The sequence below is a fragment of the Desmodus rotundus genome, chromosome 12, assembly GCF_022682495.2.
Source record: "Desmodus rotundus isolate HL8 chromosome 12, HLdesRot8A.1, whole genome shotgun sequence".
NCBI classification, from domain to species: Eukaryota; Metazoa; Chordata; class Mammalia; order Chiroptera; family Phyllostomidae; genus Desmodus; species Desmodus rotundus.
Window position 1 is genome coordinate 18,134,112 of NC_071398.1, and position 72,089 is coordinate 18,206,200.

Consider the following 72,089-nt stretch of genomic DNA (forward strand, 5'->3'; position numbering starts at 1 on the left):
AGAGGCTCATCATCACCAAGCCCTTATTATATGAAATGTTAAAGGGAGTTACCTAAGAAAAAGATCAAAAATAGGAACAGTAAAAATGACAGCAAACTCACAGTTATTAACGACCACACATAAAACAAAAACGAGAGCAAACTAGGCAAACAACTAGAACATGAGGGTTGTCAATAAGGGAGTGGGAGGGGGAGAGGGGGGTAAAGGTACAGAGAATAAGTAGCATAGATGATAGGTGGAAAATAGACAGGGGGAGGGTAAAAATAGTGTAGGAAATGTAGAAGCCAAAGAACTTATAAGTATGACCCATGGACATGAACTATGGGGGGGGGAATGTGGGAGGGAGGGGGGTGGGCAGGATGGAGTGGAGTGGGGGGGGAAATGGGACAACTGTAATAGCATAATCAATAAATATATTTAAAAAAAAAACTGGCAAAAAAAAAAAATTACAAAACACACAAACTCAAGAAAAACCTACTCCTAGAAGGAAAGCTGTTAAGAGTAGTAAACTCAGACTCCCAGTCCAGATAGAGGCATAGGTAACATGGATTGCCTCCTTGCCCAACCACACCAAAAATTACATCTAGACTACAAAATAAATATGACCTAGAATCATCAGAAAATTGAGCCGTATGGAAGTCCAACAACCAAGTAATTAGAGAAGCCATATCCAGATGGGTAGGAAGAGCTGAGAGGTGCAGAAGAGTGCAGAGATGTAGAACAGGCAGTCCCACACCCACATATGGTAGATAAAAATTGGGAGGGATGCCTCAGGGATGAGGGATCCCAGCCCCACACCAGACCACCCAGCTCAGTGTTCCAGCACCAGGAAGGTAAGTCCCCATAACTTCAGGCTATAAAGACCAGTGGGGGTTGGGGTGGCAGAAGAAACTGTAGGATGCTCAGGAGTCTCCTCTTAAAGGGCCCACAACAGACTTATGACTTATGTAGACTAGCAAGTCACTCCCTCTGGGCTTTAGCACCAGGGCAACAGCTGGAAGGTCACCAGTGGCATACAGGGAGAAATTGAGATAACTGGCATCAGGGCAAGTGCCAGGAGACAGCTTCCTCCCAGAAAAAATTCCAGAGGCCAGACAGTGGCATTGTCCCCTCTCTGAGCTCTCCCCCATACACAGCCACAGAGCAGAGACAGGGGTTGCCCTGTCTTGGTGATTACCTAAGGCTCTGCTCCATCCAACTTACTGGTGCACTTTTCTACAATAGGCCATGCTACGAAGATAGGGAGTCAAAGAAGCTCTACCTAATACACAGAAACAAACACAGGGAGGCTGCCAAAATGAGGAGACAAAGAAATATGGCCCAAATGATAGAATAGAACAAAACTCCAGAAAAAGAACTAAATGAAATGGAGATAGCAATCTATCAGATGCAGAGTTCAAAACAGTGGTTATTAGGATGCTCAAGGAACTCATTGGGTACTTCAACAGCATAAAAATGACCCAGGCAGAAATGAAGATTACACTAAGTTAAATAACGAAAAACTTATAAGGAACCAACAGTGGAGAGGATGAAGCCAAGAATCAAAGCAATGATTTGGAAAATGAGGGGGAAAAAACATTCATTCAGAACAGCAAGAGGAAAAAAAGAATTTTAAAAAACCCCCAAAAACTAGGGTAGGCTAAGGAACCTCTGGGACATCTTCAAATGTACCAACATTTGAATCATTGGGGTGCCGGAAAGAGGAGAGACAGATCAAGAAATGGAAAACTTGAAAAGTAATAAAAGAAAACTTCCTTAATTTGATGAAAGAAATAGACATACAAGTCCAGAAAGCACAGAAAGTCCCAAACAAGGACCCAAAGAGGACCAAACCAAGACACATCAGAATTAAAATGTCAAAGGTTAAAGAGAGAGAGAGAACCTTAAGAGCAGCAAGAGAAAAGCAGACAGTTACCTTCAAGGAGTTCTCCTAAATATATCAGCTAATTTCTCAACAGAAACTTTGCAGGCTAGAAAGGACTGGCAAGAAGTATTCAAAGTGTTGAAAAGCAAGGACCTACAACCTAGATTACTCTATCCAGCAAAGCTGTCATTTAGAATGGAAGGGCAGATAAAGTGCTTCCCAGACAAGGCAAAGCTAAAGGAGTTCATCATCCCTAAGCCATTATTGTATGAAATGTTAAAGGGACTTATTTAAGAAAAAGAAGATCAAAACTATGAATGTTAAAATGGTAATAAATTCAAAACTATCAACAATTGAATCTAAAAAACAAACTAAGCAGAACAGAAACAGAATCATAGATACGGAGATCATTTGGAGGGTTATCACTTGGGGGGGGGGAAGAATGGAGGTAAAGGTGCAGGGACTAAGAAGTACAAATTGGTAGGTACAAAATAGACAGGCAGATGTTAAGAATAGTATAGGAAATGGAGAAGCCAAAGAACTTATATGCATAACCCATGGACATGAACTATGGTGGGGGGATTGCTGGAGGGAATGGGGGGTACCGGGTGGAGAGGGGCAAAGGGGAAAACTTGGGACAACTATAATAGCATAATCAATAAAATATATTTTTAAAAATGCAAAAAAAGGAACTAGATTCAGAGATGATACAGATGTTGTAAAATGTATAGAGACTCTGAAATAACTATGATTAATAAGTTTAGGGATCTGATGGATCGCATGAATGACACTCATGAACATGGAGGGCATTTCAGGAGAGATGAAAACTATTTTAAAAGTTCAACAAATATGCTAAGTAAAAAAATCACAGATGAAGAATCCCTTGGATGATCCATAAACAGGTAGTACACACCTAAGGAAATAATCAGTGAACCTGAAGATAGAAGAAGATTAGATATTACTCAGAGTGAAAAAGAGAGAGCAACAAAAGTGGAGGTAGAAAGCTAAACAAGGTATTCTAGAACTGTGGGGCAGTATCAGACAGCTCAATTTATGTGTAATTGGAGTTCCAGGAAAAGGAAAGAGAAGGAAAATTTGAAGATATAAAATTGAGTTTTCCAAAATTAAGTAGACAAAATAACACAAATTCAAGAGGACAAAGAGGATAAAACATAGACACATGCCCCATGGGACATCATATTCAAACTGCTAAAAATAAAATGAAATAAAACCTCAAAGGCAGCCAGAGAAAAAAAGGAATATTACAGAGAATCAGAGATGAAAATTTCAGCAGATTTCTCATCAGAAACTGTACAAGTTGGAAGACAATGTACCAACATCTTCAAAGTACTGAAATAAACTATCAATCCAGAATTCTATTCCTAGGGAAAATTAAGGAAAAATAAAGATGTTTCAGAAAACAAAAACTGAGAATTGTTTGCCAGCAGACATGTGTTATAAGAGTATTACAGGAAGTTGTTCAGGAAGAGGCAGTACGATACCAGACAGAAATTTGGATCTATACAAAGAAATAAAGAACACCAAATATGGAGGGTAAATGTAAAGAATTTTTTTCTTATATTTAATCTCTGTACACATAACTTACTATATAAAGTAGGAGTTAACAAATTACAGTCCATGGGCCAAATTTGACCCATCGCCTATTTATACACAGCCTGTGAGTGAACAGTGGGTTTTTTTGTTTTGTTTTTTGTTTTTTACATTTTAAGGAATTGTAAAAAAGCAATAATAATAATAATAATATAAAACAGAAAACAAATGGCTCCAAAATGCCTGAAGTATTTACTGTCTGAGCTTTAAAAAGAAAAAAAATGTTTGTCTTCCCCCACTCTGAAATAGCAATATACAGGAGTGGGCAAAAGTAGGTTTACAGTTGTATGTGAAACACAGGGTTTACTTTTGTACTATTATTTACTTATTGTTGTATTATTTATTTGTATTATGTAAACCTTTTACCCACCCCCATTTTATTGCAATTAAACATATGTAGAAGTAAATTGTATGACAACATTAACACAAAGGATAGAGAGGATAAAACGGAAGTGTACTATCATAAGTTTCTACCACTGTACATGAAGTGATATACTATTTTTGAAGGAAGACTGTGATAAGTATGTATATTATAGACCCTATAGCAATCACTACATTTAAAAAGGGGCATAATTATTAAGCCAGTAGTGGGGGTGGAGGGAAGAAGGGACAAGGAATAGCTGCAATATGGTAGATGTAAACCAATATTAGACAACATAATACAGGGTCAATATACAAAAGCCAATTATATTTCTATTTCTCTATAGTAGCAATGAAAATTTGGTAATTGAACTTTTTTAAAATACCATCTATACTAGCATCAAAAACTATGAAATGAGGATAAATTTAACAAAAAGTGTAAGATTTTTACACTATAAATTATAAGACATTGCTGAGAAAAATAAAAGAAGACCAAACTATATATACAGATACATCATATTTATTGATTGGAATATTCAATATTGTTAAGATATTGGATGTCCCAAGATTTACCTATAGATTTAGTTCAATTTCAATTAAGAATTCCAGCATACTTTTTAAACATAGAAATCGATCAATTTATGTGGAAAGCAAGGTAACTAAAAGAAGAACAAAGCTGAAGGGCTTGCCCGTTGATTTACAAATTCGCATATAAGGCTATAGGAATACAATGTGGTATTTGCATGTAGTTAAATTTACAGATCAACAGAACAGAATAGAGTACAGAAAGAGACCCTCATATATATGGTCAATTGATAATTAACAAAGATTCCAAGTTGACTCAGATGGGAGAAGGGTAAACCTTTCAATATATGTGCTGAAAAATTGGGCAACCATGTGCAAAAATAGTAGGGGGGCAGGGGTGGGGAGAAAAAATATAAACCTTCACCCATGCCTTGAACCTATACAAAAATTTCTCAAAATAGATTGAGCAAACTCTAAAATGTATAGAAGAATATCTAGAAGAAAAATCTTTATGACCTTGTATTAGGCCATAGGTTTCCTTAAAGAGAAACAGAGACACTAACCATCAAAGGAAAACATTGATGAATTGTATTTCATCAAAATTTTTAAAAACTTGCCCTTCAAAATGTTAAAAGAAAAAAGCTACAAACTGAGAAAATCTTTTCTTTTTTCTCATTTATTATAGTGCTTTATTAATTACAAAGTACTTTCAAACTATTTTCTCTTTTTAAATATTTTTTTAATTTTTATTGTTATTCAATTACAGTTGTCTGCATTTTCTCCCCATCCCTCCACCCCACCCCAGCCGAACCCACCTCCCTCCCCTACCTCCACCCTCCCCCTTGATTTTGTCCATGTGTCCTTTATAGTAGTTCCTGTAAACCCCTTTCCCCACTGTCCCCTCCCCACTGCCCTCTGGCTATTGTTAGATTGTTCTTAATTTCAATGTCTCTGGTTATATTTTGTTTGCTTTTTTCTTTTGTTGATTAGGTTCCAGTTAAAGGTAAGATCATATGGTATTTGTCCCTCACCGCCTGGCTTATTTCACTTAACATAATGCTCTCCAGTTCCATCCATGATGTTGCAAAGGGTATAAGCACCTTCTTTCTCTCTGCTGCATAGAATTCCATTGTGTAAATGTACCATAGTTTCTTGATCCACTCGTTTGCTGACGGGCACTTAGGTTGCTTCCAGTACTTGGCTATTGTAAATTGTGCTGCTATGAACATTGGGGTGTATAGGTTCTTTTGGATTGGTGTTTCAGGGCTCTTAGGGTATAATCCCAGCACTGGAATTGCTGGGTCAAAAGGCAGTTCTATTTTTAGTTTTCTGAGGAAATTCCAGGCTGTTTTCTACAGTGGCTGCACCAGTTTGCATTCCTACCAACAATGTACTAGGGTTCCCTTTTCTCCACATCCTCTCCAACACTTGTTTGTTGATTTGTTTATGTTGGCCATTCTGACCATTGTGAGATGGTACCTCATTGTGGTTTTAATTTGCATCTCTCTGATGGCTAGTGATGCTGAGCATCTTTTCATATATCTCTGGGCCCTCTGTATGTCTTCCTTGGAGAACTGTCTGTTCAAGTCCTTTGCCCATTTTTTAATTGGGTTGTTTGTCTTCCTGGAGTGGAGTCGTGTAAGTTCTTCATATATTTTGGAGATCAGACCTCTGTCTGAGATATAATTGGCAAATATGTTTTCCCATACAGTTGGTTCTCTTTTCATTTTAATGCTGTTTTCTTTAGCCGTGCAGAAGCTTTTTACTTTGATGAGGTCCCATTTGTTTATTCTTTCCTTTATGTCCCTCACTTTAGGGGACTTGTCTATGAAGATGTTGCTGTGGGGGATGTCTGAGATTTTCCTGCTAATGTTTCCCTCTAGGACTTTTATGGTGTTATGACTTATATTTAAGTCTTTTATCCACCTTGAATTTATTTTTGTGTATGGTGTAAGTTGGTGATTGAGTTTCATTTTTTTGCATGTAGCTGTCCAGATCTCCCAACACCATTTGTTGAAGAGGCTATTTTTGCTCCATTTTATGCTTTTGCCTCCTTTGTCAAATATTAATTGACCGTAGAGACTTGGGTTTGTTTCTGGGCTCTCTGTTCTGTTCCATTGGTCTATGTGCCTGTTTTTATGCCAGTACCAGGCTGTTTTGATAACAGTGGCCTAAGACAAGCACATTTTAAAAGTGGGAAAAGATTTCAACAAGCATTTCATCAAAGCACATTTTCAAATGGAAAAAAAACATGGGAAAAAGTGTTCAGTATTATTAGACCTTAAGGGAATGTCAATTAAAACCCAGAATGAGATACCTCTACTACATCTAATAAAATGTCTGAAATCTTTTCTCAGACCTTGACAATCCTAACTGCTGGAAGGATGGGGACAGACTAGAACTGCCATACATTGCTGATGGAAATGCAAAAGGGTACATTCTTTTTAGAAAAGAATCTGGTAGTTATAAAATTGAGCACACATTTCAAACAGATGACCTAGAAATCCTCATTTCTTGGTATTTTCACAAAAGATGTGAAAACCTAGAAAAGGCAAAACTATAGGGACAGAAATCAGATCAACTGTCACCAGAAGCTGGAAGTAAGAGGAGGAGATTGATTGCGTTAGGGCATGAGGAACTTTCAGGAGTGATGAAAATATGTTGTACCTTGGTTTCTAGCTCAATACAATTGTCAAAACTTAGGTGAATTTTATCCACCTTGAAAAAGACAAATCCTGCTATTAGTGATGACATGGATGCATCTGGCAGACATTTTACTAAGTGAAATAAGCTAGACACAAACAGACAACCATCATGTGATCTCATATATGGAATCCTAAAAAATATAGTCAAACACATAGTAACAGAAAGTAGCAGAGAGTAGAATAGTGGTTACCAGACAGAGGCAAGGGGGTGGGGGGAAAGAGAAGGGACTGATCAAAGGGTAGGAACTTTCAGTTATAAGATAATTAGGTTCTGGTGACTTAATGTATAGCATGGAGTCACCATGTAGTTAACAATGCATTGTATACTTGAAATTTGCTAAAAGAGTAGGTATGAAGTGTCCTCACTACACACACAAAATGTTAACTATGGGAGGTGATCAATATGTTAGTTTGATTAGTAGTCATCACACAATGTATACAGATAGCAAAACATCATGTTGTATACCTTAAATATGTAAAATTTTTATTTGTCAAATAAAATTTAAAAAGAGGATGAACTTTAGTGTATGTACATTATGTCTCATTAAAGCTTATTTAATTAAAAAAGACAATATAATAGGAATGTGACACTTGGCTAAAAACTTGATATAAAGAATTGAGTATTGAAATTTTCAATGTCATCATCAGAGTAAGAAACCATGCTGCATAATCTCTAATCTGTAAACTTGAATACTGTTTTGCAACTCTGGCTTGTAAAATTTTGTGCTACCACCTCAAGTATTATAAAAGTATCATATATAAATTATGCTTTTATAATTTTATATAGTCTGTATTATCATTGAAATACTATAGTATGATTGAAATACTAATATCAGCCCTACATGTAGTGTAGCTTTTCTTTTGATAGACTGTTTACTTCTTTAGGAATTTATATACTTGAGCCATTGTAATAAGTGGCTCCTATCACATCTACTTAGGGGGTTTCTGTCACATTTTAAATGTTTATTAGCTATAATTAGTGATGTATAATACAGTAACAACAGCTAATATTTATTGAGCACCTCTATGTTTTCAGTGCTTTTATTCTTCTATATCCTTGCTGACTTTAAATCTGCTTGTTCTATCTACATATCCAGACTGTGGAAGTCATTAATTTATAGTTATAGATATGTCTGTTTCTTCTTTCATGCCTCTCAATTTTTCCATCCTGTATTTTGAAACTTTGTTATTAAGTAAATATGTATTTAGGATGTGTATTTCTTCTGGATGAATTTGCCCTTTTATCATTATGAAATGCCCTTCTTTGCCTCTGATAATATTCTTTACCCCAATGTCATTTTGTCTAATGATTAATATAGCCATATTAATTTTTCTCATGATTTTAGGTGAATGTTAATGTATTTTTCAATCCTTTTACTTTTAAACCCATATCTTTGCATTTAAATTGTTTGCTGTAGACAGCATGTAGTTAGGTTTTGCTTTTTTATTCATTCTATCTCTCACTTTTAATAGATTGACCATTCATGTTTAATTTTACATTACATTTAATCTACATTTTCAATATAAGTGGTTTAAATCAAAATTTTGTAATTTTTCTCTTTTTCTCATCTGTTTTTTTTTTACCTGCCTTGTTTTGGATTACTTGAATGTTTTTATTTCATTTCCTCTGTTGTCTCATTAGCCAAACCTATATGCTTAATTTTTTTTAGTGATTGCTTTCTGGCTATAACATACATCTTAACATCTTCCAATTTATTGTGAAATAATAATTTTCCACTTCCTGTATAATACAACTGTTTTATACAAGAGAATATTTCTATTTCCCCTTCCTAACCCTTGTTCTACTATTATAAAATATTTTACTTCTACATGGTTACAAACCTCACAATATAATGATATTATTTTTGCTTTAAACTAGGGATCAACAAGCATTTTTGTAAAGGTCCAGATAGTATATACTGTTTGCTTGATGAGCCGTATGGTTGCAGCTACTTGGCTCAGCCATCAGTCATACACAATACATAAAAGAATGAGGTTGACTATTTTCCACTGAAACAGTGTTTTCCAAAATAGAGACAGATTTGGCTCTTGGCCTATGGTTTGCTAATTATTTCTCTAAATTGTCAATTATCTTCTACAGTGGTAAAAAATTTAATATTCATCCACATTTTAAGCTATTTCGTACACAGTCCATTTCCCCCATAGATCCATGTTTCCATGTGCTACCAGTTTTCTTCTCCTGAAGCACTGCTTTAATTTTTTTTTTTTTTTTTTTTTTTTTAGTTTAGATCTTCTGGGAATGGAATTTCTTGGCTTGGGTTTATCTGCAAATGTCTTTATTTCACTTTCATATTTAAAGGTTCTTTTTGCTGGATATAGAATTCTAAGTTGACAGCCCCCACCCCCAGCACATTAAGGATATTTTATTTTTTATAGCTTAATTGATTTTGAAGAGAAATCAGGAATTGTTACTGTCTTTATTTACTTTTCTATAATGTATCTTCTTTTTCCTCCAGCTACTTTTAAGATGATCTTATTATTTCAGTTTTCAATAACTCAATTATTTGCCTTGGTACTGTTCTTTCTGGGTTTATCTTGCTTAGGTTAATTGAGCTTCTTGAATCTATGGCTTTACACATTTCATCAACTATGGAAAATTTTCAGCCTCTATTCCTACAAACATGTTTTTATGCCCTTCTCCCTTTTCCAGGGATTCTAATCACATATATATGTTGGATCAGCTGATACTGTCCAGTTGCTATTGATTCTCTGTTCACTTTTTTCTCATTTCCTTTTTCTCTTTGTGCTTCTATTTGGATAGTTTCTGCTGCTGTGTCTTTAGTTCCTCTGCTTTTAAGCCCAACTAGTGAGCTTTTCATTTTAAATAAGGTATCCTTCAACTCTCGAATTTCCATTTGGTACTTTTTTATATCTTTCATTTCTCTCATCATTATGTTCATGTTTTTTTCTTTAGTCCTTGCACATATTAATAATAACCATTTTTAAAGTTTTGCTATCATCTCAGTTGTTTCTAGGTTGTCTTCTACTGACTGCTTTTTCTCCAAGAATTAAGTCACATTTCCTTGCTTCTTTGCATATATAGTGCTATTTTTTTTAACTGAATGAGCATTATGCTGTTGGGTCTGGATTTTACTGCCTTCTGTTAAAATGTGTTGAACTTTTATTATCAGGCAGCTAAATTACTTATTGATCAGTTTTATGCTTTTGAGGATTATTTTTAAAAGCTGTTTTGGTCAGTCTAAAGTAGCCTTTACTCAAGAGTTAAGTTTATCCCTCCTGCTAGCTGAGGCACGATCCTCCCAAGGGCTTTACTAAATGCCCTGCATGGGCAAGTCTCTTCACATAGCTGGTCAGAATTTGGATATCTTCAATCTTGCGTGAGCTCCAGAAATTGTTGACTTTACAGTTTCCTGGCAGTTCTTTTCCCGGTACTGTGGAGTTTCACCCCACACATATTATGCAGTTGAGTATTGGGCCAAAGGCTGTGGGACAAAAAGTGTGGGCCAGAGTCCCCTGGGAATCTTTGATATCATTCAGGAGTCTGTACTTTTAAAAATACCTCATAATATATCAGGACCCATGAGTTAAAAACTGTTTTTATAATTATACTAACATGTTATTTGCCCTTCTACTCTCATTCACTCAGCAGTGTACAGTGGAGTTTTTCAGAGGCTACATGGCGTGATATTACAACAAATTGAACTCAAAAGCAAAAATGAAAATCCAAATGTCTTCTCTTAAGCCAGAAAATAAAGATAACTACATAAAAAGTAAAACAATGCTACTATAACTGTTGTGTCATAAAATATGTTTTATGTGGCTTTTATAGTTAAATAAATTGATAAAATTACAAATATTTTAGAAATTTACATTTTACTTTCTAATAAACCAAATATTGTTAGGTATAATTCTCATAAATAAAATATCTTTGAAGTCTTTAATTTTTAAGCAAGTAAAGGGGTTCTGAGACCAAAAACTTTGAGAACCATTGCTCTAAGGTATCACTCACTAGACAGCTTTTTAGATTTCTTTCTCATTGGATCCTCCACTTCTTAGTTATCCTGCATAAATTCCAGACACTTTGGCTTCCCTAAATTTTTATTTCTGTTTCCTCAGCTACAGGAACTGCCATGCTTTGCCTGGCTCCCTGCCCTGCCCCAGGCTGTGGTCTGGAAAGTGCCTCCAGAAAGCTGGGGGCTTGCCTTGTTTATTTCCTTTTATTTACTTCCTATCTCAGGGGTCATAGCCCCATATTGCCCTTTGTCCAGTGTCTAGAACCAGTTGTTTCATATACTGTGTCCAGTTTGCTCACAGTTGTCCCAGCATTCTGTCTGGAGGCACTTCCCGCACTAAAGTGTATGAAGGGGTAACCAAGCAGAACATGAACGTGAGGCAAATCTGATACCAGTAACTCCACTGGTCATCCAAGAAAGTTGTTAAAAGCTTTTAGATGGAACATCTAATTTAACTCTCACAAGAAATCCACAGGTGGAAATTATAATTTTTCCTATTTTAATAGAGAAAAAACTAAAGTTTTATAAAGGCGGGTTATGGTTAAGCCAGAATCTGAGATTTGGCAGTCTAACTTCAGAGACTTAAACACTGTACTAGAGTGACTTCCACTGATTAAACCAATATTTTTCCAGTGCATATTATATGCTAGGTACAGTGTAAACACCAAGGAACTCAGCAAGCAGTAAACAAAGCAGACAAAATTCCTGACCTTGTGTAGTTGATATCCTAGTAAGGAGAGAAGAGGGATAAATTCCATAAGTAAATCATATTTCTATTAAGTAGGCATTCTGGAAAAAAAGAAAGCAACAAGGAATATGGAATAATACTGAGATTGGCAGTGTTGTCAACTTAAAATAGGGTATGAAGGGAAGGCTTTATTGAGAAGGTGTCATTGAAGGATGTGAAGGATAAACCATAATAATATCTAGTGATTTACCAGAAAATGGCCATGGCATGTGCAAAGGCTACGAGTGTGCCTGGTGAGTTTGAGGAGGCCATCATGACGGAGTAGAGTGTGAAAGGGAGAGAGCAGTAGTACATGAGATCATTGAGGGAGTGGAGGGCCTGATTGTATAGAGCCCTGTACAGTCTTTATTTTTCACTACGAATGAGATCAGTGACAACCTCACAGGAAGTTTATTAAGCAGAGAAATGACGTGAGCAGATTTCTGTGGCTGTTATGCTAAAAAAAAAAAAAATAAAAAAAAAAAATACTGTAGGAAGGCCAGAGTGGGAAACAGGGAGACCAGTTAGAAGACTATTGCAATAATCCAGGCAAACCCTGATTATAGCAACGGATATAATTAAGTGATCATTTTCTTCTTGATAAGAATAACAGCAATAATAATTATCTATATGACAGTTATATTTTTTGTTGTCATTTATATTAAATTCCTTAAATTATCCTTTCCTCATTATACTTCATCTATCATTAATCAAGATAATATTTAAAATACTTTTTGTCAGGTGTTATTTCTCTCTCTTAATTTTTTATAAATTTTGGTGCCTTTAAAATTAAGTAGTCACACATACATACACAAAATTTCATTACACCGTTATTCACAAGCTGTGAATCCCATGCTGGTGCTCACTTTACACACAAGCCACTTTGGCTGATACACTCACTCCATGGAACCTATTGTACACTGTTTGCAAACATTGCCTGAGGATCCATATATTTCTCTGAGGATTAATTCTATAAAACACAGCTTGTCCCTTCTTACCATGTGTACATGGGAGTTACCTCCCATGAAGCTATTGCTTTCTCTGAGACCCTATTGGGAATGAGACAGCTCCTTCCATTTCAGTTTACATAGAGAAATCTGTCATTAGGGTGATATTTCAGAAATAATAACTTTATCCTGATACCTAATTTTTCCTAGACAAACACGTAGTATAGTCTTGCCTTAAAAGATAAAATGTAGAAAACAAAGAAAAACATCTATGGTCTTTAGTTGTCTATGGACATTTGACTTACCCAGTTATTAACAATTGGCTTTGAGAATAATAGTTTTAGTTTATTATACTTTTTATTTTCACATAAGTAAATTTATGTCTCTCAAATTAAATTGAAAACCCTTAAGACAAGAAATTATTCTCAAACCAACTAATTTACTGTCTTCATTGATACATTTCCTTTCATAATGAGTCTTTCTTTATACCTTGGGTTCAAGATGGTAACACTGCTGCTTTCCAATCCTTTACTCATGTTAGGTTTACATATCATGACACACAAATGAATATTCCTCACCCTTGTGGTTTGGAAATGAGGAAATTCAGAAACTGATTTCTAATAAATTTTTTCCCAGCCGTACCAAATTGTAACAGCTTTCAGCTGTTATTTTTTGCAATAGATTTTTTTTATTTATAAGATGATTGATAGAGAACTTAACATTGTGGTTATTACTGAATGAGTCATAAAGTAATTCCCTCCTAATCTTTGACCTTGATTTTTTTTAAAGCCATTAGATTTTTTTTTTTTTGCCTTGTTAAACTTTGCAGTGATTAAATGAACTTAATCATACTTACTTTTTCCCCATTGAAAATTAAGGCAAACTACAGTGACAGCATGGATGGAACTGGAGAGCATTATGCTAAGTGAAATAAGCCAGGTGGTGAGGGACAAATACCATATGATCTCACCTTTAACTGGAACATAATCAACAGAAGAAAAAGCAAACAAAATATAACCAGAGACATTGAAGTTAAGAACAATCCAACAATAGCCAGAGGGGAGGGGGGAAGGGACAGTAAGGAGAAGGGTTTTCAGGAACTACTATAAAGGACACATAGACAAAACCAAGGGGGAGGGAGGTGAGTTTGGCTGGGGTGGGGTAGAGGGGTGGGGAGAAAATGCAGACAACTGTAACTGAACAACAATAAAATAATTTAAAAAATGAAAAAAATTAAGGCAAACTACAAATAACATTTACAACAACATACAGTTGTGATACTGAAAATACACTAGGATTCTGACTCCTTGTAACCGAAGGATTGAAGAGTGCACTGTGGCACTTTCTGTTGTCAAACAAGAAAACATCCCAGTTTCTCTTTAATAATATATTGTAAATCTAATACCATTTATTTGTTTAGATTGTTTTAAAATCTAGTTTCTCCTTGAAGTAACAATTTCTGAAACTTTACTTTGCTATGTCAAGTAATCCTATTTCATTTCATTTCATTGTGTGTGTTCTAGGTTTACTACTTCCAAGCTCCAAGAGATAACTCTAATTATAGGATTTGGTAAATATAGGTAAATCAGTTTTATCCTGTCTAAAACCTTTATTATTCACAGATTTCCAGACAAAAGCTTCGTAATATTTTTAAGCTTGTCTCCCCACTTCTTAATGTTGTATTTTTAAGATTCCAGAACTACACATACAATATTTAATGTGAGTGTCCCATAGTTTCAGGTAACAAGTGCCTTTGTGGATTCATTCCATGTAGTATGCCTTTTCAGGGGTGCCAGCATTTTATTTTTCATTACAGTTTTGGCTGCTGATACACACTAAGCCATTCTCTTCAGATAACACTTAGTAACCACTTAAGAAGAGCACTCATTAACATAATGGATCGTTTTTTGGTCACTAAATGTTGAATCACCTTGGTTAGTGTTTTTTTCAACTTTGTTTCTGACAATTTTTTGTCTCCTCAACCTGTAGATTTAGTTCTAACAGAAGTTAACCTAGAATTTTTACATTTTTTCTTTAATCAATGGAGCAAATTTTCTAGATGACATTTAAAATAATGTTATAACTATATATATACTCATTTATACGTAATATACACAAAGCAAGTTGAATTTCCTTGATACCTTCCATCTTAGAAAACTTTGGGAGGGAAAATTCTCAAAGAACAATGGCATTCATTATTTTATGGAGTGATATACTTTAATATATAGATATCTTTACTTCTACATGAAATATAAAGCTATTCTCAATCATTAACCAAGCATTGTTTTTAGTTATGTTCAATTACAATACCAGCTAAGTGTTAGTTTTATCCTCTATATCATTTTGAGGTACAAGTAACTGTTTTTCTGTGTTGATGGGAATTGGGGAGATGAGGAAATTTATACACTAAAAATAGTTGTTATTCTTTTTCATGAAGAAGACAAAATCATGCTCTATGAAGAAAGCTGTATGAAGAATCTAATGTATTCCAAGTGGATTTCTCTATATGATATACTTTTAATTCAGGTATTATTATTTTAAAAAGTGGTAGTGGGGTTATGAGCAGGGGCATTAGCGGTTCAGTTTTTAAAAACAAACTACCTAGTGATTTAGCTTCCATACCAGCACAAAGGACTTGATCCATAATTTTTTTTGACTTGCATTGTGTCTGCTGTCCAATTTGCAGACCACAAGTAGAACTTCAAATTCAATTATGTAGAAACCAAATGACTGTTTAAATTTGAAGGCAGAGAATAGAAATGAATAGAATTCCAAATTAGTGTATCCAGAACATAGAAATGCTTATGACTCTCACATAGTAAAGAAAAGATGACTTCCTCTAGCATTTAAAATTATGAACACCTTTAGGTCTTGACCAGTCATTCTCATACAAGACAAAAAGTAATTCATTCTCCCAGCTAGTTAGTGTATGAAAGAATGCTATATCATCAATTTATCCAAGAAAGAGCCAATGTTTCATTAATAGTACCCTGTTATCTCAAACTTCAGGATGACTTTGGATAGGCAGGTTATATTCTCCTTTTTTTCTCAGAGAATAATTTTACTATACTTTTATCCACTTAAAGCTTTTTTCTTCACAAAACCATTTGCCAAGCTGAGACTGAAATATAATTTTATGTAAGAAAGAGTCCACAGTTTCTAATTGAGGAATGATTTTATGGACAGAAAGAGCTCTGAGTTCTAATTTTAAAAACAGATTAGGAAAAAGAGGTGATGCAATGGAAGGAATATTGATCTAGAAGGCAGGAAGCCCAAGTTTTAGTCCTGATTCTGTTATTAACTAGTTGTGTGAACTTGGATGAATTACTTAACCACTTTAAGTCTCAGTTGCCTCCTCTCTAAACTCAGGGGATTAGATTGGGAGATCTGATCTCTAATGTATATAATTCTGTAAGGAAGGGAGCAATATCTGTGTTTTAAAATCTATAGCCTTATTTATCTGTTAAGAAAAAAGTCTGAAGAAAACGAGGTGAAGTATATGGGTATCTAGATCTAACATCTATTAATTTGGAGCTGAGCAGCCACTAAAGCCCTTGCCCAAGAGTTCTGTGTACTTTGCAGACCTTTCCCCTGTATTACATAGCGGTGAAAGAATCAGGGTGTAAGTACACATTTTGTTCACTGAAGGCCTTTAGCATATACAAGAGCTTGAGTTGGTGTGACATTACTGGCTACCATGTCCTATTTTGCTAGTATGGAAAATCATAGTTAACTTAGGGATTTTCTAAAGCATTTGCACTCTCCATTCTTTATCAATAACTGACAGACTCATTGTTTTATAATGTACTTCTCAGCAAGCTGTTTGCAACTCATCGCCTGCCTTGCTTTATAGTCTATAAATATTTAATTCTTTAATAAACTGCTTATATGTAATGTAAAATGACTGATGATATTCTCTCTTCCCTCTTTTAATAGTGCTACTATTTGCAAAACAAGTCTTATTTTTTTCTAAATAGCAGTATGTTTCATAAATGTTTGACTTTCCTTTTTCTAAGTAGCAATTTATTCTGGGAGGTTGTTAGAATGACAGGCAGAAAACAGCCCCCTGCTCCGGGGAGTACAATATAACTCTTCCCTCACCCTCATCCCTATCAAGTTGCAAATTGATGAGGTAAAGAAGATGGACTTTGGAACTGCGGCAGAGAACAATCACCTGTCTCTCTACAGACCCAGTGTTCCAAACAGCCTTTAAATCCGTAGACTAAACAAATGCTTACAATAAGAAAATATGGTTCCCTTTTTGCTTGGACATCCTTTGTGTAGGGAAATCATAAAAGATAGTCAGGGGATAATATAGCAACACCTTAGTGTTTTCATCTTTATAACTGTGCACTTTATTTTTGAATGTTGGTTGATTTGCTTTCTATGTCATGAAATGATTTTCAGTATTTAATGATTCATTTTTTAAATCACTTAAGTCAGACATTTATTGAGTGCTTATTGTATGCCTTATGCAGCTGTTAGGGTGTTTTCAAGCAAGCTGCTATTATTTTTCTATAATATTTTAGTATAATTTATAAACTAAAAAATTATGAACTGCCTTGGGGGTGGGCAGGGAGGATGAATTGGGGAATGCCAGATCAAATAATGTTTCCTCAGTGCTTACCACTAATCAGGTACATGTATTTTCCCATGTTGCTAACTCAGTTCTGCATTTCTTTACCAGTCTGCCTTTCACTTAGCATACATCCTAAATTTTCTACTAGAACCCAGTATATTTGATCTAGAAAAAGCATGAGGAGAATGAGGGTAGAACATTTATTTACTAGTTTAAAAATCTTGATTTGTGTCTAATTCCACCATGTACTAGCAATTACTTTAGGCTTATCACCTAGCCTTCCTCATCTGTAACATGGGCAAATAAAAGTTACGCAGTTGATATAAACACCTATATAATGGGCTTTCAAATAGTTAATTCTCTCTCTAAATGTTCCACTCTGTCTAAACTTCAAGAAAACAACAAAATGAATGAATGTTGTTAATGCAAATATGGTAGTTATTTTATGTAAATAGGACATATCATTTCAGTTGTTAATATAATAATTATGATGGATTATGTTAAGCAAGAAACTTTTTTTCTGGTTTATTCTTATCTATTTTTTTAAATTTAATTTTGACTGTATTATTTTTCCATTACCATTTAGTCCCCTTATACTCTCTCCCCACAGCAATCACCACACTGTTTCCCATGTCCAAGAGTCCTTTTTCCTTTTTGCTCAATCCCTCTACCACCTAACCTCCCCCGTCCCCACTAGCTATCATCTGCTCTCCATCTATGAGGATCCTTGTTTAACTGACAGCGCACATTTGTGAGGAGACTCATTAGGATCTTTTACTCTGGAGCAGAGATTTTTTTTTTTTATGCAAAACTGTGTAGGTCATGCTTTTATCCTTGTTCTTATAAATCCATATGATCAATCTAAGTGAGTTAATTTGCTTATAGAAATCAGAATTTTCCAGCCACATGTTCCCCACACCCTGCCCTGTTTTATATGATACTATTTCTTATTTCACAGATACCATTCCATTTTCTTTCATTCATCATTCACACCACAAAAGTGCTTCCATTTTACTCTTTCTAAGAGAAAATTGTCTATAGTGTTCTCAATATAACTTTTATCCTGTTTCAACATCATAAATTTAAACCTGTGTGGGGATAATCTGAGATTCCCTAATGAGTTCTATTTTCCCTAGTTGTACTAAACTGCTTCTAAATCAGACTTTTACGTCTACCTCCCTTCCTGACTTGAGCTACGATATTGGACCAGTCATTGTCTCATACCGTATAGTTTCCTTTGCACATAAGTTGTATTGAAATGTTATGTAGGGCAATGGAAAAGGACAGATAATTTTAATTATAATAATAACATTATTATTATTACTATTATTATAACTGATTGAGCTTCTGCTATATACTAGATATTGCTCTAGGATATGTAAATTTTTCCCCTTAATCTTAGTCAATTAGACTAGAATTTTCAATTCACAGGTAAGGAAAATGAAGTATTTACGGTTAAGTAGCTTATGCAAGGTCATATAACTAGTAAGTAAATAAAACTAGGATTCCAACAGAGGTCTTACAGACTCCAAAGCCTATGCTTTGCCATATTGCCTTTTTAGGAGCTCAGCAATTTTTTGAAAAAGTGCTGTTTTTATATTGTAAAATAATAAACATATTTTTTCCATTTTGATTGTGCCATTATTCTAATATGGCTGGTATGGCTCAGTGGATTGAGTGCCAGCCTGTGACCCAAAGGGTCACGGGTTTGATTCCCAATCAGGGCACATGCCTGGGTTGTGGGCGAGGTCCCCAGTTAGGGACGCATGAGAGGCAACCAAACATTGATGTTTCTCTCCCTCTCTTTCTCCTTCCCTTTCTCTAAAAGTAAATAAATAAATAAATAATCTTTTTTAAAAAGTTTAAAAAATGAAGTGCCATTATTCATAAAAAATTAGTATCAGTTCCTCTTCTTATGATGCTTTTCTTATAAAAGATACAGTGTATGTCAAAGTGCTTTGCACATCATAAGATCTTAGATGTAAGGGATAAATATAATAGTAAATAATTTGAAGCACTTCTACTATACCCTTGCCAACAATTATGGCATTTGTAACCCAAATATAGGAGTATCTTGCTCTGTGTAAGACAAATTTTTCTGAAAATTTGAAAGTGATTGTTTAAATTTTAAAAACATACTATTTTAAATGTATAAAAGAGCTGATTTCTAGTTGAAGCCTATAACAAAAATTGTCTTGTAATGTGACTAATTTCCTAATTATCTGTTTTGAATCTTAAATTTTTTAGCATTACGCCCAGGTTGTCCAATTTCTTGGCATTTAGTAGTTCATACTAATTTCTTACAATCCTTTGTATTTCTGTGGTATCAGTTGTAACTTCTCCTCTTTCGTTTCTGATTTTATTTATGTGGGTCTTCTCTCTTTTTTTCTTGATGAGTTTGGTTAAAGGTTTGTCAATTTTGTTTATCTTTTCAAAGAACCAGCTCCTGGATTTATTGATCCTTTTAATTTTTCTTTCAGTCTCTTTGTCATTTAATTCTGCCCTGATCTTGATTATTTCCTTCCTTCTACTAGCTCTGGGCTTTGTTTGTTGTTGTTCCTCTAGTTCTTTTAGATATAGGGTTAGGTTGTTTATTTCAGATTTTTCTATCTTCTTTAGGTAGGCCTGTATTGCTATGAACTTCCCTCTCAGGACTGCCTTTGCTGTGTCCCATAGGTTTTGGGCTGTTGTGTGTTCATTTTCATTTGTTTCCAGGTATTTTTTGATTTCTCCCTTTATCTCTAAATAATGCTTTCTGATACCTATAGTCGCTTGAAATACTTGCCAAAAAGATACCATGGGAAAGCTGCTAACTTTTTTTTGAGGTCAGAAACCATCATAATTAGAGCTACACATTACAGAATCATTAGGTTTATATTAATCCAAAGCCTGAACTATTATCCTTATATATTGATGTCCATTAAAATATGGACAGCCAGATATATTTTGTTAGGAAAAAATCAGTTAATATATTTCATGTATGCAATGAGCACATATACATACATGAACAATACTCAGATTTGAAACATGTTATAAGAGGCCATATGATATTTTTGTATTACCTCTTACTCACTTTCAGACAACCTAAAATCTAATTCTCTCTATTAAAATAGTATATTCTGACTTTTTATAAAAACCTAGTAGAAATTTCTAAATCTTATTTGGCAATCCATTCTTAATATAGTACATCCTATACTTCATAAGACTAAATTTCTTATGCTGCATTTGTTAACTTTATTAACTATTTATTTTAACCTTTTTGTAAACACTATTTCTGCTTTCATGAAATACATGTATTATGTCTGTATCTATATGCACATGTAAAGAAATGCATTTAAGCACTGCGATAATAAGTTAAAAGTCATGGTATTAATCCCTGAGTTGGCTATTTTGTTGCAATCTTTTCCATAATCACAAACTGCATTTCTTATTCTAGACATAACTTTAATGACCATTATGTCAGTAGGGGGCAGAATTTGAAAACATGATGAAAAGTATCTGGGTAAGCATAAAAATAGGGATCAGAAGTAATTGTTTAGGGTGGATAGACAATTTGCTTCGCCAAATAAGAAATAGATATTTCAAACTCATGATATAATGATCATATAGATTCAGCTATTCAAATGCACACAGTCTCATTCTACCAAAAGTACAATTTCTGATAGATTTATGTTTTGCTTTGCTAATAATGTGCATCCTCAGTAGATAGAAGAAATGATAGGAAAACTAATTATATAAACCTAATTTTGACCAACTGAAAACTTCTCAGAGAGGTAGAAAAAAATTATAACCCTGGAAGAAAGTAGTCATTTAATCTCAGAGCTTAAAATAGCCAGAAATGGTGAGTATTGGACATAATCAGACATATGCCCTATAGCTACCTGTTCAATAAGTTAGCACCTTTAATTAAAATTAGAGAAAATTAAAGATTCAGTTTTCAGTTGTACTACCTAGTGGCTATGCTATTGGACATCACATTTCTACAATTGCAGAAAGGTTTTTTGAACAATGTTATCCTGGACTTCAGAAAAGGAGACTATAAAATATTCAGATTAAAGATAAGTATAACTTTATAGACATTATCTTTTTAAATGTAGCTCAAGAAAAATAGGAAGCCCTCCAAAATAACACTAAAATTGCACTTAACATATATCACATTGTACTGTAATTAGTTTGTCACGTATATTATAAACCAGTCTTTAATGCAGGAGTGTGTCTGTCTGTTTAATTGTATATGGTTCATAGTAAGTATATTGGTAGGAACTTAGTGAGTAATTGATGAATAAAATAAAGAAATTGTTAGAGAAAAAAGGGAGGGGGATAAGTGAAGAAGAGCAATGTGATCTCATAGGGATCTTTTTGATTAATTTTAGATAATAAATGTGTAAAAAAGAGATGAGGGGCACATGAGGGAGACAATTTGTGGGTTGTTTCTAGGGGAAAGTAAAACAGAAAGCCTTGCAGGATTTTAATGTTCTGTTAAGAAATTACTAAGAGTAGGAGAGAAGGGAGGAGAGGGGAAATGAATTATTTTTCAAATTCTTTTTCCCTGTCTTCTCTGTCATACAAATGACCTTCATATAAGAAAGGACAAGAATAACACTTTTAATGGGGATCAGTTAAGAGATTAAAATAGAACAATTAATTGTTAGAATTCAAGTCCCCTCTCCCAGATATTTTACTTTCAAAAGTATTATGAGAATTTGCAGTTGAGTTTGAAGAACTGCATCTACGGTTGAGCTTGAGAAAGTACAGATGTTTTTGAGAGAACAGGCAGATAGGGAGAGGTGCCATAAGCCTCAATAAGAGGAAGAATCATTCCCAATTTTCAAAATGTTGTGTTGGTTTTAAAATCAGTTAGTTAAAAGTTATTTTTTGTAGGCACTTGGAAAAGGAAATTTTGATCACTAGGAATAAATAGTTTCACAAAGAATAAATGTCCTCATTTCCTTTTCTGATGGCTTTTTTTCAGTGGGTTTCTATAATGAGAGTATATCTCAGAATTTCAGCTTTTCTTGACTAGGATAAAAGGCTACAAAGCTGAGCAGAAAGCTGCTGAAAGCCAAATGGAGTTTTCATCACTACAGCATTGGGAAGTACATGGGACTTAGGAGATGAGGTGAATCAGATGTAACCCAAGCTTTACAAAGACTATAACCTAGCTTTAAATCAACTTACACTCCTATTGAAATTGAGATGATCTGTCCTTGTTCTACCCCACTGCCTCATAGATGATAGGGTACATTCTTTTCAGAGGAAGATATTACCATCCAAAGCCTCTAAAATTTTCACACTCAATGTCTTACATCCATTCATTGCTTTCCAGGAATATCAAGAAACAGGACTGGGCAAATTTAGTGTTGTTCCTAGGTGTGCTGCTGTTTGTTTTTATCCTGCTTGGGTTATCTGTGGCTTAAATGAAGGTGAAGAAACACATTATTTCATAGCAGCAAGAATAAGACTGTCAGCTGACTTCTCAATAGAAATTATGGAGGCCAAAGCCAATTGAATGACATCTTTAAAATACTAAAAGAATATAACTGCCAATCTAGAATTCTATACTCAGTGAAAATATCCTTTAAAACTGAAAATGAAATAACTTTATACACAAACAAAAACTGAGAGAACTTAGCAACACCAGACCCAACTTAAAAGAAATACCAAAGGAAGTTATTTAAATAGAAGAAAAGTAATCTAAGAAAGAAGAATGGAAGTGGAGGAACAAAGAATAATACTTAACACATATATGGGATACATCTGAATTAATCTTGACTGTACAATAAAAAAGTGAAAAAATCTTGTGAGGTTTAAAATATATGAACAATAAAATATATTTTAACAATAACAAAAGATGGTGGGGGTAAGCAAATGAGACTAAGGTTTCCTAGTACTCTCTAGGAAATGATAAGAGTACTAATTTATAATAGACCGTAGTAATCAGGGATGCGTATTGTAATGCTTAGGGTAATAATAGTAAAATAATATATTACTAACAAGCTAATATAAAAGAATAATAAATAAGAAAAATACTTGGTTAATCTTAAGGAATGCAAAAAAAGGAGTAAAAGAACATAAATCAGGTAGAACAATAGGAAACAAAAATGGTATGTACTGGTATGAAATTTTAAATATTAATATAAATTGACTCTCCAGTTAAAAGACAGAATTGTTATTTTGGATAAAAGATAAAATTTAAACCACAGAAAAAGTTGAAAATGACAAAATGAACTATATTCCAGGTATACCAAAATGTAACTGGAACAACTGTCAAGACATTAGACAAAGATGATTGTAAGGCAAGACATAAAGGTGTATGTGCCATAATTATTAAAAGGTCATTCTAACAGGCCCTCGCCAGGTAGCTCAGTTGGTTAGAGCATCATCTCGATACACAAAGGTTTTAGGTTCAATCCCTGGTCAAGACACGTACAAGAAGCAACCAATGAATGCATAGATGGGTGGAGCAATTCAATCTCTGTCTGTCTCTCTCTCTCTGCCTTCTCCCCCCTTCTGCTCTCTCTCTCACATCAATAAATAAAAATTTTTAAAGACGTCAGTACAACAGAATGTAATCATTCTTAATTTGTGTGCATTTAATAACACAGTCACAAAATATATGAAGCTAAAATTGACAAAACTAAAAAAAAATACATAAATTCAGGAGTGTTAACTTTAAGACACCTCTCTTGTGGTAACCAGTAAAACAAGTACACAAGCAGACAAAAAATCAGTAAGAATGTAGGTGAATTCAACAACATAATTTTCCAATGTAACTTAGTTATATGTAGAATGCTGCACCTAACAATGGCAGGATTCGTTCTTTTCAAGTGGACATTTACCAAAATTGCTTCAAAACAAATCTCAAAAGCAGTCAAAAGATTTAAATCATTCAGAATAGACAATGACCATAGAGACCTGGAAAACAATAAAGAGAAGATAAAGGTGAATAACAATAAGATAACTAAAAATTTTGAGAATCCCCAAAGCTGTGGAATTTAAGCCATAAACGTATAAATAACCTATAGGCCAAAGAGGAAAATAATGTAAATTAGAAAATATTTTGAAGCAAATGACAAAGAAATATGACATATAAAAACCTGGAGGTTATATCTAAAGCTATACTTAGAAGGAAATGTACAGCCTTTAAATGAATGTTTAAAAAGAAAAGGAGGCTGAAAATCAGTGATATAAATACATTCTCAAGAAATTAAAAATAAAATTGAAAAGGCAACCCAAAGAAAGTAGAAGAAAGAAAACAGTAAGGACAGAAAATAAGTAGATAGAACTTAACTGTTTAATGCAGGGTATCAGCAATGACAGAATACGCATTCTTCTCCAGCACACATACAGTTTTAAAAAGATACACTATGTGTCAGGCCACAAAACAGTTCCTGACTTAAAATTATACAGAATATAGTACCTGAACACATAGAAATTCATAATAGTAGAAACCTAGAAATTCATAATAAGATTCCTAGAAAATAGCTGAATATCTGGAAATTAAACAGCACACTTCTAAATAACATGTGCCCAAGAAGAAATTACAAGAGAAATTTTTTAAATATCAAATAAATGACAATGAATTCATAGGATGAATACTTTAGAGGGAGTTATACAGCTCTACACATCTATATTAGAAAAAAAGAATAGTGTAAACTTAATTACCTAATAAGATTTGTCCTTGTGATTCTAGAGAAAAGAGAAGCAAATTAAACCCAAAGTAGGTAAAAGAAAAGAAACTATAAAATTAAGAGTAGAAATCAAAAGATGGAAGTTGACCCTCTGGAAAAATTAATAAAATTGATTTTTAAAAGACTGATCAAGAAAAGAAGAAACCCTTATCACCAAATCTCAAATGAAAGAGGAGATAATACTAAAGCTTTAACAGACAAAAAATAGGATAATAATAGGATATTATGAACAACTTTGTTCCAATCAGTTTGATAACTAAAATGAAATAGACAAATTCCTTGAAAAGCACAGCTTACCAAAATTAACCCAGGAAATTGAAAATCTGAGTAGACTGAGAAAAATCTGAGAAAATCTGATAATTTTCTTAAAAATTAAATTTATAATAGAAAAATTGCCTGTGGTTTTTAGGTCTGAAGCTTCACTGGTATAATCTATCCAACATTTAAGGATAAATAATAATTTTACATAAACTTTTTCAGAGTATAGAAGAGGGGACACTCTCCAATTTATTCCCAAAGCCAGCAAAACCCTGAAAACAATACCTAGCAAAGTCATTTCAAGAAAAGAAAATTATACATCAATATCTCTCATGAACATTGATTCAAAAAATTCTAACAAAATATTACCAGGTCAAATATGGCAATATGTTTTTTAAAAAACCCAAAAAACAAAATGAAGACATCAATGACCAAGTAGGGTTGGTCCAAGGATTGCAAGGTTGGTTCAACATATGAAAGTCGTTCATTGTAATTCACCATGCTGACAAATTTCGTGTTGTTATTGGTTTCCAAAAATGGCATTTGATAAAAATCTAACCACAATTCATGATTTTTAAAAGAATATCTTGGCAACAAGGAATAGAAGGAAACCTCACATGCTTGTTAAAGGGCATCTTTCTTACTGATGGAAGACTGAATTTTTTTTCCCCTAAGTTCGGGAACAAGGTAATGACATCCCCTGAGACTGGAAGCCAAGCAAAATATTTAGTCTCAACACTCACCACTTCTATTCAACATTGTTCTAGATGTCCTCCAATGAAATAAGGCAAGTTAAAGATAAAAATTAATGGACATGGTTACTGCAAATGCAGATGTTAAGCTACCTATTCAGAGATGAAATTACTGCATTTACAGAAAATTCTAAGGAAATTCACTACCATTTGTATAAAATAAGGATGGAAATGTATTAATATCTTATTAATATCTGGATATAACATACTAGTATCTGAAAGGAAAAACAAGAAACAAGTAAGTGATTATGAATTTTAGAGTGAGGTTAGAAACTCATGACTGTAATAGGAAGAAGAAGGAAACATTTTGGTTTCTACATTAGTTAAATTATTAACACTTGAAAATAGTTAATTTATCACCTATTCGAAAATATAACTTATTGTTTTAAAAAATGACTGGAAGTTGGCATTATCCTATCAGTGTGGTCACTAATGGTCACCCCTCAGTTCCCATAGCCCTCTACACAAACCATGATAGAACTCTCTTGAGAGACTACAGATACCATGCAACGTGGTCATCACTTCAGAATTATACATACATTTTTAAAAGGCAAAAGATTTGTGCATTTTGAAGAGAAATCAGAGTATTATACATACATTTTTAAAGGGACCCTTTCATGGACCTGCTATGAACTGCATTAATGTGAGCTGTTGTTTGACTTTTGATTATTGATAATTCACAATCTATCCACAATGGATACCTATTTAATGTTTGTCACTAAACCTTTTACCTGTATCACTGTTTAGTAGTAGCAGTAAAGATTGAATGTTATTTTCTTTTCCTTATTTCCTTAAAAAACTAACCAAATCTCTGAAAAAAATAATGTAGTAACATTAAAATATAACATTATATTGTGCTTGTTATGTGCAAATACTGTACTAAATTCTTTTTATATATTGTTTTAATAATTAATAGCCATAATTCTGTCAACAGGGGTAAAAAAGGAAGAGATTAGAGGCCTGATTCAGATTCAGATTCAATAGACATTCTCCACATAATCATTAATTCATTGTACTCTGTAGTTTGGTATACTGTACAAGTTGAGAATCACATAATAGTTGAAATGTGGGTGTGTGTATGTTATAAAGGAGACTTATAATTGGAAGTTTTGGGGAATAGTAGTAAAGAGTGGCAGAAATTAGAACATGCTTACATGCTCACATGTAAAAAGAGACCAGTTCCAGGCCAATATCATGCCATCAAGTAGACATTTGTGCAGGTACACAGACCAGAGCAAAACAATCTTTGTCTTTCAGTAATTTAAACAGAAGTATAAAACAGTTTTAACCTGACTTATGAAAGTAATTTGAACTATATCCATCTGACCAAGAGAAGTAATTAAATCTCTTTTTTTTCTGACTGCTACTTCTTGCCTTTTTTTTTTTTTTATTAATCCTTTGAGGCCCTTAGTGATATTCCAAATATTTTTATCAGTTCTGAATTTACCCAATAGGCTCACTCACTATGTATTTACCTCTATTCATCGTAAACATGCACTAATCCATGCTGGTAATTTCAACATTCTAAAAACATCAGAAAACCACCGTATCTTTACCCTGAGAATTAACTGACATGAACATTATCAGGCCTGCTTAAGCAACCAGTGATTCTATCTGTTCTTTAGCAATATATTCTATGATAGCACCAAGAATTCCCTCTTTCACAAATACCTGGACCAGGAGACACTCTACTGCATCCCCAAATTAGGTGTAGCTGTACTTTTGGCTTCTGAGTTGTAGACAGCTGGGGAAGGGGGGGCGGGGAACAGACACCAAGTTGCCGCTGCTTTCTTCAGCCTCAGACCTAAACAGGCCTGTCTCAGTGCTCATCTTGATAAACCCTGATAGCTCCCTGCAACAGGAGCCCCCATCTGGGACTAATGAAGCACAGATGGTTTCTGAAAACCTCCTGTACTACAAAATATTATGCTGTGGCTCTGAATATACTCATCTTCGTATATTCTCTCTTCTCCCCTCCCTTCTATATCCGTGCCCTTGTTTAGTTCCGTTTCCATTAGAAATACCATTTGGGTAGCAAATTTCACAAATTGGATCCATCTCGATGCTGCCATGCAAAGAAAACACATCTGTCTGACTCTTCATTTAAAATAAGAAAAAATTGAAATAGCAAAATGCTGTAGTCACTCTGAGCTATTTCCTAATGAGCCAGTTTGTCCCATGAGCTGTAGTGAGGAGCTTCTCCTCGGTGAGAACTCTTTATGCATATTAATATTATGCATGTTTTCCATGTGACTCCACTGACTTGCCCTTACCCCATCCTTTGAATTCATTTAAATAAAAATAATTTATGTGGACATTCCTTCAGTCAGGATTTTCTCTTCCCGTTTCTTAAAGACATCCATAATATTTCGTTGATGCTTTCTGTCCATACTGAGTCGTTATGCTTTTGCATATCATTAGGGCTTTCTAAAGAACAACAGCGACATCTGCATGTGCCACAGCGCCAAGGAGATAGGAAAATACCGAAAACAAACTCCGTGTTGGCTTGGAGGCTGTCTGGCTCTCTGTCTCCCGGGCAGCCCCTGCCACCACCATGGATAGGAGTAATTGTACAGTGTAATCACATCATGCCTCATCTGAATATTCATAGCCAAGACAAAGCTTTGGAGGATAAGGGAGGAGCAGGGATAATTTAAATATAAAACAGCACCTCATTTCCAAATCAAGTTGTGCCAGTTAGACTGTGCATCAGGATTCAATATTACATCAACATTGTTTTACAGTTTGGAAATTGGGAGTGAACAAGAAGACAGAGAAGAGAAGAGACTTGATAAAGAAGGACGACAATATATTCTCATTCTTGAATGACGAAAAACAGAACAACAAGAACAGCGACAGAATAAAAATACTTAAAATGATATTTGAAGAGTCACCAACAGTGTGTAGCCAGCTGCTGTTTTACCAGGAATGAAATAGCCTATTGAGGGAGCTTTAAAAGCTCTCAATTAATATGTTGTGCATGTATTAGATCTACAAAGAACTCACTATATTCCTTCTCTACCCACAAATCCCCCCAATACACACATATTCCCTAACCACCACCTTTCTTTCCCGTCCGATACAGAAGAAAAAGATCAGAGAGCTACCAAATAATTGATTAATTGCTTCAAAAGTGACAACATCACTTTTCAAAAGGAAACAACAAAAACAAACACATATAAAAAGGTGACTGTTCATTAATGAAGGGATAAATTACCGAAGGCTTCTTCATTCTCTTTAGTTCACTACCCCCCAAAAGAAACAAATGTAATCCACATGTTAATATTTCTTGTCTTCGCTTTCTTTTAATATGATGCTCTTTATTATTTTTGTGTGTGTGTTGGTATTTGTAGAAGCCTCTGCAACTGCATTCCCCAAAGAGCTACTAGTTTCAACCCACTGGAGTTTATATTCCTTTAATTGTCTAGTGCAGGAACATGTCTGCTGTTTTAAAAATATACCGCTCTGCAGGAATTAGAAGAATCCAAGGTTATATCCAACTTCAAAGGTTTCCAAGTCATAAGGATTTTAGAAAAAGTAGAAGACAGATCATGGAACAAGTCCCTGTTTGAAGATATGCATCATAGGGACCTTTTTTTCTTCCCTCTCTCCCCAACTTTGTACTTCTCCTGGCTCTGAATGCCCCTCGCTAACACGGTTTAATGATATGCAAATGAAATATGCATAAAACCATTCTACTGTATGATTATTAAACACTGGAGACATTAACAGCAGAGGCTTCACTCTTTGTAATAATCCTTCCCGACCATCCACTTTGATTTCGGAGTTATGGAAACCCATAGCAGTTGGCAGAGAGTGAAAGAGAGAGAAGGAAGGAAAGACGCAGGGACACATCACCCATCTCGGTGCTTTTCCCACTCCAGGAGAGGTTCCCCCCCTTTGTACTGTGTTCCTGTCTTTTGTAATCCATCCATGCAGTCGCATCAGAGCGATTAACGGAAAAAACCTCTTTTCTCTTAATGTTTCAAAGCTCATTAGCCAAACGATTATTCCTCATTAACAGCGAAAGCTCATTCATTAAAAGGAAGAATATGCCAAAAAGATGCCAGCGCGGTTAATCCTGAGTCCCGTACTGGGCTGTAAATCCCATACTACTTGTATATTCCATGCGAAAGGGACACGCGCCAATCCACATTTTAGGAAAAAAAAAAAGAGAAAGAGAAAGAAAACAGTTTGTGTGTTTTGTAAAATCCGCAAGAGCAGCAATTAATATTCCCATTGAATGACTTTATTTCTTTTTTGTCTCTCCCTTTTGTTTCCAGCGCCTGCCCCTGGCTCAGCGCCCGGTGCCAACAGAACACCTTTCAAGATCCACAGCAACGCAGACAACGTAAGTACCAGCCGTTTCCTGAAACCCTTTTTCAGGTTTTTTTAAACAACCAACTAAAACATAGAGAGAGAGACCAGCCTCTTTTCCCTTCTTCTCCCTTGCGTTTTGCCACCAGGATTTCCTAAGTAGCACCTTCCAAATCCCTCTGCCTTCAAGTTTGTGCATGTCCGTGTGGCATCCCTCCTCCTCCTTCACTCCCATAGTGGATCTTGTAAAAGGGCTTCAGATCGGCCCCATTCATCTCCCTGGTGATAGCAGTGAATGTAGATAAATCTCTGACTGCCTGCTTGCTGCTGGAGTATGATTTTTATTTTGTCTTCTGTGTATACCTGGGTCAAAAAGTGGGAGGTATGCACACACATACATGCACATACGCACATTCCCTCGTCTCTCCTATCTTCCTTTCCTTTTCCTCACACATGCATACATCCCACATATGTGTGTATATATGATTAAACATACACACCTACATACATACCCATACCTATGACAAAAATCTATACATATCTAAACATTTAATTTGTCTGAAAATATGTGTATTTACATACACATACAGCCTTACACATGTGTCTATATGCAATCAATAAGTGCCTATCTTTTAATTTATACCCATCTATATCTCCATTTAAATGTTCCCTCTCTTCTCCCAGTAGAAGCTGTGTGCAATTGCAATCCAGGATTGTACAAGCGGTATTCTTTCCTTATGATTTCTATTTGTAGACCTTTATGCTCCCTTCTCTTCCTTCTTCCGAGCTGTAGAATTGGCATCTTTCCCCGAGGTTTTCCGAATGGCAAGTGGCACTGGCTGTGGCATGCATTCAAGCCGCTTCCTATGGCATTTCTCTTCCGATGTCTGCTTTTTCTCTTTGTTTGTTGTTGACTAAGCTGAATGGTGTTTTTTAAGTTAATTATAAACAAAGTTGAATAGCAAACAAGCCAACAGCTTGCCAAAAAAAAAAAAAAAAAATAGCCCCACACAAGCGCCTTCTGCTGCAACAGATGCCCAGATCAGCCCTGGCATTGGCAAACGGGTACACGATTTTGGTGGTTGTTAATTTTTTTCTGTTTGTTGCTGTATTTGTTGTTTGTTTTCCTTGTTTCTTTTTGATTTTTCAAGGAGTCCAGGATCCCGGCCTCTGCTTGGAACGGAACAGTGTCATGGCGGAGACGACGGCCTTTGTCTTGCTGGGTGTGAAAGCATCCACTGTGCTGGCTCCACTGCGGCAGAATCAAGTTTAAAGGAAAAAAGTGATTAAAGTCAGCTTTATGTCTCTGGTGTGAAAGACCCCCGAACCCCAAGTAGCCGAGTCTCTGGGTCCGAGGAAGGGCTCATAGTTGGAGCAGCCTAGGCTGTAATCCTGGCACTTGCGCCTTCGGTTGCTGCTTGCTGTTCGCTCCTGGGGGTCTGGATAATCTCCCCTGGCTTTACCGCACTGTCTGGCCCGCTTTCAGGGCCCCCGTAACATATACCCGCTGCTGCTATCACACGAAACTGTGGCGTTGCCCCTGAATGGATGGCACTGTGCCAACTCTTCTGCCATCCGCCCTTGCAGCTTTTTTCTTTCCTCCCTCCCTCCCCTTCTTCTCCTCCTCCCGTCGACTTGACGTTAATTAACACACGGGTTAATTGATTTTAAAAGCCGAAGAATTACAGTTAACTTTTCCCACAGGGTACAGACGCCAGCCGCTTGGCACACTCTGCCTTTTGCACTGGTGCAGGGGGGCAGGGAAAGCCCGCAGCAAAACTAGCAACTGCTGAGGGAATGTTGCCTGCTCATTGGAGTAGAGCCGATAGAAGTCGACGTGGTACTGTCTCATCCTTACAGTATATTCAGCCTTTCTATATTTTTAAAATAAAGCACAGCCCTTTCTCCTCCCTCTTTTAAAACAGGAAAACACTTCAGAAGTTCTTGGGGAGGGGGGAGCGTGGAAATCCTTCCCCCAGACCATTTATCTCATCCATAATATGCTTTTTTTCAGTAAGAAGAAAAATACTTGGTGCTTTTTTTTTTTTTTTAGTTATGAGGAGAGCAAGGCTACCCCTTTCCTAAATATCATACACAAAGCAGATTTTCTTAAAGAAAAAGTTCCATAGTTTCACTCTCTCTATCTCAGTGTTTTGTTTTGTTTCCATCCCTCGTGACACAGATGGGTTATTTATGGTGAAGTATTTCAATTAAAAAGGTACATTGTAATAAGGAAGAAAATCCATATGAAAGCTCTTTGGGGTTTGTTTGTTTGTTTGTTTGTTTGTATGTATGTATGTATGTGTGTGGATTTGTGCTTTCTGTCCCCTTCATCCCAATCCCCTATAGAAAATGAAAGCGATTGATATTATAGTTAGGAAGGAGATGGGTAAGGCTGGGAACTTGATGCTTTCACCTTTTCATGCTTTCATTTTATTTCATTTTGTTTTGTAAAAGCAGACAGCAAGTGAAGCGACAAGAGGAATCCATTATGCAAATCGTGTCACTTTGCATAATGTCTCATGACTGGAATATGCAAATGAGCTGTATAATTTATGAGTACCAGTGTCTGTCTAAAAGTGTTTCACATAATTTACAAAGTGAGCCTGAGAGACATGGGGAAGGCAGCTCTTCCAACACCATTGCCAGGAAATCTCTGTATTTTCCTACAAGTCTTCTCTAGTAATACTGTCAAGGGCTATTGAAAGTAAGTTGCCAAATGTTCATGAAAGATGAAGATTTTCCTCTTACTCTCTTCACCCAAATCCTTTGACTAAAAGTTTGCAAGTAACTATTAGATTCTAAAGCATAAATTTTTAGATTTAATTTGGAAAAGTTATTTGAGCCAAATTTGATATTTATGTATGGATTTTCCTTTCTAAAGTAAGGAATATCTTAGAAAGATATAGACACCTTATCCATTTTTCTGGTTCTATGAAGGCAGGAAAATGTGATTTCTCATTTTGGTTGTTTTTGTGTGTGTCCTTCTGTGTATATGCCTGGACTTATTATAAATTATAATTTTTTAAATTATAGTCCCTTCGATTTATTATTAGATATGTAGTATGAAGAACTGATGCATTCAGTATTCTTCTGAAGGTATAATTCTGCTTTCAGAGAAGTCTTCAAAAGAGTTTTCAGTGAAATCACCAATAAACTTAGTTGGCCACTTCCATATCTCATTTTGATAACTTACTTGAATAAATGATTCTGAACCTTTTGAGATATCTTAACATCTTTGATAATGTGACAATCTGGCTTTATATTTTTTATTTCAGTCATAAAAAGCTCTGTGAAACAGAGGTACAGGGTGCCATGAAAATGCACATCAGGAGGACCTGGTCTTTGAAGGAATGTCAGAAAAGGTTTTCTGAAGAAAGTGAATTCAAGGTGAATTCTGAAAGTTGAAGATATATTAGACAGTAAATCCTGAGGCAGGAACAGACTATGGCTGCTTGGAAGAACTAAAATAAATTCAGTGCAACTAAATGAATATAGACAATGGGGACATTGGATCATACTGGCAACAGATTGGGAGGTAAGCATGAAAAAGGTTACTTATTCATTATCTGAATTTAATTGGCAGTGCTTGGTCTCTTATGTCATTAAGTGTATGTACATGTACTTACATGTACCTAATGAAGTTCATATTGAGAATTATTTAATATTATAAACTTCTTATAAACTAATTTTTGATCTTTCAAACTCATACATTGAACCATCAGATTTCTGAATCTAACCTTATGTGACATATTTCTTTTTTTGGCGAAGTTTTATTTTCAGAAAATTAATAGCCATTTAAGAAAATAAAAATGAGAAGAATACTCCACCCAGCAAGAGCAGAATACAAATTTTTTTAATATACCACTTTCTGATTCATTAAAGAAAATCTCAACAAATTTAAAAGTATTGACTTTAGACAAAATATAGTCTCTAACCTCAAACAAGCTGAACTAATCAATAACAGAAATATATCTGGGAAATCCCAAATTTTTGGAAATTAAATGTATTTCTAAATAATACACAGATCAAAGAGGCAGTCAGAGGGAAATTAGAAAAATTTTTAATTGAATGACAATGAAAACATTATAAAATTATAAGATGTAGCTTTTCAAAAGTGCTTTTGGAGAAATAAGATATAATACTTTATTCGAGAAACCAAAAAAAGGTTTTGAATCAATTTAATTGTCTTAAGATAACAAATTAAATCCGAGCACGAAGAATAAAGGAAATAATCAAGAGCATAAATGAATGAAATTGAAAACAGCAGAGAAAACCAATATACCCAAAAGCTGATTCTTTGCAAAGAATACAAAAATTTATAAACATCTTGTGAAACTGAACAAGAAAAAAGTGAAAGGCCACAAATTACCACAAGCGGAAATGAAAGAAGGAACGTCACCAAAGATCTGCCAGATATCAAATGAATAATAAAGGACAAGGACACAACAACACTGTCAATAAATTTGATAACCAACATGAAATAGAAACATTCCTTGAAAGGCAAATAACCAATATTTATTCAAGAGGAAATAACTTAAATAGTTTTATGTCTGCTAAAGAAATTGAATTTGTAGTTAAAATACCTTTCTATAAAGAAAACATTCAGCCCAGATTCCTTCACTGGCAAGTTCTACAAACCTTTAAGGAAGAAATAATGCCAGTCCTGAACAATCTCTTTTAGGAAATAGAAAAGGAAGGAACACTTTCCAACTTATTTTAGGAGGTCAACATTATTCTGGTGCCAAAACCAGGCAAAGACGATGTAAGAACAGAGAACTACAGACCAATAACTCCCATAAACATAAACACAAAAATCCTTAACAAAATATTAGCAAATCGAGTTAGATAACGTATAAAAAGAATGACCAGTTCAGGTTTACTCCAAGAATGAAAATTTGGCTTAGCATTCTAAAATCAATTAGATTCACTCTATCACCAGATCTTTTTAAATAATCAGTTTAATAGATGTAGGAAAAAATAAGCCACAATAATCAAAACAGTGTGATAATTATGTAAGAATAGACTCCCATAGAGTATTTTTAGAGATTAGTGGAACAGAAGCGACAGCCCCAATATAGACACAGTTTTTTGGAAAAGGGTCAAAGACATTCCATTGAAGAGAGTTTAGTCTTTTTAATACATAGTGCTAAAGCCAGATAAAAAAATAAATATCTTTACCCATTCTCAGTTATATACAAATATTAATTTTAAATGGATATAAAAACAAAATTAAAAACTTAACACTATAAAAGTTCTTGAAGAAAATATAAAATAAAATCTTTGTGTCTTTGGGCTATGTAAGAGATTTTATAGATAAGGAGAAAGAAACCTGAATCATAAACAAAGAAGATAAGCTGGACTTTAGCAAAATTGAAAACTTTTTCTATCTTAATGGCACTGTTAAATAAGTGGCAGAATAAGCTACAGAGTGGGACAAAAAATTTTCAATCCATAATGAGAAAAATTAATCTAAACACAACCAAAAATTACACAGAAGATAGAATTAGTAGTTGAAGGCATTAAAGAATTTAAATTAAAAAGACATTAAGACTATTATAGCAGAATTCCATATATTGAAGAAGCTAGAAAAAATCACTAACATATTAAATAGAAATGTGTAAGATTTTTTAAAATTAATTTATTTATTTTTATTCGGTTACAATTGTCTGCATTTTCTCCCCTTCCCTCCACCCCACCCCAGCCAGTCCCACCTCCCTCCCCCACCTCAACCCTCCCCCTTGATTTTGTCCTTGTGTCCTTTATAGTAGCTCCTATAGACCCCTCTCCCCACTATCCTCTCCCCACTCCCCTGTGGCTATTGTTACAATGTTCTTAATTTCAATGTCTCTGGTTATATTTTGTTTGCTTTTTTCTTTTGTTGATTAGGTTCCAGTTAAAGGTGAGATCATATGGTATTTGTCCCTCACCGCCTGGCTTATTTCACTTAGCATAATGCTCTCCAGTTCCATCCATGCCATTGTGGAAAACAGTATGGAATTTCCTCAGAAAACTAGAAATGTGTAAGATTTTTAAAAATACCCTAACTGAAGCAGTAGAGGCTAAAACTACCCTGTCTGAGATGAAGAATGCCATGTCAAGAAAGTAGTGACAGATAGATATTTCAGAAGAAAAGATTAGTCAATTTAGAGACATATGAATAGAAACTATCTAAAATAACACGTAGAAAGAAAAGTAAAAGAAAAATAATGAACAGAGCATTACTGAGTTGTGGGACAACTTCATGTGACCTAATATATGTATAATTGAAGTTCTTGAAGGGCAAATAGGGGACAAAAAATATGTTCAAAGAAATAGCTGAAATTGTTCCAAATTTGGTGAAAAATATAAAGTAACAGGTCCAACCATCTCAATGAGTCCCAAACACAAGAAACCCAAAGAAAACTACACTATAAGGTATATCATAATCAAATAGCTTAAAATCAGTAAAAAGCAGTGTTTTAAAAGCAGTGGGAGAAAAGAAGTCATGTATAGAAGAACAAAGATAAAAATGACAGATTTCTCACTGGAGTCAATGCAGGCCCAAAGACAGTGGAGAAATATCTTTAAAGTATTGAAAGAAAAAAAAATTAAACTGAAATTCTATTAACAGCAAAAATATCTTTCAATTGCAAAGGTGAATACAAACATTTTCAGAGGTACAAATGCTGAAAGAATTCATCGTTAGCAGACCTACACTACAAAAAAAATGATAAAGTGAACTCTTCAGACAAATGGAAAATTATCAAAAGCCTTGGAAATGGTAATTACATTGGTAAATTTTTATAAGTTGTTTATTATTTAAATGTATTTAAAGGTAATTGACTATTTAAAGCAAAAAATATTACAATTTGTTATTTTATAACTTTTCATAACAGTAGCACAAAAGCTATTGAAGAAAATGGAGAAATGAAAGAATTCTGTTATAAGGTTTTTATATTGTATATTAAGTGGTATAATATTATTTGAAGGTAGACTATGATAAGTTAAAGTTGTATACAACAAAACCCCCAAAAAGGAAAAATGACACAACAAAGAGTTATAGTTAATAAGCTAACAAAAGTGAGAAAACAGAATTATCAAAAATGCCCAATTAATCCAAAACAGATAGCAAGATAATCAAGGTAATAGACTTAAATGTCATCTTCAATAATCATATTAAATGTAAATAGCCTAAATACCATAATTAAAGGGCAGCAAGTGTCAGACTGTATAGAAAACAGCAAGATCCAAATATAAGCTGCATACATCAAAATCACTTTAAATATAAGTATTTAAATGTAAATAGTTTAAAAGGTAAAGGATAGGAATAGATATACCATATTAACACTAATCAAATGAAAGTTGGAATAGATATATTATTATAAGACAGGATATTTCAGAGCTCATAGAAGCAGATCCCAGAAAAGTGAAGTCAGCCACTACTGTATTCTATCGCTCTCTGTGGCCACAAGTGGACTTAGCTTCTCTCTCAATTGATGAATTCTGCAGAGGAGAAGTGGCTGTGGTCTAGAAACTAAGCGAGGGATAATGACTTTCCATTGGAGTAGCCAACTTTGTCTTTCTGCTCATCCAATATTGATCTCTCTTGAATATATGTTGTATATATAGAACACCTTTGTGGACTGCCCATCTTGCCTCTAGTAACATCAAATTCTGTGAGCCATCTCCATAATCCCTGAGTCAGGCCTCCACTGGTTGCCTTTCAAAACTTACATCTATCATAAAACTTATTCCACAATTCCTCTGCTAAGTAAGTGCTACCACCTAATCTCTGCTATGCCTGCATTATATCATCTACATTTATAGAAGGGTTTCCATTTCCATAACACCGTCACCTTTTAAGTCCCCACCTACAGAGAATAGTCACTGCTAAGCTATTCAATGATGCTGGTAAATGAAGCATCTTCATATCCTTCCAGAGAGCATACTGAGCGGGGTTTTGGTCTTATATAAAATTTTTCACTCCAACATACCCATTTCTTTGAGGTTTTTAATACTTTCTGAATAGTTTATAACATTAGTTGTCATATCTCAACTTTATTTACTGTGAGTCATTGCTCTTTTCAGGTTTCCAAGAACCACCCTATCTTTTTAAAAAATGACTCCAAGGTTGTTCTCTCAGGGCATTAAGTCTGAATCATGGAAAAGTTCCCCTATTAAGCAGTTTTGTATTCCATTTCCCTGGCCCAGCACCCTTAGGATCTACTCCCACACATATTCTGCCAGTGCCTATGGTACTTATTAGCCAGGTGCTATGACCCTGTCATTCTCTTCCATCTACTAGCATTAAATCTCTCTCCTCCCTTGGAAGGCCCAAGATTTCCCCAGTGAGAACATACTGAGACTTGACTAGTTACTGCTCTCATGCCCAGGAGGTAAAGTCAGGTTTTGCAAAAGGAAAGCATGATAGGCGCCGGCCTCATTTGAAACCTCTGTTCATCAAATGAAGTGGAGTCCCTATCTCCTAAGGAGTGGAAGTGAGTCCCTTCTACAGGGCCAAAGGATTGAAGGTAACCTGGATGTTGAAAATTCTCAATTGCATCACCCTGGCTGGTATGGCTCACTGGATTGAGCACTGGCCAGTGAACCAAAGGGTTGCTGGTTCAATTCCCAGTCAGGGCACATGCCTGGTTTGCAGGCTAGGTCCCCAGGAGGGGGCACTCAAGAGGCAACCACACATTGGTGTTTCTTTCCCTTTCTTTCTCCCTCCCATCCCCTCTCTAAAAATAAATAAATAAAATATTTTTTCTTAAAAGAAAATTCTCAATTGCATCAACCCTGATATCCCCATCCTAGGTCATATATAGTCCCACTTCTCTTTTAGGGCCCTGATATTGCCAGAGAAGAATTGAGTGGGCTGAGAAATCAGCCTTCTCCTTAGCTCTGACACTCTTATAATTCAGTCATATTCCTAATCGTGTTTGACCTTCGATTTCTATTCTTTGCTTTAAATTGGTGTTTAATTGACCTAAGTCTGTCACTCTCTTTCTTCATTAAATCAGTGGTGCTCAGCAATAACCATCCAATTCCATAGTCCTAATACTTAGGCATATCTCTTCGTCATTGCTCAAAAATACCAGAGAATTACACAGGCTGGTACATTTCTTTCCACTCTGTCACATCCCCAGTCAACATAAGTGAAAGTCTTACCATTTGCACCACTACAGCCTGCCAGACTCTAGGACATTTTCTAGATTATGCATCTATACTTGTAGCAGCTGTCCTAAATAGGGTTCCCTGAAGGCAGAACCTCAACAGCATCCACAAATATAGCCAAATAGCCAGTAAACATCTGAAAGTGTGTTTATGCTCATTAGCAAAGAAAATGGATATTAAAACCCAACTAGATATTGCATGTTCCACATGCATTTAAACATGTATGTGTGTATATATGTGTAAATAAGTGCACAATATACATATATGTATATAAGTTCTGTGTGTGTGTGTATTCTGCAGTTGTTATGTATAAGATTCTAATAGGTTCAGTTAATAGTTGTTCACATCTATATCTTTTCTGATTCGCTGTCCGCTTGTTCTATCAATTACTGAGGAAGAAGTGTTAAAATCCTCAATTGCAAGTGGGAACTTTTTGCTATTTGTCTTTATTTCTGTCATTTTTGTTTCTTGTACTTTGAAGTTTTGTTATTAGATGCGTATGCATTTAGGACAATGCATTTTTAGTGAATTGAACCTCTTATCATTATTACGTATATTTTTGCCTCTGGCAATACTCCTTATTTTGAAGTTTCCTTTTGTGATATTAATTGATTAATCATGTTTCCATAATATATCTTGTTTCTCTAAAGTATAGTTTTTAGGAGAAGCAGGTAACTAGATAACCTAAAAATCAAGAAATTGGTTTTCTCTGGGCTGGTGGGGAGGGATGGTGAACAGGGAAGACATATCAGAACATAGCACTTGGGATGTTTTTCTGTCACTATCAAGATTATATTTTTTCGACTGGGTAGTGGTAACACAGGTATCTGCTTTATAATAATCCACTAAGCATATAATTATATTTGGTACACTTTCACATGTTATATAGTTCACAATGAAAAATTCAGAACCAGAAGAGAATGCTCATTATGTCTTCTTGCATACAAAGAACATTTCCCAAAATATTAACCAAATACTTTGTCACAAAGGAAATCTCAATAGATGTCCAAAAGGTGATATTCAGATTGTGTTTTCTCAGAACACACAATCATATTTGAAATCAACCATAAAAAGTACTTTTTAAAGCCCCATGTGAATAGAATATATAATGCCAGTAATGGATTATAACCCATAGCATTAAATAAATATCCGTGAAGCTATAATGATATTAAAAAATTAAATAAATTGAAGCAAATGACAGCTCTTTCCTATAGTAAAATTCCAATGAATAAGTGTAGAAAGAAAAATAGAAATAAAACATCACCATTTGGCTGGCAAATAGTACAGAAATAATTATTGGTGGTAATAATCATCTATAGATGCTAAAATTTCCAGATAAAAGTATAACAGCAAAGAAATTGTTCTTTACTTGCTTCTTATATCCCATCAAGCTATCTCCCTTAAAAGATATTAATTAATTACAAAGAGAAAAATAATAACTTTACTGAGGAGAATCTTGGCAGATACCACCTTAACTATGTTTTCAGAGTCACTATCAACCAGTACGGGCACGTTCTGACACCAGGTACTTCTTGAAATGATACACTCTCATCATATCATCTTGAGTTTACCATCACCTTGGCAAAAATGCATAATGTTGGTCTAGTAATGAGAAAATTTCAGACAACATCAAATTGAGGGTTTTTCTACAGAAGAACTAATCTGTATTCTTTAACAGTGTTAAGATCATGGAAAAACAAGGAAAGACAGAAGTTGTCACAGATTGATGGAGAGTAAGGAGACGTGATGGTTAAAGGCAACCCCTTCAGCCTATATAGACACTCCAGTGAAGGATTTGTCCTTGCACTAAAAACCATGGTAAGTACTTTTTATGTCTAGTAGGAGATGCTCTATAAATATACTAAGGGCTTCTCACCTACGCAAGTCCCCTTCAACACTGTGGCAAAGACTCCTTTCTGTATCTGATCACTGGATCATGAGTCTGTTTGCCTGGCTCTTGCATTTAATCAAAGTGGTCGTCAGCTAGCTGAGGGAGGAGAAACAGGTGACACAAGTGCAAGAAATCCATGATGGCTTCATCCAACAAGCAACTTAGTTCTTCCGTTGTAAACAAGAACTTCCTTTCTAAAGATCACGAGAATGTGAGGGAAATCAGCAAAATGAGTATGAAAAAAATAAAATGAGAAAAATGAATTCTTGACCCCAGAGGAACAGTAGATGATGCAAGAATCAAAAAACTTTTTAAGCTTCATTTTGAATCCTTAGATTCAGAGAGAAAGAACACATAAGAGGCTTCCACGCAAAGGAGAAATCAGAGCAGGTTAAAAGCCATGACAGTCAGAACAAAAACGTAATAGAATTGATAAAATGACGTCATTGACTGAATTAGTAATGTGAAAGGAAATCCCCTGTAACAGAGCAAAAACATAAACAGAGATAAGATGAGATGTAGTCATCAATGTCGATCTCATTAGTTTGTTTCAGTGCATTCTTTCTCAGTCATTTCTTTTGAAAAAGGCATCTCATACTGTCTTTTCCCTATCGCAGCATAAGTCATAAACTTATAAACATCAACAAAATCCAAAGTGTTTAAACTGAGATATAAAGTACCTTTTCTAAAGCCACCAATTCTGTATTGACATTGTTCACCTTGCCTTTTTTCCAAAACTCTAGATGCTTGTTATTTACTTAGAAAGTAACAAATTATTTTTGCAAGACAATGAGCCTATAGACATGTGAAAAGGTAAAGTATGCCCCATCCTCACTGCCACTCTCCAGGATGATCATTGCTGACAGCTTTCTGTATGTTCTTTAAGACTTTCTCTGCATGTACAATGACATATGCAAAATGTTGAGCAAAAATGGGATCCTATTTTTTCAGCATCTTGCACTTTTTACTCAATATTAAAGCACTGGGATATTTTCTTATCTATGTCTACATATCTGCCCTATTGTTAACTACTGCATAGAATTCCACACTGGTGCATAGAATTCCACACTGGATACATTATAGTTCAAATAACCATTTTCTAGCTAATGAACTTCGTTCACTATAACCAATAATTAAAATTGTATCTTCAGGTTTGGTTCACATCAAGCATCCATCCTTTGGTGTTATAAAAATTGTTTTTGTCTTTTGACTTACTGTCTCTATCTTTAAAATACTCATCCTCCCTTACTTCTCTCCTGGCTTGCAAAGTTGTGTTTTCGGTGCACCTAAGTTACTCTTGCTTCTTTAACTGCTTATTAACCTTCTCTGGTAGTTGTATTTCTTGTTATTACTTACTCTTTGAAATCTTACATTAAATTTTAAATTCAGGTCAAAACCCTTAGGTACTAACTAACGACTAACATTTTTAGCAGATGCTTTTCAGTAGAATTTAAGGGTGGTGGGGGAACCTATAATCTGAAGTGTCCAGTATTCTGAGACTAAGGAAAAACAATCAAGATTAATAGAGTTGAACCCTCTTAATTGATACAATTGGGACCTGTAATTGGGCATTTAACCAAAAATGTCAGTTAGAGCTGGGAATAATAAAAGTGTAGTACTAAAGCATTTTACTGTCTTTGAAACATAAAGCAGTTTTCTTTCACCAATTCTTAGATGTAAAGCCGCTAAGATGTTTTGAGTATATTGTTGAATGGCATTCTTGATGCTCTCACCAAAGTCACACCCTTAATACATGATATATGATTTCTGTTTTGATTTCTTTGGAAATAGTAAAGACATTTTGAAACAATTTGAATACAGAAAACTTGTTGGTATCAATAATTATTCTGCTAATCTGTGTCTTATCCACACCTAATTCAGGTTAATTTTTAGTGACCTCTTTATTGAGTCCTTTTAGAGCATTCAGCTTAGTTTGTTGTTTTTATACAGTCTATAGTTTTCTTTTTGCACTAATATTTTATCAGTTTATATATAGTTAGAGTCTGTAATAAAAGTAACAAGCACAATGGGCATAAGCAGTATTGAAAATAAACACAAATGATCTTTAGTAAACTTCCGCTTAACTGACGGAAGAAGTACCTGGCCATACTACAGAATAGTTTATTAGCCACGAACCTTCAGCAAGGTATATATCAATCACGTTTTCATAGAAAGAATGTAGAATGAAGGGCAATATAGTGAATCAGCTGAGTGGAGGTGGTTTTAAGATTATTTTTACTGCACATTGGCGTTAAAGAAGACCATTAGTTGAACTAGCACCCTGGCAGAACTAGGTGACAAGTAAGGGCAAGAGAAAGTCTATGGGCTTGGGTTTGCTTGGCCATTAACACTCAAGTTATTTTCAGGGTGTATTTCACACTTAACTACTGCTTAGTGTTATTAAGGATGTTGGAGGGAAAACCTATTTTAAATCTACCAATAACTTTTTTGCAATATTGGAACATGGTTTGGGTTAAAACTGAATTTAGCCATCCAGAATGGCTGGCTTATTTTGTGCGAAACTGTGAATACCAATGAAATGTCCCTTCCCTAAAACTAAGCTATATTTTATCCTCCCTTTATAAAATAAATAGTGTTTACCTGAAACAGATCTTAAATCTATTTGCACTTCCAAAGAATTTTGAGAATTACATTTGACAGAAAAACTTAAACCAAAAAATACATTTACGCTGCTTTTTCTTATTGTAATAAATAGCTTTAAACCTCTTCCTTCAGTGGTTGTGAGATATTGCAGTAAAATGCTGAGATTACCTCAGTGTGTTCCCCAAATACCCAGGTTCCTGGCCATGCACACTGCCTAAGGGTTCAATAAGTAGGTTAATTCTTCCTTCAGGGTTGGCCTGAGGGTTAGAGTCCTGATGAGCCAAGGAGAACTTGCAGGTAGGAAGAAGGTGGGAAGTAAAGTGTACTGAATGCTGAGAGAGAAAACCACTCATGTGTAGCTCAGGTCACAAAATAATCTTTATTTTATTTCATGTATTTTACCTATTTCTCTTTTCTTGTTTATTCTTTGTTTGGGGCTTATTTTACAGCCCTGTTATAGCCAAACTCTTTCAACATCTGACAAATGATTATGAAAACATCTTCCAGTATTTTCATGCAGTTGTTTCAGTGGAAGTTTTACATCCTATTTCTTTTTACCTTTTCATTCATTTCATTTATTCATTATTTTACCTTTTATGAGTAAGATGAATTAAGGAAGGGAAAATCATAGAAAAGTATAGTTTATTTAAGTATTTTTTCTATGACATCTCTAATACTACTAATAATGATGATCTCCATATATGCTGGTATTTTATGTACCAGCCATCTTCCTCAATTTTACCAAACTTTACATTTTATTAAAGAAAACATAACAGACTCCCTGAATTTAAGTACTTGCCCAAAGCCACGCACCTAGTGAGCAGCAGAATAAGAGATAATAGCTAAGAAATAGACTCACACTCGGGTCTCTCTGACTTCTAAGCCAAAGCCTTTTCCTCCACGCCAGTATTTCTCAATCTGGGAATCCTAAAAGAATGCAGCTTCTCCAGATATCATTTTATGACAAATTTTTCACTTTTTTCAACACATTTGCTGAGTGCTTATTATGCTATTCTAGGCACATTTGGGGGATACATTATGGAGGGGAAAATAAAATGTGCCGCCTTAATGAGCTTACATTCTTGTGGGGATGGCTAGTAAGCAGAGGTTATATATATAATATGTTAGAAGGTAATAAGTGCTATAAGAAAGAAAATTCTCTGACAATTTTAAATTGTGCTTTCATTTTATTGATTATAAATAATGTCGTGAATAATCTTAAAGACTTTCTGTAACAAAGTACTAACTTGTGATTTTGAATCAATTATTTATGTTTATTTTTTCTCTCATATTCTTTGCTAGTGCCTGCAAAGAAGTGCCGTGATGCAACCTAACAATGAGGGTGTCGTAGTGGTTCAGAGAGGACTGACATGTAGCAGAGCAGGGCTGTACAGGCACAGTGAGCCCAAATGAACATACCCTGCAGCAGTTGGTTCCATATTGAATTTGAAACTTCCATTATATTGCACAGACCCTATCTTAGCAGGTACCTCCTTGAAATAATTCTACAGGGTCCAATACTCTGTTCTAAATTCCATCAATCAGATTATTTAGTGTAGTTTCAAATGTGTCTTCAAATAGAAGATGTGTCTTCAAATAGAAGCTGTACAATAATGATAACTTATTAAAATACGCATTCAAAAATTGTTTTTATGAGCAGGGGTTGGTTAAGGTATAAACCTGGTTACACTGTAGTATCAAATAAAGCATTTAAATTGTGAACAAAGTTACATTAAGGTTTAACTTACATATATTAAAGTACAGAAATATATAGTTTGGAGCTCAGTGAACATTAAGGCCATTTTAATACAGCATACAAGTACCATACTTCTCTAAATAGGCAGTGTCCACATTAGCAATATTAAAAATTTTAAATACATAAACACATTAAATATAGAACCAGAACTGAAGAAATATCACCCTCTATTAAACTCAACATTAGTGATTTAGTTTTAATAAAACAATTTATTAAACTATTTTTATTTAAATATTTTTGGATTTTTAATTTGTAAATTTGTTTTAGTTTTATACTTATAGGAGCTTAAAAACAGTACATTATACCTAATTTTGTGATTTTATGTGTGTACATATTTAAGTAATATAACATTAAGATTTTGTGTGATTGCATTTTAAAAGGTCTGTATATTTCTTACATTTGAGAAACACTGCACTATACAGCATTGTCTCCTAAATAAAATGCATTTGATAAACAGTGAGTTTATTTGAGCACCTTTAATGCACCAACCATAACTCTTCTTGCTTGCTTGCCAAATTATCATCTGGCAGGGTATCGTCTTCTACAGAAAATTTACTCTACACATATATTCATCAATTTCCCATTTGTAATGTTGTCGGCAAATACTGTTCATTCAGGTTGGTGATCAGATCCAAACTATGTTGTCATTTCAAAAACATCATTTTGGGTCCTTTTTAAATTATATTTTATTGATTATGCTATTACAGTTGTCCCAATTTTTCCCCCTTTTCCCCTCTCCATCCCCCACTCCCTCAGGCCATCCCCACATCATTGTTCATGTCCTTAGGTCATGCATATAAGTTCTTTGGCTATTCCATTTTCTATACTGTACTTCACATCCCCATGGCTATTCTGTAACTACCTACTTGTAATTAATCCCCTTACCTCTTCACCTATTCCCCTATACCCCCCTCCATCTGGCAACCATAAAATGCTCTCTGTATCCATGATTCTGTCTCTGTTCTTGTTTGCTTAGTTTGTTTTTTAGATTCAATTGTTAATAGATTGTATTTATTGCCATTTTATTGTTCATAGTTTTGATCTTTTTCTTAAATAAGTCCCTTTTAGCATTTCATATAATAATGGTTTGGTGATGATGAACTCCTTGTTTTTTCTTGTCTGGCAAGTTCTTTATTTGCCCTTCAATTCTAAATGATAGTTTTGCTGGGTAGAGCAATCTTGGCTATAGGTCCCTGCTTTTCATGACTTTGAAAATTTTTTGCCAGTCTTTACCAGTCTGCAAAATTTTTTTTGAGAAATCAGCTGACAGTCTTATGGGAACTCCCCTGTAGGTAACTATCTGCTTTTTCTCTTGCTGTTTTTAAGATTCTCTCTTTATCTTTAACCTTTGGCATTTTAATTATAATGTGTCTTAGAGTGGGCCTCTTTGTATCCATCTTGTTTGGAACTTTGTGATTCCTGGGCTTATATGTCTGTTTACTTCACCAAATTAGGGAAGTTTTCTTTCATTATTCTGTCAAATAGATTTCCAATTTCTTGCTCCTTCTCTTGTCATTCTGGCACCCCTATGATGCAAATATTGAAATACTTGAAGTTCTCCCAGAGGCTGCTTACTCTATCTTTGTTTTTTTAAATTCTTTTTCTTCTTCTTTTCCAATTGGTTATTTCTTGCTTCCTTATGTTCCAAATCATTAATTTGACTCTCAATGTCATCTACAGTACTGTTGTTTCCCTGTAAATTGTTCTTTATTTCAATTAGAGTATCCTTCCTTTCTAACTGGATCTTTTTTATGCTATTGAGGACCTCACTAAGTCCCTTGCGCATCCTTACAACCAGAGTTCTGAGCTCTGCCTCTGACAGATTGCCGATCTCCATTTTGTTTAGTTCTTTTTCTGGAGTTTTAATCTGTTCTTTCATCTGGACTATGTTTCTTTGTCTGCTCATTTTGGCAGCCTCCCTGCATTTGTTTCTATGTATTACATAGAGCTTCTATGACTCCCTGTCTTGGTAGTGTGGCCTAATGTAGTAGGTGTCCTATGAGGTCCAGTGGCATAGCCTCTCCTATTACCCAAGCTGGGTACTTGAGGTGTGCCCTTCATGTGGGCTGAGTATATTCTCCTCTTGTAGTTGAGCCTTGATTGCTGTTGGCAGGTCAATATGAGGGATTTAGCAAGTCCAGTCAGCTGTAAGGACTGGCTGTGACCACTGACCATCAGCCTCCACCCTCCATGCAGGATGGGCTGTGCAGGGGCAGGTAGTGGTGCCCTGATGTGGTCTGTAGCTGTCCAAAGGGTACACAGGTTCTGGGTTTCCCAGGTGGTGCAGGCCAAGGTCTGTATCATCGCCCCTCCTACCAGTCTGGATGGGTGTGATTTCTTTAATTCTGTAGTTGTCAGACTTCCATTCAACTCTATTTCTGACAGTTCTAAGTGATGATTGTTACATATTTTAGTTGTAAATTTGATGCAGTTGTGTGAAGAGTCAAGCCATGCTTACCTGTGTCACCATCTTGACTGGAAGTCATTTTTTTTTTTTAATCACAGAACAAATGGTCATCTGAAGAAGTTTTCCCCTTCCCTTTGATGATCTCCCACTCTCATCACAGTAATGAAGATGTTCTTTTGGCAATGTTTTACCAATGGCAGACCAGAAAGGCTGGAAGGTGAGGAAAGTCAAACTTGAGGATAGCACACATAATAGAGCAGTTAGTGTGCAATATGTTTTCTGGAAGTAAAGCTGTAGTCAATAAAATTGTAGTTTCAGTGATGAAGTACCCTGAGTGATAGACTTACTGACTAGGCTTTTTAAAATGAGGAATAGGCAGCCACTATGGGTACTTGAGCTGAAGAATAATAGCATTGTACAAATATTCTCAAAGTTTGATTGGTGTAGAAAAGGTCAAATGATGAAGAGAATTCCTAATAATCCATTGCAATAATCACACATGGATTAAGGCTAGGGGGCTGGGAAGTGGAAAAATTGGGAACTGGGGGTGGGGGGACTATGATATTGATGAAAAAGTGAATCTCAAACCACTAGCACACTTTATCGTGGTAGATCTAAATAGAAGTAGAAAAAAAGAAAATGATACCAAGTCTGCCAGGCTGGAAACTCTGAAGGCGTTATTGATAACTGGGAAAATTTATAGCGATAGTTCTTGGGAGAGGTGGACTTTTTGTTTTAAAAGTTGTGGTGGCAAAACAATTAAAATATTTTATGGACAGTGGTGGATAGAGGACTGGAAAGAAGGTAAGGAGTGTATTTGTAGATGCGTGTATGATAACCCCAACTTGATAACGTCTGAAGCCATAAGACTAATCTAAAACCTTCAAAAGGGAAGTGTCAACGGAGTAAAAAAATTAGAATGTAGCCTTGGGAAATTCCCAGAATTGTAGGAAATGAACTAGTGATGGACACATCAAAGAGAGTTGTTAGGAATTGTATAAACTCCAAGTTCTCATTTAACCCACAATGCCATGAATTCACCTAAAAACATCCATCAAAGTGGAACTGCAGTGTATTCCAAGAACCTGAAGACATAGAGTTTCATTTAAGCCAAAGTAAGAGGCAGAGAATGCGGAGAAATAACTTTGGTGGTGTGCACGGTATGACCATGCAGGATAGCACAGGACTTGCCCACACGTATCTTTACTGCCACAACAACTCAGTGAAGTGACTGTCACTGTCCCCTTTGTACTGGTGAGGAATCGAAAGAAAAACTAATTTTCTAAATTTCTCTTTAAAAAATTAAAGGAGAGTGGGAAAAATACCAACTTTGGATAAGGAAGACATTTGAGAGTTCATTAAGCTAGTCTTTTAAATTTTACTTTGTAATTGGGGAAAAATTATTTTCACATAGACCTCCTTTTAAAGATGGTAACTTCTGCTCTCTTGAAAATCCTTGCTGGTGGTGAAAAATTTTCTTTAGTTTGCCAAGAAACATTCTCTTATAATAAAGAGTAGTAATAAGCAAGCCAAGACATCTATTCACTTCAAATTCTGCCTAGTTTATTATAGAAAATGGGTGAGTTGAATGGTGAAAAACTATCTTAATATTATATTCAAAATACATGTATATGTTTAGCTAGAGATGTTTTATTTTGACATGACTTTACACTACTATGCCTGCTATTCTTAAGAAACTTCTCTTGCTTTTTTTTATATACTACTGATTTAAACTGTAAGTAGGAACTACTTACAGAAAATGCCATAGAGAAAATAAATTTTTAAATATAACATGGAAAATATAACTAGTTTCATTTTATTGTAGATTCTAAAAAATGTGTGATGACCTTTAATCCCTCCCCCCTAAACCCTCTTTAACATTGTCTTCAAGTCATTTTCTTCTTTTTCCCACTACATGCACATCTCTCTTTCTCTGTCTCTCTCTCTCATTCAGTTACACCTTCCCAGTGTGGATCTATTTTCTTAGCACGGTCTAGTCAATCAACAAGGAATAGCTAAGCAGACAGTCTCCATCACTTTGTGGCCACAAGAAGCCTTCAGTGTGGAAAGATGAGGTGTGAGCTGGAAGAGACTTATTTTCTGTTAAATACAGCCTTGTACACCTCAAACAATTAAAAATCTTTTCCCATAATATGCACTGGTATATTTATGTATGTACATATCTATCCATTTCTTTTGTAGGATATTTAAGCTAAACTTCAAAATGTATTTTTGGGTCCCCGAATAGTCATACCACTCATTACATACCTGCCCCCAAATTAGTTATAATCTTTGTAAATTCTTAAAATCTGTTTTTTTATTCTATATGTCCTTTATGTTTTCCATTAGTTAAATGACTCTTGAAAACTCCTAAACATTGGAAATATAAGATACTCCTATATATCCTTTATCTAGATTTGCCAGTTGTTTCATTTCTATACCCAAAAGGCTCTCGGTACATGGATGCCAAACTGTGCATCAAGGTAGCCAGCATTGTAGTTAACTCACAGGGGCACTACTGGCTATTGTAAGTTTTTCAGAGAAACACAGTGACATCTGTTGGGCATGACCTGAACTACTGCTGTTTAGTACTAAGTTGTAGGGACTTTCTTTTTAGCCTAGGAGAGCCTTGGAAAAACTACTCTAACACTAAGGGCCCCATGAACCAAGAAAGTTTGGGAATCTTCTGCTCTGCACATTAAAATTATCAAATTAACATTACAATTATTTTTTGTACACAATTGATTAAAATAAATATAATATCAAATTTGGGTAATTATTTTTTTAAGTAAATTTTTGGCAACACATCTATAGATGAGATACATGAGAGTTTTTTCCTCAATTCATGTGACTGTATGTGAATCTACTGACTTGACTGAATCAATATATATTTATATTTTTGTTTTGCTGATGTAAGCCTTATCAAACCTGTTTACATAACTAAATAGATGGAAATAGGAAGAGATTTATCATAGCAATGTCATTTTTCTTTGAACGTCTTTTGAGTTATTTACCAAATATATAAGCGTAGATTTGGCAAACTACCATAGTTGTAGAAAGATTTATGGTGTAGACCTGTAATGACCAGTAGCCATTAGCCACATGTGGCTAATTAAATTTTAATTAATTAAATAAAATAAAATTTAAAGTTTAGTTTCTCAGTTCCACTAACCATATTTCAAGTGCTCTAAAACCATGTGTAGCTAGCAATTACTGTACTTGACAGTGCAGATATAAACTATTTCCATCATTGTAGAAAGTACTTTTGAACAGTGCTGGTCTAGACATTGAAGTCACCCTCTTTCTCAATACATACACTAGTATTTTAAATAATTTCTGTTATTGGTACCCAGAGGTTTTTGTGCCCTGCGTAACTATAGCACAGTTTTTTTTAATTAATATAATGTTATCATACTAATGTATTTTTTAGTGATTTGACTCTTTTAATCAACTTGTTTTGGGGATTGTCATTGATTTATGTAGGTTTTGTTCATTTGTTTTGCTGTTGGATATTCCATTGTATGAATATACTTTATCAATTTTCACACACGTGGTTATTTTCTTTTTTTTCAGTTTGTCATTACAACCACTGCTGCTCTGAAATTCTTGTTTGTTTCCAGGGCCTATGTGCAAATTTCTCTAGGATAGATGTCTAGGAGTAGAATTGGTAGGTGATAGGCTATTTCCACCTTCCACTTTACTGGATAATGCCAAATCGTTTTCCAAAATGAGTATACTAATCCACACTTCCATCAGCAGTTTTTACTTCTTCATATACCACTGTATTTTGCCATGTATAATTCACTTTTTTGCCCAAACTTTTGAGGGAAAAATAAGAATGTGTATTATACATAAGTAATACTAATTCTATATCTACATAAATGTTTTTATTTCTTTTATTTATCCTTATGCATTAAAAGTGTAACTCTAGAAAGCAATAATAATATACATATGCAAAATAATAGCCTGGAATACAATCATCAGTTTTGTTTCTAAAATAAATAAATAAAAGATTGAATTTAAAAATTGAAAGATTTTTTTTTCCTGAAAGTTTGGGCCAAAAACGTGGATACACATTATACATGGCAAAGTATGGTATTTCAAATTAGGTTGGCCGTGGTTCATAAGAACAAAGAAACAAGCATGAATAACAGTGGCTTAAACAAAAAAAAAAAGTTTATTTCTCCTCACGTAGGGAAGGTATGGAGGTAAGCGATGCAGTGCAATGTGGTGGCTCCAGGACCATTAAGGTCCAAGTCTCCTTTGACAACATGTGGTTTTCACCACATGGTGTAGAGAGGCGTTCAACCCCTGAGGAAATAAAAGAAGCAAAGAAATTCATGCGTCCCCTACCTGACATTTATAAGGAGCATTTTCTAGAATTTGAGCCGTCTTGATCTACTATATAACCTGTTAGCCAGATCCTAACCACATAGTCACACAAAGCTACAAGAGTTACTGGAAAAGGAGGTCTTTATTCCAGCTGGCTATATGTCTAGCCAAAAATCAGTGATCTTTTAACCAAATAAAATAAAGAATGTTGGAGGACAAGTGCCTTATTCCACTTTTCATATATTCTTCTACACTTCCCTGATTACTGGATAGGATGAGCACCTTGTTTAAGTTTATAGGCCATTTGAATTTCCAGTTCTGTGAAGGAACTGTGTGTTTCTTTTGTTCATTTTTTAAAAATTTTTGTTATTCAATTACAGTTGTATGCCTTTTCTCCCCATCCCTCCACCCCACCCCAGACGAACCCACCTCCCTCCCCCACCTCCACCGTACTCCTTGATTTTGTCCATGTGTCCTTTACAGTAGTTCCTGTAATCCCCTCTCCCCACTGTCCCCTCCCCACTCCCCCCTGGCTATCATTAGATTGTTCTTAACTTCAATGTCTCTGGTTATATTTTGTTTGCTTTTTTCTTTTGTTGATTATGTTCCAGTTAAAGGTGAGATCATATGGTATCTGTCCCTCACTGCCTGGCTTATTTCTTTTGTTCATTTTTTAAAATTCTGTTATATTTTCCTTATTGTTAGGAACTTAATAAATATCCTAAAAATTCCATCTGTCCTTCTGTGGCTTTGTATTTTAGGCATTTTCTTTGTAACTACCATGTAATAGAATTTTTAAAGCTCTGGTCTGAAACCTTTATCTTTTGTCTGGTGAGTTTAGTCTATTTCTTGTAATTACTAATATGTTTTTATTTCTTCCTACCATCTTATTTTGTGCTACTTGTTCTACTCTTAAAATTTCTTAACTTTTTTAATTTTTGATCTTTTATTTTTATTGTATTTTTTCCATTGCCATTTACCACCCTTACACCCTCTTCCACCTGTACCCCACCCCTGCAACTACCACACTGTTGTCCCTGAACATGAGTTCTTTTTCTTTTTTGCTAGATCCCACCACCCACCAGCACCCCCTCCAGAACTGTCTTTATTTTAGCCTCATCCTAAAAGATAATCTCCTCAGAATACAATTTTAGGTTGCAAATTATTTTCTCTCAGTAATTTAAAAATACTCTGTTTGTGGTTTCTGTTTTCCATTGCTGCAGTTGAGAAGTCAGAGATCAGTGTTGTTTCTTACATGGTAAATTGTCATTCGCATTGCTCTTAACTCTTCGTGTTTGGTGTTTTGCAGATTCACTCTGGGAAGGTAAAATGTGTGTGTGGATTTCTCTAGTTTATCCTAGTCAAGATAATTATACTTTCTGATTCAAGATTTATGTATTACTGGAAAATTCTGGAAATATCTCAGTTACCATATCCTTGAATATCTGCCTTTTCTGTCATACCTAAAGCTATGAACAGATCATTATTAGGGCTTCCTATTTTTTTACATATCATAATTTCTTTATCATATTTTTCATCTCATTTCATCTTTCTGTGCTTTATTCTGGCTAATTTCTTTAGTTATATCTTCTAGTTCACAAGTTCTCTCTTCACCTATGTCAAATCTGATATTTTACGTGTCCATTGAATTTTAAATTTTAATTATTTTTTTCTCCGTAAACAACCCAATTGAATCTTTTGTAAAAATCTGTTTGGTCATATTTTGTATTTCCTTATATCTGGCTTATATTTCCATTCCCTCCTTTATTTCTTTGCATATATAAACATTTATTTCATTTTCTGAATCACATAATTCCAATATTTGACATACAATATTTCTTCATCAGGTTTTTCTCTGTTATTTCTGTTTGCTCCCGCTCATAGTATCTTGTTTCCTCATGGATTTTGTGATATTTCTTTTTATTGTCCACAAGATCATGTCAACTAGGAGTTTTTCTGAGCAAATTTTATGAGGCCAAGGTTGAGTATGCATTTTCCTACAATGGATTTGAATTGCCTCCTGCTAAGTGCCTGGAAAGAACTCTCAACCAAGCATTAGTGTAATTTATCAACTTGGATATTTTTCAGCAGCCCATATATGTAGTATAATTTGGTTATGAATTGGGTGCTTATATATCCTGATTTTCCCAAGACAGTCCCAGTTAAAATACTCTTTCTATTATTAATAATTACCTTTTTCTACTCTCAGGAGTTTCCCTGTTTGGATTATAAATTATGTTTTCCTATTAAGAATACTAAGACAAGAGATTTTTTGTTTCCTCAAATCATAGCAAAGAAGATTTATTCTCTTAATGCAGGGCAGAATTTCTAGTTCACTCTTTCACTGAAGGTGTATCTCCCAGAATTCTGATTTTAAAGTCGGGTTTCCATTCCAACTTTTCAAATCAGAAGCTCTAGGTTTCTGGGGTTTGGCAGATGCCCTCAGGGCAGCCGCTGGCTTTAGCATGTTTACCTCTCTGGATTCATGCTTCTGCTTAGTTCTTTGCCTCTAAGGATTTTCTTTACTTTATTGTGAGCTCAGCTATATATTTAAAAGGATGTTGTAAATCTTTTATTCAGAATATTTAGTTGTTTGGTTGCAGGAGGTCTTTTTCCCCATAGAACAAAGTCCCTGGGCTCCTCATAGATACAGACTTAACTGGTTGTGGTATAGGAAGAGCTGGTTTCTCTAGTCCAGAAAGTCCAGAAACTTCATAAAAGCAGGTTTCCTACTTGAGAGCTGGCAAATATCCCACTTTGCTGAATATAGGAGGACAATTTACGTGAAGGAAAAAATGTGCCAAACAATTATCTGTTAATGTTTTATATTGTCCAGATGCATACTGAGAGCATAAAGTAAAATCACTTTTTTTTCCCTAACAAAGGAAATAGACACATGCCAGTTGGAAGATAAAAGATTACATTTTTTTGCTGTGTATAATGCACACCCACGTTTTTGTGAGTGTTATACACAGGATTATTATACCCCTAGTATGTAATCATTATGCCCATGTATAATGTGCATACATACTTTTCCCTCAAACATTTGGGCAAAAAATTGTGCTTTATACATGGCAAAATACAGTATATGCATTTTATAGATGAAGAAAATGAGGCACCAAGAGCCTAAATAACTTACCCATGGCCCACTATTAGTAAATGATGGAGCTGGTATTAGAAGCCACAACCACCCAGTCTGTAATACTCATGCCCATAACCACTACTTCATATGCTACTTGGCACAATTATATGCATTCTCCTAACTCATCATTATAAAATCTATGTTCATGGGGGAAAGTACTGCTACACTGATACCTATTATAGCATTCCTAGTATTTTGGGTGTTGATAAATATCCAGAAGCCACTCGGTACAGGATATAAAAGACACACAAAGATAGTGGGGGGACAAAAAAGAATATCACCCTTGTTATAAGTGCTATGGGGGAAACACAGATGTTTTTCATTCGAAATCATAAATGCTTCCCATTTCTCCATTCTTTTTCTCATTCTGCTCTATTTGCCTGGAAGATTGTTTATTTACCTGAAAACTTTTGCTTATTCTCTTAATATAACTCAAATATTATCTACATTTTTAAAAGTCTCTCATGAATCCCATCTTCCTTATAGGCTTTCTCAGACAATAACTCATTCATCTGTGTTCTCATAGCATTTTTATATCTATCAACTGTATTATATTCAACCATGTTAAATCATCATTTTTATAGGTTAAGAATCATTAGATATCAGCAATATCATATGGTTCAGTCTAAATTTATTGTGTATATGTAAACCGCACTAGATTTGGGAGTAGAGACCATGTTTCATTTACTTTTGTTTATTTAATTTAGTACCTGGACATATGCTCAAAATATGATTGTTGAGTTGAATGAATGCCCATACCCCAGTGGCAATATTTAACATATTGGTCACCAACATCTACTGCATGGACATCAGAACTGATGCTGGTGCTAACCGCTAAAACTGTGCCCATTCTATCAGCTGCCTATCAGCCCAACCTATGCCATGTAAACATGCAGAATAAGACTTCTGAGGTTGTAGTTAAACCCAAAATGAGGTTCTAACCAACTACAATCAATGTTTGAACCTCCTGTGTAACAGTGCCAACAAACAATCACTTCAACCACTAGTAACAAGGATCTAAGAACTTTCTGTAGTAGCCAGTTCTATCTTGAGCACCTCTCATCCCTAGAAAATTCTTTCTTCCATTACACACTACAGTCTGTCTTCCTTTAACTTCCATCCACAGAGCCTAATTATATGCTTAGGCTTAAGGGCTGCAGCTCAAGTCTTATTCCTCTCCTAGATGATAGCTTTCCAGACATTTGAATATCACCATCATACCTGCTCCTAAGTCATTTCTCCTAAAGACAAAGTATCCTTGAGTTCTTAAATTAGTTATTGTTTACATAGTTCATATTCCCCCATAACTATAGTAATGTTTGACTAATTTTGTCAACCTATGATGTCCAGAGCAACCTAGTATTCCAAGTGGGATATGACCGAAACAGAGGAGAGCAGGACTATCCCATCTTTCAACCCTATTTAGAATGTGCTTTGATAGCACATGGCACATGATACACCAAAGCATTTCCTGGGGTATAAAACATGAGAATGAACCCTGTCCTAGCGACCCATGCTACAGGAAGGACAAGCTAGATAATTAAACTACACCTCTGGTTTTTAACCCTGCTGTGCATCAGAATTGCCTGTAGAGCTTTTAAAAATGTGCCTGAGTTCCATGCCAGACACCCTGAATATAACAGTCTAGGTGGAGGACATTTCCACCTAGAGTATGGGAAGCACTATAAAGTGGTCAAGAATCCATACTCTGGAGCAAGATTGCTTGGATTCAAATGTGGTCTCATAAAACTTTGTAAATTACTTAAACTGTACTTTCTCATTTCTAAAAAGTTGTAATGACCTCAAAGGGCTATCGTGAGGATTAAATGAGCTCCTATAAGTAAAGAACCTAGAACAGCTAATGCTGTGAATATTGTCTATTATTAAGATCTAAGTGTATTTGAATCTGTATGGCTCGTTTGCCTACATCAGGTAAGAAAGGACTGGAATAGGACATGGTCTGACATGATAGTCTCCTCTATCAGAAGGGGCAGATTATACATGATCCACCTGCCTTTCTCAAGCAAGAATTCCTAATTCCCTACCTTCCCATTAGTTTATCACCACGGTAACCCCAGAGAGACTTCCGTTCTTAAGTGGTCATTAGCACATCCCTGCTGCTGAGACAATGCCTCTCCCTTTCACTACACTCATGAACGCTGTCTGACTGAGTGCTTCTCACACCTCTAGATCTTACCAGCTACTTAAAAAAATTGGAACATAGATTTGCTAACCTTTCAGATTACCAAAGAGAACATTCAAAATTATAATCACATCTCCTATCATTATAAAAGACATTGAAACACTAAAAAAGTAGAAAGTTGTAATCCTAGGATAAATAATAAGGCTACCGTAATTCAGTTAAGCTTATGACCTCTCTCTTTGTCTATAACTGTAGTTTATTTAATTGCATATCTTCATTAATTACAGATGGGACAATTTATTAGTAGTAAACACCATCACTTTTTTTGCCTGAACACTCACAATAATAATTAGAACATATGCGTAGAGACACTTTAAATTTGGTAAATGCTGCCTGAATAGAAAAAAACGTGTTTCTTGATTTACAGCCAAGTTTTGGCATACTTATGTTTCTGTGGCTTTTATTTACTAACTTGGGTTTGTTTTGATAGTCTGTTTTAATAGAAAATTTATGTAGCTGTATTTTGAAATGAAAATAATACAATTTTCCCGCATAAGTTTTTCTCATTTTTGCTAGTGAAAATTATGCCAGTTAGGTACTGGGAAACTATCTGCTAGTAGTTAATGCTAATAAAGACACAAGAGCATTTTCTCTGCTATTAATCTGTGGATAATGGAAGGTCCATTTCTTAAGTACACACAGAAGAAAGAACAGGAAAAATACTGGCTATGACACCAAATGAATTGCCTTCCTCCCACACTACTGTGCCCTTGTAACCTAGGGCATGTAGAGCAGGCTGGCAGCCATCGCATTACAGATTTAAAAGTGCTGGAATCTCAGTCCTGTAGCAGGCTGCCTGATGGATTGGTGAGTAATGTACTTGAAGAGTGCATTACTGAGCTCTAGACTAATGGTCACCTCTTGCCCATGGCCTTTATGGTAGATCATTCATTGTGCTGCCTCATCAGCTTCCTGCCAGTCTGTATCTGGCATGAACACTGGCTGTTCCAAAGCTGATTAATCCCCTACGAATGAGTCTCACCGCTGATCTCGGTGCAGATTACACAACAGTGGGAATGTCTGGTGCAATGGGGACAACACGATTTTCCTTTGAATTCAAAAATCCTTATGTTAGGAGATGAAAGAACCTCGCCAATCAGTATGTTGCTATATATGGCAAATCTTATTAAAGTTTTAAGAAATTTCAATAAAATAAATGCAGTGATTGATAATTTCCAGGTTTTAAGTTCTACAAGTATTTTTAAAATTTTTAGAGGGAATATCTATAACGTAAACTTGTTAATATGTTAGTCATCTAAGGAGACATCACATTACAACATAATTCTGTATTGCATTTTTATTTAGCTTTTCTCTTTCTCAGATATTTTGCTGATTCCAGGATTTTGAAAGGCGAAAGCTCTATACTTTCCACCAATAAAGTAATATAGATTTCCCTTTGAGATGCTTACAACATAATATTTACCATAAAGAGTCACAAGTGGAATTTAATGGTAGAATTTTATTAAGCAGAAATGTATGACATAACATTTGGTTTAGTACAGAAAATTATCTTGAATATTTAACAGAAAAAAACGTCTTAATTTATATATTCTCAAAGTAGAGGTCTGCACAAATTATAGATTTGCTACATTGTTATTAATTATAAATAACACATTATAGGAATCATAATACATTAAATATTTTAGGTCTTTTTGGTGCTTTAATATCATAAGGATTTCATATTTCTTCAAATTTAATTTTCTTTTTTTTTGCATTTTTAAGTATATTTTATTGATTATGCTATTACAATTTTCCCAATTCCCCCCTTTATCGCCCCTCTACTCTGCACCCCCCAACCCTCCAATATCCCCCTGCCTTAGTTCATCTCCATGGGTTGTACATATAAGTTCTTTGCATTCTGTGTTTCTATACCATTTTTTACCTCTCCCTGTCTATTTTATGCCTACCAATTATGCTTCTTCTTTCCTGTACCTTTTCACCCCTATTCTTCCCTTACCCCTCCCCACTGAAAACCCTCCATGTGACGTCCATTTCTCTGGTTCTGTTCTTGTTCTAGTTGTCTGCTTAGCTTTTTTTTTCTTTGTTTTTCTTTTTTTTAGGTTCAGTTGTTGATAGTTGTGAGTTTGTTGTCATTTTACTGTTCATATTATTGATCCTCTCCTTTTTCTTAGATAAGTCCCTTAAACATTTCACATAATAAGGGCTTGGTGATGGTCAACTCCTTTAACCTGACCTTATCTGGGAAGCACTTTATCTGCCCTTCCATTCTAAATGATAGCTCTGCTGCATAGAGTAATCTTGGGTTTAGGTCCTTGCCTTTCATGACCTGAAACACTTCTTTCCAGCCCCTTCTTGCCTGCAAGGTTTCTTTTGAGAAATCAGCTGATAGTCTTATGGGTACTCCTTTGTAGGTAACTGTCTCCTTTCCTCTTGCTGCTTTTAAGATTCTCTCTTTATCTTTAATCTTGGGTAACTTAATAATGAAGTGCTGTGGTGTGTTCCTCTTTGGATCCAACTTCTTTGGGACTCTCTGGGCTTCCTGGATGTCCTCAAAGTCTATTTCCTTCGCCAGATTGGGGAAATTTTCCTTCGTTATTTGTCCAAATAAGTTTTCAACTTCTTGCTCTTGTTCTTCTCCTTCTGGCACCCCTATGATTCGGATATTGAAATGTTTCAAGTTGTCTCAGAGGTTCCTAAGCCTCTCCTCATTTTTTTGAATTCTTGTTTCTTCATTCTGTTCTGATTGAATGTTTACTTCTTCCTTCTAGTCCAAATTATTGATTTGAGTCCTGGTTTCCTTCTCTTCACTGTTGGTTTTCTGTATATTTTTCTTTATTTCACTTTTCATAGCCTTCACTTTTTCCTCTATTTTGTACCCATATTCAACCATTTCTGTAAGCATCCTGATTACCAGTGTTTTGAACTCTGCATCTGATAGGTTGTCTGTCTTTTCATTGCTTAGTTCTATTTTTGGAGTTTTGATCTGTTCTTTAATTTGGGCCACATTTTTTTTGTCTCAGTGTGCCTGTTACATTGTAAGGGTCAGAGCCTTAGGTATCTGTCAGGGCAGGGCAAGCCATTTCACAGTGTTGTGGCACTGTATGTGGGGGAGGGGGTCCCAGAAGGAACAATGCTGCTTGCTCAACTCTCAGCCAGCTTTCTTTTATTTTTTTTACAGTTTTTTTAAAATTTTTTAAAATATATTTATTGATTATGCTATTACAGTTGTCCCATTTCCCCCCCTTCACTCCAACCTGCACACCCCCTCCCTGCCACATCCCCCCACCCCATTTAGTTCATGTCCATGGGTCATACATATAAGTTCTTTGGCTTCTACATTTCCTATACTATTCTTATCTTCCCCCTGTCTATTTTCCACCTACCATTTATGCTACTTATTCTCTGTACCTTTCCCCCCTCTCTCCCACTCCCCTGTTGATAACCCTCCATGTGATCTCCATTTCTGTGGTTCTGTTTCTGTTCTAGTTGTTTGCTTAGTTTTCTTTTGTTTTGGTTTTAGGTGTGTTTGTTAATACCTGTGAGTTTGCTGTCATTTTTACTGTTCATATTTTTTATCTTCTTTTTCTTAGATAAGTCCCTTTAACATTTCATATAATAAGGGCTTGGTGATGATGAACTCCTTTAACTTGACCTTATATGAGAAGCACTTTATCTGCCCTTTCATTCTAAATGATAGCTTTGCTGGATACAGTAATCTTGGATGTAGGCCCTTGCCTTTCATGACTTGGAATACTTCTTTCCAGCCCCTTCTTGCCTGTGAGGTCTCTTTGGAGAAATCAGCTGGCAGTCTTATGGGAACCCCTTTGTAGGTAACTGTCCTTTTCTCTTGCTGCTTCTAAGATTCTCTCCTTATCTTTAATTTTGGGTAATGTAATGATGATATGCCTTGGTGTGTTCCTCCTTGGGTCCAGCTTCTTTGGGACTCTCTGAGCTTCCTAGAAGTCTATTTCCTCTGCCAGACTGGGGAAGTTCTCCTTCATTATTTGTTCAAATAAGTTTTCAATTTTTTGTTCTTCCTCTTCTCCTTCTGGCACCCCTATAATTCGGATGTTGGAAAGTTTCAAGATGTCCTGGAGGTTCCTAAGCCTCTCCTCATTTTTCCGAATTCTTGTTTCTTCATTCTTTTCTGGTTGGATGTTGCTTTCTTCCTTCTGGTCCACACCATTGATTTGAGTCCCAGTTTCCTTCGCATCACTATTGGTTCCCTGTACATTTTCCTTTGTCTCTCTTAGCATAGCCTTCATTTTTTCATCTGGTTTTTGAACAGATTCAACCAATTCTGTGAGCATCTCGATAACCAGTGTTTTGAACTGTGCATCTGATAGGTTGGCTATCTGTTCGCTGCTTAGTTGTATTATTTCTGGAGCTTTGATCTGTTCTTTCATCTGGGCCATTTTTTTTTTTTGTCTTGTATGCCTGTTACTTAAAGGGGCGGAGCCTTTGGTGTTCACCAGGGCCGGGTAACACTGGTTGCTGCGCTGTGACGCTGTACGTGGGGGAGGGGCCTAGAGGGAGGGATGTCGCCCGCTCCACTCTCCACCGGATTTCAGTCACTCCCTCTGCTACCCACAATCAAATTGGGCCCCTCTAGTGCTGATTCCCGAGTGGGTGAGCTTGTGTACACTCTAGGCCCCTGTGAGTCTCTCCAACGAACTTTCCTGTGAGGCTGGGAGTTTCTCCCACTGCCACCTTTACCCCCATGGGTGTTTTCAATCAGAGGTTTGAGGCTTTATTTCCCCCGCGCTGGAGCCCTGGATTGCGCAGTCTCTTTCACTCCCCCGTTGTTCCTCCCTGTCTATCTTTGCGCGAATGTGGGGCCGCGGGGTCTGCCAGCCACCACCTTGTGGGGTCTGCTAGCTGCAGCCTGACCTGCCCCATTCCACAATCCGCCACCTCTCAGGGTCCGCCAGCTGCCACCTTTCTGTGAGTCCTCTCCGCCTGACTGCCCGTCTCTGCCCCTCCTACCGGTGTGGATGAATGTTTCTTGTTTATCTCCTTGGTTGTTGGACTTCCATACAGTTTGATTTTCTGTCAGTTCTGGTTGTTTTTTGTTTTTTAATTGTTGTTGTCCTTCTTTTGGTTGTGCGAGGAGGCACAGTGTGTCTACCTATGCCTCCATCTTGGCCGGAAGTCTCAGCCAGCTTTCAGTCACTTCCCCTGCTACCCACAAGCACATTGGACCCTTCTGGTACTAATTCCTGGGTGGATGAGTTTGTGTACATTCTAGGACCCTGTGGGTCTTTCCAACAAACTCTCCTGTGAGACTTGAAGTTTCTCCCACAGCCACAATTCCCACAATTCTGGTTTTTATAGCCAGAGGTTTTGAGGCTTTATTTCCCCATGCTGGAACCCTGGGTTGTGTGGTCTGTCTCTCTCCCCAGTTGTTCCACCTGGTTTATCTGCATGCAGATGTGGGACAGCCTGGTCCGCCAGCCACTGCCTCACCTGCCTGGTCTTCCAGCCGCTGCCTTGCCATGCATCTTCTCTGCCCTGACTGCACATCTCTGCCCCTCCGACCAGTCTGAATGAATGTTTCTTCCTTAACTCCCTAGTTGTCACAGTTCCATACAGTTTGATTTTCTGGCAGTTCCAGTTATTTTTTCTTTTTATATTTGTTGTTGTCCTTCTTTTGGTTATGCATGGAGGCAAAATGTATCTAACTATGCCTCCATCTTGGCCAGAAGTTGAAATATCTCTTCTACATTTTCTTCCAGAAATGTTAAGTTTTAAAATTTATATTTAGGTCTATAATACATTTTCAGTTATTTTTTGTAAACTATGTTCTGTAGGATCAAAGTTCATTTGCTTGTGTGTGCATATCCAGTTCTAGCATCATTTGTCAAAAAAGACTATACTTTATCAGATTGCATTTACACCGTTGTCAAACATCAATAGTCTATATATGTGGATTTACTTCTGGAATCTCTGTTCTGTTGATCTATTTGTCAATATTGGCAATAATACTACATCATCTTGACTACTGTAGTTTTGTTACATGTCTTGAAATCAGGCAATTTTAGTCTTTCAAATTTGTTCTTTTTCCATATTCCTTTGCCTATTCTCAGTCCTTTGCATTTCCATATGAATTTAAGAATGCTCTTGCCCATTTCTACCAAAAGAAAAAGGTTTCTGGGATCTCTAGTTGGATTGTATTGAAACTATTGAATAACTTTGGGGAAATTGACATTTTCATAATATTAAGTCTTCTGAGCCATAAACATGCTCTTTCCATTTATTTATGTCTTTAACTCTCAGTGTTTCGTTGTTTGCATTATACACATCTTGTACATCTCTCTCATTTATTTCTAAGTATTTCATATCTTCAATGCTATTGTATATAATTTTTAATTTAAATTCTGATTGTTGTTTGTACATAAATGTATAATTGAAATATGAACATTGATCTTAAATCCTGCAGCATTCCTAAACTCAGTAGTTTCAGTAGCTCTCTTTGTAGATTCCACAGAATTTCCTTCTTAGACAATAATGTTGTCTGTGAATAAAGAATTTTACTTCTTCCTTTACCATCTAAATGGTTTTTATTTCTTTTTCTTGCCCCATTGCACTGCCTGGAACTGCCCGCATAATGTGAAAGAAAAGTGGTGAGAGCAAACTTTATGTCTGATCTTAGAGGCAAAGGATTCAAACTGTCATCACAAAGTACATTGCTAAGCTGTAGGTTTTTTGTAGATGTCCTTCATCAGTTTTACAAAGCTTCCTATTCCTAGTCAGCTGAAAGTTTTTTAAAATCAGGATAAGCTGTCAAACTATATCAATTTTTTCTATATTTTTGTAGATAGTAATATGCTTTTATTTCTTAGGTTATTAATATGATATATTACATTGATTTTTGAATGTTAATTCTAATCTTATAGATAAACTCTGGGGTCGTTATGTGTATTTTTATATATTGGTAAATTTGATTAGATAGAATTTTGTTTTGAATTTTTGAATTTGTGTTTGTGGGTGATATTAATAATCTTCTTTTCTTGTGATATCTTTCTCTGGTTCATGTGTCAAGGCAATCCTGGCCTCATAGAATGAGTTGGGAAGTTTTCTCTCCTACTCAATTTTCTGGAAAGTTTGTATAGAATTGGTATTTCTCTCTTAAAGGTTTGATAGAATTCTCCTGTGAAGTAATCTGAGCCTAGAGATTTCTTTGTGGGAAGACTTTTAACTCAGATATAATTTCTGTAAGAGATATAGGTTTATTTGAGTTATCTATTTCTTCTTTTCTAGTCTGTATTTTTCAAGGAATTTTTACACTTAAGTTGTTGAATTTATTGATATAAAGTTTTAAAAATATTCTTTTAATACATGTAGAATATGTAGCAATACCACCTTTTTAATTCTTTATTTTGGTAGTTGATGTCTTTTCTACTTTCTTCAAAATTAATCAGACTAGAAGTTTATTGATCTCTCCAATGAACTAGTTTTGGTTTTTTCTACTTTCTCTATTATTTTTCTTTTTCTATTTTATTTAACTCTGCTCTGATGTTTATGAGTGCTTTTCTTCTCACTATGTTGGGTTACATCTGCTGTCCTTTTCTTGTTTTTTGTTTTTAAGGTGGAGTCCAAGATCCTTTACTTGAGACCTTTATTCTTTTATAATATAGGAATTTCATATTATTGCCCCTAAGTACTCCTTAAGAGATATCCCACAGATTTTGGTATGTTGTGTTTTCATTTTCATTCAGTTCAAAATAATTCCAATTTCCCTTTGAATCTTCTTTAACTCGCAGGTTTTTAAATAAGTTTGTTAGTTTTCAAATATTGTGGATTTTCTAATATCTTTCTGGTATGAATTTCTTAATTTAATTTCAATTTGATTAGAAAGCATACCTTGGGTCAACTGAATCCTTTCAAATACATTGAAACTTGTTTTATGGCCTACAGGTAAGTATATTGTTAAATGTTCTATTTGTATCTGTAAAGAATATATATTCTGCTATTTTGGGGTGGAGTATTCTATAAATGCCAATTAGGTCAACTTAGTGTTCAAATGTTCTAAATCCTTACTGATTTTCTGTTTACTTGTTCTATCAATCTTGAGAAAGAGGTATTTAAATCCCTGGCTATAACTGTGAATTGATCTGTTGCAGTTCAATCAATTTTTGGCTCATGTATTTTGCATGTGTTTAATGCATTTTAAAACTGTTATTAGGTGCATAAATGTTTAGGATTTTTATAACTTCCTAATGATTTTATTATCACTATGAAATAAACTTATTTATTCCTGGTAACCTTATTTGCTCTGAAATATACTTTGATATTAATATAGCTATTCCAACTTTCTTTTGATTAGTGTTAGCATAGTATATATTTTTGTAATATTTTATTTTTAACTAATTTGTGTTATTTTTTTATCCAGTATGACAATTCTGCCATTTAGCAAGGGTGTTGGGCCATTTATATTTAATATAATTGTTGGTGACTAATTTAAATCTATTATCTTCTATTTGTTTTGTCTTTTCAAGCTGTTATTTTTTACCTTTTCCTCCTTTTCTGCTTTCTTTGGAACTGAGTATTTTTTATTATTCCATCTTATCTCCTTCCTTAGCTAACTAGTTATTTCTCTTTGATTTTTTTATCTTAGTGGGATTTTTAAAGGGTTTATAGAATACATCTTTAACTTACCATCGACTACCTTCAAGTGATATGGTACTATTTCATATATAGTATAAGAACCTTGCAATGAAATACTTCTATTCCTCCCTTTCCAGCCTTTGTGGCATTGTTGTCGTACATTTTCCTCTTATGTATGTTTTAAATAATACACACATTGTGGTTATTTTCATTTAAACTGTCCATTGTAATTGTAAATTCATTTTTTATCATCAGGGCAGTGCTTGGTTGGAGAGGTTGATTATAATATAGTCCTCATTGTCTTCAGCTACTTGGATGCCTACCATAATTTGTTTTAATGAGATGAAGAGTGATAATTTTACTTAAAAGCCCAGACTCTAGTATCTTTAAGCAAAAAGTACTTAAAAGTTGTAGAATTTAAAGATGATTTATGATTTTTTATTTTAAAATGACACAAGTGATCCAAATTTGTTGATCATCCTAAAATAACAAGTGATTACCAGTAGAATAGTACTGAGCAGGTATTTTGGAAAGATAAACACATTTAATCTGTTTATCTAAGGTAAGTCCAAGCGTTTACAATATATGAGAAAGTAATTGCATTTTGAAAGATACTCATGTTATAAAGAGAGCATTTTGAAAATAAACTAGATATTTAAATTTTTTTCTTTCATGACATGATTTTATAGCTATACAATCAATAACTAAAAATCAGAATGATGTCAGTATATCACAGATGTTATATTAGTTTATAAGTGATTGTTCCCACAAGGTAGATATTTTGGGTTCCACCAAGTAAAAGCATCTAAATGCAAAGTAACACAGTTAAAGACAACATGCTTCAGTGTTGAACATGATGTCTCTTCACTTCATGTTTTTTTTCTGGTTTCAGTTTTTATATAAGCCCTTTAAACATAACTCATAACCTAAACTGGCTATGAAAATAAGAAAAATATGTCTTATGAGACACATATATACAATGTGATAAATACTGTGATGGAAATAAAGATCATACACAAAAGAAACCTGTCTGAAGAATCCAGAAAATTTTCACACCAAAGTCATTGGTCTTAAATGCTGAAAAGGAGTTTTCCAGAGCAGAGAAATTTATAAATCATGCTATGAACAGGGATTATAAGACATAAAAGTAAGAAGTTTTGGAAAGAATAGGTCAGGCAGGAAATCACTAGAAGGAATTGATTTGAATATTATACATGTAACTTTTTGGACTGGTTATAAAGGAGGACAAATAGGTAGGCTAGGTCAAAAGTGAAAAAAATCTTTGAAATTTTGACTTCATTTTTCAGCCAGAGATTCTCACCCTGACACCCATGTGCTACCACCTGCCACGTAGGTTTCATAGATAGGCTTTAGAGGAGTTGGTAAATGCAGACATTGCATGAAAAAAAGAATGTGTATTTGTTCTGTCCAAAGAATGTGTTGAATTAGTCTGTGTTGTTGAGAATTGGCATACAGTAGTACATGATATTCCCTATTATCTTTTACTATCTTACAATCCATAGTGATGTCCCTCTTTCATTACTGATATTAATAATTTGTGCTTTCTCTATTTTTTTTTTATTATTGTTAGGGGTTTATTACCGTTTACATATTTTCAAATGACCAACTTTTGGTTTTGGTGATTTTTGATGCAGATCCCGGCCCATGGGATCCATGTGTTGTGGCAGCAATGGACAAATTCACACAGACTACCAAGTCCTGTGGCGGAAAAGGGACGGCATGGCCACTCTCTCAAAGGGAGAGCAACCCGACCCTTGCCTTCACAGGCTTTTTATTGCTTTTCTGGGCACATTACATTGAGGGTGGTCCTCATTTACTATGCACAGGTTGCTTTAGGTGGTTACAGAAAACAAAGGAGAGGATGTTGCTAATTACATCAAAGAGGAAGGATATTTGCAAATGTAAAGGGAAAAGTGGTTGAACTGGTTACACTCATCCTTGGAAGGTTTAGCATAGATTTTAGGAAGTTACTTTAAAGATATGCAGTAAACATTTGCTGCCTCAATTCAGGGTGAGGGAGTTTTAGCAAAAAGCAAGTCTTGAAGCGACCTAGGTACAATGCAGGCCTAATTTCCCACGGGAGAACCTATCCTTGGGCGTGGGTCCTGTGTGCGAGGCCTCGCTTTCCACTGGCCTTTCTGAGTGGGAGCTGGGTCCATGCCACACAGAACGGTCTCCTGTAGATTTTCTCTATTGCTTATCTGTTTTCTAATTCATTAATTTCCACTCTTTATAGTATCCTTGATTTTACTTTGCACTTCTTTTCTTTGTTTCTTATGGTGAAAGCTTGGATCATTGATTTTAAGGCTTCTTCTTTTCTAAAATAAGCATTAAATCTATTACTTCTCTTTCTGAGGATTGTTTTAGCTGTCTCCCACAATTTATGATATATTGTGTTTTATTATCATTCACTTCAAAATATCTCCTAATTTCTCTTGTGTTTTCTGCTCTAACACATGGGTTATTTAGAAGTTGATCATTCAAGTTCCGTATGCCTATGACATTTTTCTATGTAGCTTTTGTTATATATTTCTAATTTAATTCTATTCTGATCATAGAATACTCTGTATGATTTAATCTTTTGACATTTATGGAGACTTGTTATATGGCCAGCATATGATATATCTATTATATGCTGTATGTCCTTGAAAATGTGTGTGTTTAAAATCTGTAGTTTTTTTTTCTTTAGTCTTATCCATTTTTGCTTCATATACTTTGATGTTCTGTGATTAGGCACATACACATTTAATGTTATGTGTTCTTCATGAATTGATCCTTCAGGATCAAACAAAATGTGTTCCTTTATGGCAAACTGCTCTTTTAGGGTCTTCTTTATCAGATATTAGTATAGTCACACTAGCTTTCTTATGATTAGTTTTTGCATGTTCTTTTTCATTCTCTTATTTTCTACATACAATTATCCTTATATTTATGGACATCTTTTAATAATGGCTATATATAGTTGGGTCTTTTTTTTTAAATTTTTATTCTGACAATCTCTACCTTTTGATTAGAATGTTATCCCATTTACATTTAGTGTGAATATTGATATGATTGAGTCTATGTTTACCATCTTACTATTTGTACTCTATTTGTTTCATCTCTTCTTTGTTCCCTTAATCCTCCTTTCCTAAATTCTCTTGCATTAAGTATGTTTAGGTATAATCTTTTATCTTTTCTATTGGCTTTTAGACTACATCACTTCTTTTTTTCCCCCCAATTGTTACACTATGGACTACAATATTCATTCTTAACTATCATATTCTATCTTGAATTATTTTTGTACTCATTCACATGTAAACTAAGAGCTATCAACTTTATAATTCCATTTATCTCCTTCCATACTTTGTGCTATCTTGTTATATGTTTTACTATTAAATGCTTTATAAACTTGACACTAAACATTATTTTTGCTTTCAATAATCAACTATCTCCTAAAGGAAATAAAAAATATTTTTATACTTACCTACTTTTTTTCTTTTAAAAAAATCCATTATCACTGCTCTTCATGCCATCCTGTAAATTGGAGTTTCTATTTAATATCATTTTCTTTCTACCTGAGTAACTTTCTTCTGCATTTCTTTTTTTTATTTTATCTGTTCAGAAGAGTTTATTTTCTTTAACTTTTTATTGTATTTTTTCCATTACCATTTAATTCCCTTACACCCCTGCCACAGTCACCACACTGTTGCCCATGTCCATGAGTCCTTTTTCCTTTTTTCTCATTCCCTCCTAACCTCCCCCCTCCTCACTATCTGTCATCCTGCTGTTTATTTATGAGTCTGTCTGTATTTGTATGTGTTCAGCATTTCTTACAGTGTTAGTTTGCTTTTAACAGATTATGTCATCTTTTGTTTATCTGAAAATATTTTGCCTTCACTTTGGAAGATATTTTCACTGGCTATAGATTCCAGATTGATCTTTTTTTCCCCCCAGCACTTTTAAAACATTCCATTTTTCTCTGGTTTCCATTGTTTCTTATGACAAGTCAAACATAATTCTTATGGTTGTTTCCCTTCCGGGACTTAATTATGTATGTATTAGACTGCTTGATATTGTTTCATGAGTCACTGATACTCTGTTCAGTTTTTTTATTTTTCAACATTTTTTCTCCTTGCATCAGTTTGGATCATTACTCTTGATTTGTCTTTATATTTCTCATCCTTTCTCCTGTATTTGCTCCTTGTATTGAGTTTCAATTTCTCTATTTTACCTTTCTGTTCACCAATTTTGCTCATCTTGTCTAAATTTTTTTCACATATTAGTATCAATTGTAAATTGGTCTGCTAATTACACTATTGAAGCATCTGTGGATCTGCTTGTTTTTTCTCTTGATCATGCATCATGTTATCTTACTTTTTTACATATTTCATGATTTTTTTACAATATGTTATTGACATTAGAAGTTTATTAATGAGTACTTTACATTCATTTTTTCCACACTAACTCTTCAAAACCTGTGCAATATGAAGCTTTTCATTTCATCCTCAATCTGTTCTCCATTACATCTCCTGCCCTTCAGTTAAAGACATAACCATTCACTCCTTAATCCAGTTCCTCAGCATGTCCTATAGTTCTATATTCAAAATATATCCTGAATCCCTCCGCTTCTCATCACCTTTACTGCTACCACCTTAAGTCCAAGACACCATAATAATTTCTTGTTTAGACTTCTCTGATAATTTTCTATCTGATTATATTGTATTTATTCTGCTCCTGTATCTCTACCCTTGAGTCTGTTATTTATAAAACTGCAATAGTCATCTTAAAACATAAATATGTAGCCTTCTATTGCTGCCACCATGGTTAGGATAAAATGTAGACTCTTTATGATGGACTCTACTTCTCCTGGTCACTGCTTATTTCTCTCACCACATTCTCCCCTGTTATTCCACTCCAGCCACATCAACTATATTTACATGTTTTAAAAATATGCCAAGCTTATTCCTGTCTCAAGGGCTTTTGCATTCTGTCTGGAAGACTCATACCCGAGATCTTTAGAGGGCTTGCTCTTTTACTTCATTAAATTCCTAGTTTGAATGTCAACTCCTAAGTAATAGATCGCCCTTTCAAATAATTCTTCACACTGTCTATTCTATTACATGGTTTTCTTTTTCTTCTGAGCACTTACAGCTATCTGAAGTTACATTTTTGTCTGTTTATTTTCTACTTTTTTAGTCCTTCACTAGAAACTAAGTTGTCTTACTCACCGTTGTATCTCCTGCATCTAGAACAATAAATACATGGCACACAGTGAATACTGTGTAAATGAGTGAAAGATTCCAGCAGACAGATCAGGTGTCTGACCTAATCAAAATTAGTTGCGTAGGTTGCTGACCTGGGCCACATTAAACCAAAGAGCTTTTTAAAAATAAGAAGTACTAGTATAAACTAATTCATGCCATCTTTTTCCAATGCTTATTAGTCTTTGGGATGTAGAAATTTTCAACGATTCCTGCTATCCACTAATTTGCCTCTTTCTGTCAGTGGTTACTAGCCATTAGTTTCTTCTGCCCAGCTTCCATCTAACTTGCCTTACAAGAGCTTGCTTTTAAACCAGAAATTTTCTTTGCTTGCTTTGCCATCTCCTTGCTTGGCTTTTCTTTCTTTAACAAGCACAACAGCATGCTGCTGCATCTTCAAAGAGTAAATTAATTCCGTCCGCAAAGGGGTCA

The 72,089-nt window shown here is 35.0% G+C and overlaps 1 long non-coding RNA gene across 1 annotated transcript; it reads left to right on the forward strand.

Annotated features, from left to right (window-relative positions):
* The first annotated feature begins 30,293 nt into the window (after nt 1-30,293).
* On the forward strand, nt 30,294-33,317 carry LOC128779798 (uncharacterized). The gene is made up of 3 exons (XR_008425872.1): nt 30,294-30,365; nt 31,483-31,613; nt 32,792-33,317. It is a non-coding gene; the product is annotated as an uncharacterized lncRNA (long non-coding RNA).
* Nucleotides 33,318-72,089: the final 38,772 nt, after the last annotated feature.